The 72,089-nt window shown below is 40.6% G+C and overlaps 2 protein-coding genes across 4 annotated transcripts; one reads left to right on the top strand and one right to left on the bottom strand.

The window, feature by feature from the left end:
• LOC109708983 lies at positions 30,150 to 35,596 on the bottom strand. 3 transcript variants are annotated; one of them, XM_020231012.1, is made up of 6 exons: positions 35,299 to 35,596; positions 31,679 to 32,827; positions 31,514 to 31,589; positions 30,681 to 31,418; positions 30,288 to 30,565; positions 30,150 to 30,171 (listed from the first exon to the last, which is right to left on the bottom strand). In XM_020231012.1, the coding sequence occupies exons 2-4, from the start codon at positions 31,900 to 31,902 to the stop codon at positions 30,747 to 30,749; spliced, it is 972 nt and encodes a 323-aa protein (XP_020086601.1). In that variant the 5' UTR covers positions 31,903 to 32,827; positions 35,299 to 35,596; the 3' UTR covers positions 30,150 to 30,171; positions 30,288 to 30,565; positions 30,681 to 30,746. The 3 variants fall into 3 exon arrangements, with proteins under 3 accessions (XP_020086601.1, XP_020086585.1, XP_020086593.1); XM_020230996.1 differs by lacking the exon at positions 35,299 to 35,596 and having other exon boundaries at positions 31,679 to 33,276; XM_020231004.1 differs by lacking the exon at positions 35,299 to 35,596 and having other exon boundaries at positions 30,689 to 31,418; positions 31,679 to 33,276.
• On the top strand, positions 45,930 to 56,867 carry LOC109706446 (DNA-directed RNA polymerase I subunit RPA12-like; the record flags this gene model as incomplete). Its single annotated transcript, XM_020227262.1, is given in 5 exon segments — positions 45,930 to 46,090; positions 46,193 to 46,233; positions 56,252 to 56,335; positions 56,436 to 56,492; positions 56,566 to 56,867. Coding segments are annotated over 5 exon segments (378 nt in total). The 3' UTR covers positions 56,644 to 56,867.

Raw genomic sequence — 72,089 nt, 5'->3', positions numbered from 1 at the left:
GTTTCAGATTACCTATTATAAAATATTTAAATAAAAAATATATATAAATTAGATTAGAAAAAATTAAATAACAAGCAACCGGTCGAGCACTCGGTCGAGCACAAGCCGAGCAATTATTTGCTCGGCTTGCGCTCGACTTAAAAAGCCGAGCTATGAAATTGCTCGGTCGAGCACAAGCCGAGCAAATTATTTGCTCGGCTTGTGCTCGGCTGGGGTCGAGCGAGCACAAGCCGAGCAAATGTGGGGATCGGGCATCAAAAGAGCCTGAACGCCCGATGATAGCGTCGGGCGAGGCCAATCCTTGATCACCTCCACTTTCTTCGGGTCTACTGACACTCCGTCGCCCGATACCACATGACCAAAGAATGTGACCTCCTTTAGCCAAAAGTCACACTTCTTCAACTTAGCATAAAGTTTTTCTTGTCGAAGTATTTGCAGCACAGCTTTCAAGTGCTCTTCATGCTCTTCTTCGCTCTTCGAGTAGACCAATACGTCGTCTATGAACACTACGATGCATCGATCCAACAACGTCCTGAAGACTCAATTCATCAAGTCCATAAATGCTGCCGGGGCATTAGTAAGCCCAAACGGCATTACCGTGAACTCGTAATGGCCATACCGCGTACGGTACGCCATTTTGTGTACATTTTTTGGTCTAATCTTCAGTTGATGATACCCCAATTGGAGATCAATCTTTGAATACACCTTTGACCCTTGCAACTGATCGAATAAATAGTCAATTCTAGGCAACGGGTACTTATTCTTTATCGTCACTTTATTCAACTCGCGATAATCTACGCAGAGTCGAAGTGTGCTATCCTTTTTCTTCACAAATAGCACCGGAGCTCCCCACGGTGACACACTCGGCCTCACGAAGCCTTTATCAAGCAAGTCTTGCAATTGGGCCTTAATCTCCACCAACTCCACCGGTGCCATTCTATACGGAGCCTTCGAAACTGGCGCCGCCCCGGGAATCAAGTCAATGACGAACTCAACTTTCCGGTCCGGTGGCATGCTACTCTTATACCCTCAAGCTCAGGGTGCTCCCTTCGACCATCAACCATGGTTGCCAAATAGGCCTTACACCCGCTTTTAATCATTCTCTTGGCCCTCACTGACGACATGGTCGTCGCAAAACGCACGCCTTTGCACGCCCGATACACTAACTCCTCTTGGTTAGGCTCACGAAAAGTGATAACCTTGCTTTCACAATCTATGACCGAGTGGTATTTGGAGAGCCAATTGGTCCCCAAAATAACATCAAACCCCCACATCCGGTCTAGCACTAGCAGATCTATCGGCATGATCCAGTCGCCAATCTGTACCGGAACCTCCAAGCACTCATCATAAACACGGAACGAGTGCTCGAGACCATTTATCCACCAATAGTCCTCATTATGTGTCATTTCTATTCCATGCGTCTTTGCAAATGATGTGCTTACAAATGAACGTGATGCACCAGTATCGAACAGTGTTCTAGCTTTAGTGCCATTAATCATAATTATACCCGCCACAATGTCGTCGGTTGCTGCAGGCTGCTCTTCCACCTGAGCGGCAAAAACTCGGCCGCTAGGCGCTCTCGATCCCTCCGGCTGATGCGGTGATTATGCGCGTCCAGCCGACATTGCCGGTGGTAACCCCATAAGCTGTCTCGGGGCAGTCGGTGCTGATGCCGCCGTCGGCGCGGACGACGTCCAGCTCGGGCACTCCCGGATAAGATGTCCCGGTTGGCCACACTTGAAACACTTGCCATCACGCTACGGGCAAGTCGACACTCGGTGCTCTTCGCCACAAATGACGCACCGAGGTGGTCTCCAGTTCCTCGACTGCTGTCGGGGATACCGAGGGGGTTTCTTAGCATTTGGCCGACCCCCGGCACCGCCCGCCGTTCGCTTCTTGCCTTTATCTTTGCTTTCGGCCATAGCCTCACATTCCTCTCGTACATGGGCACTACCATGCTCCGCCCACAAGGCTCGATCAAAGACCTCCGCAAAGGTCGTAAGCTTCAAGATCTGCATCTTCTCATAAATCATCGGCTGGAGTCCTCGCAAGAACCAATCAACCTGGTCCCGATCATCTCGAACAACATCCGGGATGCAGTCGATAATGTGAGAGAATTCTTGCTCATATTCCCCCACCGATTGATCACCCTGTCTCAACTTGCGGAACTTCTCTTGTAGTCTCCGCTTCGCCGTGTCGGGGAAGTAGTTCGCGAATACCACTTTCTTGAACTCCTCCCACATCATAAGCGGAAGATCGACAGATCGATCCCGCTTAACTCATTTCCACCACACCTTCGCAGCCTTCTCGAGACAATGGTTGGCGAGGTACACTTTGTCCTGCTCCGAGGTATTGAGATCCTCAAAGAGTGTTTCCATTGAGTCGATCCACGACTCCACTACCGCCGGCTCCACCGTGCCACCCTCAAAGACAGGTGGGTTGAACTTCTGGAACTGAATGAGAGCCGCCAGCGCGTGCTCTTGCTCCGCCTCTATTGCCGCACTATCGGATTTTGAAGTTCCCGACCCAGTCGGTACTACCGTGATGGGCACAGCCACTGCTGCCGCCGCTCCCTCGTCTACGCTCGGCACTACCGCAGGGGGCGCGACATGCTCGACACCCGCCTGGGCCGCCGCCGCTTGCTGACGCTCCAAGGCTTCCTGGAGCCCTTGAATCTGCTCCTCTTGGCGTTGAACAAACTCCGCTTGTTGCCGCACTACGCCGATAAGCGCGGCCATCTGCTCCCTAAGCTCTCCATCGCCATTCACTCCGGAACGCTCGAGGGCCGCATTCGACTCCTCAGGCATCAACCTTGTCTGCGGTCGACCACGGGGTGCCATTGCTTCCTGAAAAGAAGCAACTCACATTAGCTACATGACCAACATCACTGAACCATACCCAATCTGGCGAAAGCAAACATATGCGTTCATTCTCACCCCAAGCATTATGTCGTCGGCTGCCCGACACAACACGAGGAATAGAGAACGAATGTTAATTTAAACTTAGCCTCTAATCACATTAGAGACATCCCGACTCGACCCAATCATATGTTTTCGCTAACTTTGATTCCACGTCATTCATGTTTTCTAGATCCTTAAGGTCTTCCAATCCTAAGGGTCTCTAGGTCCATTCCTATTCTTTCACTTTGGCTCTGATACCACTCTATCTGCCACGCCCCGGGATCGATACCAATTTGGCCCGGCCCAGGCACGTCGAACAGACGCCGAACGGACAGAGTTTTTTCTGTCAGCCCAAGGCTCATCACCTGTGCATTTACAAGTAGAGAAAAGCACTAGCAGAAACATACACAAACGGCTTACACGAGGGTAAGCAATAGCCATGAGTGAAAGAAAGGAAGCTAACTACTATATAAGTACTATGATTCAATTTGATCATATACATTTCATTCAACCTTTACATTCTTTGCATCATTTCTTTTACATTACATTTGCTCAAAATGAAACATTACATTATTTTCTCTCATTTGCTTTATACATAAACATCTTCAAATACGAAAGAAGATATATGATAGGCTACTAACAAAATGTAAACCCGACTCGGGTAGTCACTGTCTATGGCGCGATACCTTTACCGCGGTCACTCGCCGGCTCGCTCGGTCCCGGCTATGTGGAAACAATGGGGTGAGAACTATAACGAAGTTCCCAATGGGTTCGGTCCTAATCTCACCGACTTTCCCACTAGGTCTAACTCAGGCATAATAGAAAGAATAAGCAGATAAGTAGCAAACTATACAATGCAACTAATATGCCTGAACAATGCGATCAATAATGATGCTCAATATAACTCATGAAGAATGCATGATCTTTGTTCTTTGTACTTTATTCTTTGTTCTTGCTTTTTCGTTCAATCTCAAGGCTAACCCGGGGGTATCGCCTCATTAACTCACCAACTCAAAATCCATGATCGCGGGCCCTCAGCTTCCTCCCGCTAGGACCGTCCTCTAGGGAACAACACCAACCCAGTGATGACAAACTCCGAAGCGCATCGCCCGAGGGGGAGCAACCACCCTTGAGTAAGGACTTATAGCGAGTATGATCAATCCTTAACTCTAAGGATATTCAGTTCAATCTGTTCCTTAACTCTAAGGAGTTTATGCACAAATGACCCTTAGCTCTAAGGTTGAATGTCATTGTGTCTCAATCTCATGTTCTATGCATTCTTTACTTTGACCATATCACTACACTAACTCTAGTGTTCTTTGCATCCTTTACTTTCATCATGTCTTTACACTAACTCTAGTGTTCTTTACGTCATACGTCATGCTAACTTTAGCTTTCATTCTCAACATTACACTGTCCTCATGTCATATGTCACTTGTTCTTTAACTTCACTAAGTTCTTATCTCTTTTTACATGCACATATAGGGTTATTACATTCTCATTGGTTCTCAACCATCTCATGATGCACTTGAACTCACAAAATGCAAACATTTACATATTTATAATCTCATTACCCTACTATGCATGCAACAATTACTTATGTATGCTCAAGAAGTAGCACATTAGACATAAAAGGAATTCCAATAAGTTTGGAGAGCACCACCCACCTTGTAGGCTTAATTAGGTGCTACGGTGATTTCCTTGGGATTTTTAGACTCCTAATTCGTCACCTGCGGCAAAACGAAGCCAAATTAGGCCTTTTTGCTCATAACTTTTCATAGGCTTTTCGTAACGTCAATCCAAGCGCACCAACGCATCGGAAATACCCCCAATTAGGTTTCTAGAGGGTCAATTTCACTTTGAAACCCTTACAAGTGAAAGCCTCAAATTTGGGTGCCCTACCATCACATATACCAAATCTAGGGTTTTGATTTCTTAGAGAAGCAAAAGAAAGTTTCAAATCCTCTAAAGGTTCCATTAAAGCCATTCTTAGCTCAATCCAAACCCTAGTTTGGGTTCTACCATGAGCGGAGAAGAAGTTTATCTTGTAAGCTTTCCTTTCTTCAAGCTAGAGAAGGAGATGAGGGAGTTTCTTCACTCCTTCTTCATGTTCTCCACATTCTTCTTCTTCTTTCTTCTTTCCTTGTCCTTTTCTTCTCCTTATCTTCTAGTGAGAGAAAGAGAGAAGAGAGGGTGTGTGAGGGAGAGAATGAGAGAAAACACCTCTTAACCCCTCATACGTAGCTCTATGGGTTGCATAATTGCGAATAAACTCCTCAACTTTTATCTTATTACACTGCCTGGATTGGGCAGAATTCGGGCTCGGGGACCGGCCTCCTTGACAAGGGACCGGTCCCAGAGAGCTCTCCCCGCAGGCAGCCAGGGCCCCCGCGCAATGCAACCGGTCTCTCCAGAGGGACCGGTCTCTCGTGGACCGGTCTTTCCCTGCAGGGACCGGTTCCCGAGAGCTGGTCTTCTGGGACTTAGCCAATTTTCCTCTGCTGGGTTTCTCACGCGTTCGGGGACCGGTCTCTCTTACCAGGGACCGGTCCCCGAGAGCACAAAAGCTGCAGTTTGTAGATTTTTGTTCCTTTCGCTCTCGAAGATCCCTTTAAACGCACTTTTACTCATTTTACCACCTTCGGACTTTCCGAAGGATACCGACCTCTCACTTTGGTCAACTTGACTAAAGTTCGATATTTATTTTTCGAATTTTCGGTATATTACAATATCAGAAGCAAGAGTAAAGATAAATAGAAGAAAAGACAGAGCATGTAGAAGTAAAGTGTAAACTTCGATCCTTCTCGGCAACCATTGACGAAGAAAACTTCAGAGATTTGGATGGCTGATTAGGTTCAGGGATGTGATGATTAGATCAGTGCCCGCTTTGAACCCCGATCGGAGCTGCAACGTCCTGTGATGAAACTTTGCTGAGGTCGATGGCGGTGATGATGATCGGGAACCCAGAACTCCATAGATCGAAGCTTAGGAAGAGCTCACTAATGGTCTTTGCCAAGGATTAGATTGAGAGATTGATCGGAGAGTGAGGGGAGGTAGAAGATGAGTTAGAAAAAGGAGAAGGGGGAGAGAGAGAGAGGGGGATGAGGAGGATGAATTCAAAATGCATTCAACTGATCTAACTGATTCGGTTACTCACCCCTTATTTATAGTCTATTTCGGGGACTAAATTGTAATTGCAAGAGAAAGCGAGGATATAATGGAACTTGTTTAAGGAAAATATCTGAATTGGGCTCAGGTAGGCCAATTGATCGCTTGGACCTAGGCTCGAGTATTGGTCGTAACGGGTCGGGTCCATACCTTGTAACACCCGTGAGCCCTAAACCCGCAAGTCCTTCTACTTCCTTCGGAACCCTCTGGAACCTGCTCGATCATCTCTATGGTTGCCCTAGGGAAGTCCCTCCACTCCTGACTCAGAAATGACCCGTTTCTCACCTCTTCCATGCGTCTCCATCTACTCCCTGATCATAGACGAAGCTGCTCGGAAAGAAGGAACTCCAACTGCTCCCTTTGTGATGCTGTGGCTCTACATCTCCTTCCCTTGGCTCATGTTCCGGGCCCGCCTTGATGACATAAGCCACCTTTTCCTATTTCTTTGGTTCACTTGTCTTTATTTTTCACCTTACTATAGCTCCTGTCACCTGATGCTATATTTTATTATTATTATTATTATTTTTATGGCAGTTATTACAATCCTCCCTTCTTAAGAAGCTTTGATACGTGGAACACAGGATGTATATGGGAACATTCAGGTAAGTCCAACTTGTAAGCAACCTGTCCAACTCGAGCTAGGATTTTGAAGGGTCCATAATGCCTAGCAGCCAACTTAGGATTCTTCCTCGAAGCCACTGAGATTTGTTTGTATGGTTGAAGTTTTAGATACACCTAATTCCCCACAACGTACTCATCCTTTCTGTGCTTATCAGCCTGTTTCTTCATGCGATTCTGAGCCATACTTAGTCGATCCCTGAGCTCCCGTGTCAACCTTTCTCTGTCGAGCATCCAACCTTTAACTCCTGGTGCGGTAGCTGCTTCAACGATGGCCGCTAAGGGATTTGGGGGTGTGACCCTGTAGAGGGCTTGGTAGGGAGTCATTCCCAAGAAAGAATGGTAGTTGGTGTTGTACCACCATTCTGCTTGGGAAGGAGCTTACACCAAGAATTAGGGTGTTCAAAACACATACAGCACAAATAGGTTTCTAGGCACCGATTAACTCTTTCTATTTGCCCATCGGTTTTCGGATGATATGAAGAGCTCATTTTCAACTGCGTTCCCATGAGCCCAAACAATTCTCTCCGGAAGTGACTTGTGAACACTTTGTCACTGTTGAATACTATGCTTCCTAGACAACCATGTAACTTGTAGACAGTACCCACAAATGCCTTAGCCACGTCTATAGCCGAAAACGGGTGTCGTAGTGGTAGGAAATGAGCATACTTCATTAGCCTATCCACGACTACCAGTATAGTATCCTTACCTTTAGATTTAGGAAGGGATTCTATAAAATCCATGCTAATATCTTTCCATACTTGCTTTGGAATAGGAAGTGGTTGTAGTAATCCCGCAGGCAATTGAAAAGCGGTTTTGTTCTGGGCATATATTACACAATTCCGAACCAATTCTTCCACATCTTTCTTCATGCCTAACTAGAAAAAATATTGCTTGAGTCACCGGTAGGTATGTTGCACCCTAGAATGACCCCCAACTAAAGAGTCATGGAATTGTCTCACAAGCTTAGGCCTAAGCTCTCCAGCTTCTCCAACACATATTTTTTCTTTATACCTCAATACCTCTTGTCCGAGTGTATAAGGTTTACAACATCCTTGATTCAGGGATAATTTCTCAATGAGAGCTTCACTATGGGGGTCACCTTTATAACTCTTTGTCACTTCCACAACCCATTCGAGTTTTACGGCTGATGCACTTAGGACCATCCCTTCCTCCACTTCCTTCCTGGATAGTGCATCTGCTACTATATTCTCTCTTCCTCGTCTGTAAACAATGGTGTAGTTGAGCCCCATAAGCCTAAGCATTCCCTTTTGCTGCATGAGCGTGGTAATTTTTTGCTATAACAGGAATTTGAGGCTCTCGTGATAGATCCTTATGACAAAGCTTCTGGGGGTCAAGTAGTGTCTCTATTTCTGTACTGCCATTAGAATAGCCAAAAATTCTTTTTCATATATCGATAACCCCAAATTCTTTCCTTTGATGGCCTTACTTAGGCAATTGGCTTGCCTTTTTGTGACAATACTGCTCCAATTCCTTGCGCGCTTGCATCTACCTCCAGAATAAATGGTTTGGTAAAGTCAGGCATGGCTAGAACTGGGGCTTCAGTCATTGCTAGTTTCAGAGTCTCAAATGCTTGCTGTGCTTCTTGAGACCAACTAAACTGATCCTTCTTAAGGAGTTCAGTTAGTGGTTTGCTTATGGTTCCATAGTTCTGTATGAACTTCCTGTAATAGCTAGTCAAACCCAAGAAACCCCTCAAGCTTCTGACTGATTTCGGCGTTGGCCATGCAATCATCCCTTCAATCTTAGCAGGATCAGTCGCTACCCCTTCTTCTGATATAATATGGTCCAAATATTCCACCCTCATTTTACCAAAAGTGTATTTACTCTTCTTTTCATACAAAGTGTTCTTCCTGAGTTCCTTCAGTACCACCGTAAGGTGCTTCATATGCTCCTCTAAGGATTTGCTATACACTAATATATCATCGAAGAATACTAGAACAAACTTCCTTAGGTATGGGGCAAAAATCATATTCATAAGCGCTTGGAATGTGGCGGGGGCATTAGTAAGACCAAAGGGCATTACCTTAAATTCATAATGGCCATGGTGTGTCTGAAACACAGTTTTGGGCACATCCTCAGGATAAACTCTCACCTGGTGATAACCAGACCTTAAATCCAGTTTGGAAAAGTACATGGAACCCCCCAACTCATCCAGTAAATCGTCAATGATGGGTATCGAAAATTTGTCCTTGACGGCCAGTTTATTTAACTTTTTGCACATCCTCCAACTCCCATCTTTCTTTTTAACTAACAATACGGGAGAGACAAATGAGCTATTGCTTGGTTGAATAATGGTGGCCTGTAGCATCTCTCGAACCTGTTTCTCTATCTCCTTCTTCTGTTCGTGAGAGTGCCTAGAAGGTCTCAAGTTAACTGGAGCACTACCAGGTTGCAGTGGTTTTTTGTGATCAACGACCCTTTGGGGAGGCAACTCCTTGGGCTTCTCAAAGACACCCTCGAATTGTACCAATACCTGGAGCAGCTCGGTTGTTGTTTCTTCACTTTCATCTTCTTTTTTTGGTACATAGCAATGGTTCAGAACACAACATTCTCCCGTGTGTAATTCCTGATACCACTGTCTAGCAGTGATTAATCTCAGTTTGGCACCTTCATTTACACCTTTGAGCACCATAGTTTGGCCATCTTTGGTAATAGTTATTGAGTTTTATTGGAAGTCAGAGAATTTTCCCATAAGATTTTAACCAGTCAATTCACTAGACCCTTCCAATCCGATCACCCTTAATCGGCCTTAAAGCTTTGCCCTTGCATCAGCCATGCGAATTCTGGGCACTGGAGCTTACTAAGTATTTTTGCCCATTAGCCACAATAACAACTAGGGGAGCAGCTGACACCATTTGCGCCTTGATATTCTTGGCTGTTCGAAGGTCTATGAAGCTATGTGTGCTTCTGGTATCAATCAATATGGTAAGCATTTTGTTCTTCGCTTCCCCTTGCACCTTAATAGTGCCTTGCTGCTTCTTCCGCTTAAGGCGTGAACTGATACTTCGATCTCCAATGGCTCTGCCTTTCCTTCCTCCACACCCACCACCAATTCTTCCACTGGTTCTTCTTCTAACAAATAATCCTCATCATATACCTCGAAGAGCTCTTCTGTCCCTTGGAGAGTATTAAGGGCCTTACTCTGGCAGACATGGCTTGAATGGTTTTTTTCTCCACATTTGTAGCATAATCCAGCTACTCTCCTATGCTTCATAATTTGTCTATTAGATTGCTGTGGAATTGTGGGAGATCTGGGAATATTGACTTGTGAGGGTCTATTATCTTCCACAGTCTTGTTGGTTGTAACACCTGATATGGTTATGAAGTTATAAGGAAATTGATGTGGTCCATTGGTCACTCTTGAACTCCCCTTAGCCCTTTTGTTCATGACTGCTAATGCCCTTTCATGCAACATAGCTTGCTCATAAGCATCTTCTAGGGTGTCTGGGTGAGCTATGTAAGGAAGTGAATTCTCGAAATACGAGGATTGTACTTCATCCAGGATCGACTAATTGTCGAAAGTATACCCTTTGTGGGAGTTGGGAATGTCCAAAGCACAAAAAGTGCCTTGGAGTTGAGTCCGCGAGAGCAAATGAGGCAAACTGCATCATTGGGCTGATGTTGCTCTCGGGAACCGGTCTCTGCAGGTGAGAGACCGGTTCCCCTGGCTGGGCGTAGCGGGGTTGCGTGATGCAACCGGTCCCTGGCAGGGAGGGACCGGTTCCCGAACGTAGTCCCAGCGAGAGATGCCAAAAATTGGCTAAGTCCTGAANATTTATTGTAGGTGAGGAATTGGAGAGCTATGTATTTTGGAATGAAAAATGATGTAAAGAATGCAACTATTGTAATAGTTAGTAAAGTACTCTCTTTATTTCACTCGTATATCTTGTGGATTACTTGCTCTTCTTGTTGTTGGCACTGTTTGTGCCCTCGTTGAATGTGTATGTTTAGAATTTAAAGTCCTGGGTAAATTCTTGTACACATTCCTGTCGTTGAGCCTTCGGCGGACAAGGGAGATGCTGTCCGTTCGGCGGTCCGCCGCCGCGGCTGAGCCGTGCCAAATTGGTAGTGGTTTCGGGGCGGGGCGTGACAAGCTATGTCCATAAAAGGAATTAGTTCTTCCTTTAAGCCATTTATGTAGCAGGAAATAAAATGCTCTTCGGTGATGTAAGGGTTATAACTGAGCAACTGAGTTCTAAGTTCCTCGAACCTTTCTTGATATCTTTCCACCGTGCCTACTTGTTTAAGATTGCAAAATTCCCTGGTGAGGTACTTTTCTCCTACTTGAGAGAACCTCCTGCTTATGGCTTCAGTGAACTCATTCCACGTAGCCCCATGCTTGTTAATTAGGAAGCTTTGTTTCCATGTTTTTGCTTTACCTAAGAGATGCATGCATGCTATTCTTAACCACTGTTGTTTGGGAATCTGAAAAATATCGAAGTATTGTTCACAATTTTCGATCCAAGTCCGAGGGTCCTCTCCACTGAAAACTGGAAAATCCAACTTATGGTAAGGGTTGTGTGATTGATTTCCATGTCTGATACTCCAGTTGTTCGCTTTCCCTCATTCTTCTCCCTCCACTTCCCTGGTAGTTGGGTAGCAACCCTTTCCCTTTGCTTAATTTTCCTACCCTCTAGTGAAAAATTGTTACTAGCGGATGGATTACCGGGGTGTTTGTATGTATATGGTGATGAATGGAACTGCATGGCAGATTTAGGAGGTTTTGCTGATTTGCTAACAGATTAAGCAACTCTTCATGCCTACTAGCATTATCCTTGAGTATAGATTCATATCTTGCAGTTGCTTCCCTTTGAAGCCCCTCGTAATGCCTCTGCTCTACTTCTTTGACCTCAGTAATTTGATTAGCTAACTCGTTCCCCTTACTATGGTACTCGGTAGTAAGCTTTTGCATCCTTCCTTCAAGTACGGTGATGTGTTCACTCAGATCCTTCAACCTGGTTCCCTCTGCCATGGTATTGCTCACAGGTGAGAATCTGAATCGGTTTGGCTCCCTTTTCCCTATCTCTTAGCCGTTACTTGGCTTGTATCAACCAATATTGGCCCGAAGCATCAAGTAACTCTCCAATTCCCCCGTACTAACCCCAAAACTACAGCAATCACACAAGCAATGATTTAAGGTGTGTCGTAATGCGTAGTACCTATGATTTGAGCGCTCGATGCTTAAGATCCCTAGGTTCACAACTGCTCTGATACCAATTGTAAACTCTGATCCTTCTCGGCAACCATTGACAAAGGAAACTTCAGAGATTCGGATGGCCGATTAGGTTCAGGGATGTGATGATTAGATCAGTGCGTGCTTTGAACCCCGATCGGAGCCGCAACATCCTGTGATGAAACTTTACTGAGGTCGATGGCGGTGATGATGATCGAGAACCCAGAACTCCATAGATCGAAGCTCAGGGAGAGCTCATTAATGGTCTTTGCCAAGGATTGGATTAAGAGATTGATCAAAGAGTGAGGGGAGGTAGAAGATGAGTTAGAGAAAGGAGAAGAGAGAAGAGAGAGAGAGAGGTATGAGGAGGATGAATTCAACATGCATTCAGGAAATCTAACTGATTTGGTTACACGCCCCTTATTTATAGTCTATTTCGGGGACTAAATTATAATTGCAAGAGAAAGTGAGGATATAATGGAACTTGTGTAAGGAAAATATTTGAATTGGGCTCAGGTAGGCCAATTGACCGCTTGGACTTGGGCTCCGGTATTGGTCGTAACAGGTCGGGTCCATACCTTGTAACACCCGTGAGCCCTAAACCCGCAAGTCCTTCTACTTCATTCAGAACCCTCTGGAACCTGCTCGATCATCTCTATGGTTGCCCTAGGGAAGTCCCTCCGCTCTAGATTCAGAAAAGACCCGTTCCTCACCTTTTCCATGCGTCTCCATCTACTCCTTGATCATAGACGAAGCTGCTCGGAAAGAAAGAACTCCAACTGCTCCACTTGTGATGCTGTGGCTCTACATCTCCTTCCCCCGGCTCATGTTCCGGACCCGCCTTGACAACATAAGCCACCTTTCGCTATCTCTTTGGTTCACTTGCCTTTATTTTTCACCTTACTATAGCTCTTGTCACCTAATGCTATATATATATATATATATATATATATATATATATAGTTGAGCTAGAATACTATTGATAGTAAACGAGCCGTTTTACTACCTATTTATTTTCGATGATAGAACTTCCAAAGTGACGATCGGCTCCGTTGAATATGATCTATACCACTTGAAGTGTTTAGAAATCAAATTTAAGTCTTTTTGACATTANATATATATATATATATTATGGTAGTTATTACATAAAGTTGAAAAAGCAAAAATTGGGAGCATAAAATAAAAGAAGTATTAGCACATTTTTTTTAAGGAATCATTGTCTAATATTGCAAGACTAAGGAATATATAGAAGAGAGAGCAGCACAACTAACAAACACATAGTAAGAAAGAAAAAAGGGAAGACAAAAGAGAGTAAAAAATCGTTAATATGTTCCTAAAATCCAAGGCAAATAAATGCACTTGGATAATTATGCTGGAGAAATTCTAGACCAGTGACAAATCCCATAGTAAAGGAGTGAGCAAAATAAGAAAGTTGACTAAAGTAAAAATGAAAATATAAGTATGGAACATTAAAACTAATCCATATGTTAAGAGATTCAAATCAGATTGACTGTGGCCTGTACCGACCTAACAAAGGATAGCAGATGGTTGAATGCAAAGTAGGCTACCCAAACTTTTGCACTTTTTTTTTTTTTTTCTATTGTCATTGCCTTAAAGGACCTCAAAGGAATGGAAAGAAAATGAAAAATTTTAAATAAAAACAACAGGAGGGAAAACAAAAAGTAGTAGATGCAAGTACAATCTAAGAAAAAAAATATTAAAAGACAAAACGTAATTAATTCCAGCCTGATTCGAAACACTAGCATATTAAAAAGAAACAAAAGAACGAATCATTACCAAAATATTGTTGAGAATCTTGAACTCGCCCTGACACTAGATTTTGGGAATTCATCGACTGTTGTTGATTCAGTACTCGCTCTGGTACTCGCTCCGATGCTAGTTGTTGAGACTTCACAATGGAAGCATCAAATCGAACTTTTACCATAAACTTGTCTTCTCAACAAAATCTGATACAATCTTAAAAGAGGGAAAAAAATAAAAAATACAGATGAAATAAGATTCACTAATCAAAAGAAGATTGCACTCGACTCATCTTCTAAATAGACTAGAATCAACCTGAGCCTTTTTTCTGAATCTCACCCACCCCTCTCTCGTCTTCTATAAATCCACAAAAGAAGACTATCTTATTTTCTCTCTTACATGCACTTGTGCACAAGGTGTATGCAATAAACCATCGACAAGACAGTCTCTCTTTTGCCTGCGTCATTGCCTCCAAGAGAAGAATCATGCATTAAAAGGAATAAGGATCTATCAGATAACAGTAACTCTCAACTGAACATAAGCATTGACCAAGCTTAGTGACGTTTTTTTATATCATCGTCGCCTTAAAGCAATAGAAGGAGTGTTGAAAAGTAAGACGCAAAAAATAATAAATTCGTAAAATTTAGAATAACATAGGATACACCATATACAACATATAAAATACAAAATTAAAAATATGCCCTTTGAAACAATTTTTTTTTCAAAAAAATAAAAAAAAAGCAACAAAACCATGTATTCATTATCAATCACCAATCCATATTCACTATTTTCTCAAAAAAAAAGAAAAAATCATAATTGAAAAAGGGTAGAAAAGGAAGACATAAAAACCAGCATGTCTTAAACTAAGAATAATGTAGCATGCAACATATGTTACATACAAAATATAAAATTACAAATAGGCCCTCAACACTACAACAAAATATGTTTTAGACGACGCTTTTTAAACGACGCTTTATTCTAGCGTCTTTAATATTCGGCATTTGCCGACACTATGATTAAGTGTTGCCGACACTATGATTAAGTGCCGCTAATAAACTGTTGATGCCAAAATTAAAATTAACACGCTGACCTAACCCACGTATGAGCTAAAAAAATAAGGACACGTGGTACACTAGGAGTCGGCAATAAGGCGCCTGAAGGTCAAGAGCGTTTAGGCGGGAACGGTTGAGAAGTGGGGCGTAACTTCCATGTGAAGTGGGGCGTAACTTCCATAAGAAGTGGGGCGTAATTTTCATGATCATGGCTACACCACTTCCCCTACTACGATAACCAACCAATAATGTGGGCTGATAAGATATTATAAATAGTAACTTTGAAGCTTGTAAAAGAGGTCTTTCTCTCCCTTGAACGAGCAGACCACTGCATTTTCAATACTTTCCTTTCCTTCATTTATCGCTTTCTAGAAGTAGTCTACATGTAATCTTTTTTACCCTCATTTATTGCTTTCCTAGGAATAGTTTTTAAGTTAGATCTCTAGAGTCTGTATGCCCCACGGGCACACTCTATTATAATCTAGATTTTCAGAGTCTGTATGCCCTTCGGGCACACTCTGTTTTGTATGAGTTCCCAACTTCATTTTAATATATAAAGGCATTCGGCTCTTTCAGCCGACTAGTCACTGTGTATTCCATCTATTCGGCTCATCAGTCGATCCAAAATCCTTTGTTTTCCGTATATTCGGCTCTTCCAGCCGAACCGAGTCTATAGTAAAGGTCTTCGAACTTGGCAGTCGAATCGCTTGATCCAGTCGAAGGGCGCAAACTTCGAGGGTCACTAATCGTAGCCGTTCCGCATCTCTACACTCTTCCCGAGATAGATCTTTGACCAAGTCAAGGATCAAGGCATTCGGCTCCCAACAATTTTTGGCACGCCAAGTGGGACCTAATCATTTAAGGTAATTTTATTCATTATTAAGATATAATGGCTGGCGATAACGCCATGAACTTGTGCAATAGAGTCGTTCCTAGAAGTCCTGGGAGTGACCAACAACCCAGCAGTTCAGATAATGCTGGAGAACGTCAAGCTGTCTTACCTGCTAAAGGTGAGACTAGCGGTCAATCTGACCAACAAGAGCCTAGTTTGCCTCAGGCGCTTGGGCAAATGACTCGGGTCCTACAAGTGTTGGACCAGAATAGTCATAGAAGCACTGCACGTTTGGATGCAATGTTAGCCGCAATTATGACTTCGAACGGCTTCGAACGAGAATATTGCTCGAATAGGGCAATTATTGACTCGAAACGAGCAACCGGCAACAGGCTTACAAGGGCCTGTGGTTACACCAGTGTTACAAAATCCTGTAACACCGGTAAACGGTCAGCCTCAATACCACGGGGCACCATTTCAAGTGATGTATAGACCGGCTGTTGTTGCTGGTCAACAGCCAGAGATAGCATGGGGATTACCACCTCCTCCGCCAGTGGCAGCATATTAACCCCAAAATGTAGGGGCTAGAACTGGGGGGCAGGCTCCAAATATACAAGGAGTTAACCCCATTGTACAGAATTTCGGGCTACCACAAGAACCGAATGTAGCACAAATACAAGTTCCCTTCTAAGGAAACAATAATGAAATATATGCACAAATTGAAGAAGCCATCCGAAATACTTTCGGAGTTGGCGCAACGCCGGCGATGCGGCCTGTATTTAGGTCGCCATATCCCGCGAACATCGACGTGGAGCATCCGTATTCGGCAAACTGGAAAATGTCGAAGTTCAACAAGTTCTCGAGCGATGAGACCGAGAATACGGTCGAACATGTTGCACGGTTTACGGCACAATGCCGAGAAGCCGCTGTAGATCCGTTTTTAAAACTTCGATTATTTAACACGTCGTTAACTAAAATGGCGTTTACTTGGTATACAAATTTACCAGCTAATTCCGTCCGAGATTAGGACGAACTGGAAAGAAAATTTCATGAGCAATTCTATAGGTCGGAGCCACAATTATCGATCGCCGACTTGGCTTTATACCAACAAAAGTCAGGTAAAACGGTCGAAGAGTATTTGAACCGTTTCAAAATAGCCAAAATCCGGTGCTTTATGAGAATGCCGGAATCAGAGTTCGCCAAAATGGCATTAAATGGTCTACATTTTATGATAAAAGACCATTTTGAAGATAAATATTTTTCTAACATATTTGATCTAGGTGTTAGAGTTTCCCAATATGAGCAATTCCGGAAGAAAAGTGAGGACGATCGGCTGCAATGGAGCCGATATTAAAATCAAAGCAAAGGCAAGGGGAAATTCTTGCTAGAAGAACAGTCGGTTCAAAAAGTCAATCATGTGAAAGTAAAGAATCGGCTGATGAAGCCGAGGTATATGCGGCTGGTAAAGAGCCACTTTTTTCAAGGAGAAATCCTTGATAGAAGAACAGTCAGTTCAAAAAATAAGTAAAAGTGAATAATTGGCTGATGAAGTCGAGGTATATGCGGCTGCTAAAGAGCCACTTTCTTCAAGGAGAAATTCTTGATAGAAAAATAGTCGGTTCAAAAAATAAGTGAAAGTGAAGAATCAGCTGATGAAGCCGAGGTATATGCTGCTAGTAAAGAGCCACTTTCTTCACGGAGAAATCCTTGATAGAAGAACATTCGGTTCAAGAAGAGCTAAACCAATCGAGTAAAAGTAAAGAATCGGTTGATGAAGCCGAGGTATATGCGGCTGGGATGATAAAGAGACGTTTTCTTTAAGCCGATCAAGACCAGCGAAACAAAAGCTTGGGTCTCGGCTGTGCTATTGAGCAGTCGATTTGGCACCAATAGTCATCCGAATATTCATTCGAAAGACTATTGGGGGGGCATTGTTGATGCCAAAATTAAAATTAACACGCCGACCTAACCCACGTATGAGCTAAAGAAATAAGGATACGTGGTACACTAGGAGTTAGCGATAAGGCGCATGAAGGTCAAGAGCGTTTAGGCGGGAACAGTTGAGAAGTGGGGCGTAACTTCCATGTGAAGTGGGGCGTAACTTTCATAATCATGGCTACACCGCTTCCCCCACTACGATAACCAACCAATAATGTGGGCTGATAAGATATTATAAATAGTAACTTTGAAGCTTGTAATAGAGCTCTTTCTCTCCCCTGAACGAGAAGACCACCTCATTTTTAATACTTTTCTTTCCTACATTTATCGCTTTCCAGGAGTAGTCTACATGTAATATTTTTTACCCGCATTTATTGCTTTCATAGGAGTAGTTTTTAAGTTAATCTCTGGGGTCTGTATGCCCCACGGGTACACTCTATTGTAATCTAGATTTTCAGAGTCTGTATGCCCTTCGGGCATACTCTGTTTTGTATGAGTTTCCAACTTCATTTTAATATATAAAGGTATTCAGCTCTTTCAGCCGACCAGTCACTGTGTATTCTATCTATTCGGCTCATCAACTGATCCAAAATCCTTTGTTTTCCGTACATTCGGCTCTTCCAGCCGAATCGAGTCTATAGTAAAGGTCTTCGAACTCGGCTGATACGATCATCCAGTCGAAGGGCGCAAACTTTGAGGGTCACTAATCGTAGCCGTTCCGCGTCCCTACACTCTTCCCGAGAGAGATCTTTGACCGGGTCAAGGATCAGGGCATTCGGCTCCCAACATAAACATATTTTTATCAAATATTTATAAAAATTTTCCGACGCTATATTAAAACGTCGGTATATTTATCTCGACATGTTTATTTAACGACTCTTTGCTCGACGCTTTTACAAGCATCGGGATTATTTTTGCCGACGCTTTAAAGCGTCACTAATTATTGTTTAAAATGTCCTTAAGTGCAAGATTTTTTGTAGTGCAAGTAGTATTTTTTTAAAAAAAGGGTATAGAAAGAAACAATAATACTATATATATTCATTATCAATTACTAACTATATATCGACTACTTTCTTAAAAAATGTGACAAAGAATCATAACGAAAGGTGGGTAGAATGTGAGGTCTAAGAATTTTTTTATGGTATAAATTTGGTGCCTTCCAACAGTGTTTTATTGGTATTTTCACGTTGGAATTTCTGGATTAAATTCGGGGATAAACGCATTTTTAATTGAGGCGCAAGGTGTTGGATACTATTTACTTAAGTGAATAGTTACTCGGGATTTATTTCGAAGCATCGGCTTGAGGATAGCTTCAAATGTGAATGGGACTCTGTTTTAGATGACCCAATAGGTCGTTTCGATGGTCTAGCTGTGCCGGTGGTGATGACACTATCCGATTTTACGTTTGTTGCACGATTTTTGAGAAAATATGCTTTTATCGCAGATTGGCCTTTTTCTGCTCGATGTTGTTGCTTTTTAGAATTCTTTGGTGCCTAGTTTTGTGTGTCCAAGGGATGATGCCTTTGGACACAACTCACGCATTGGTGGGTTTTCGGTATGAAACTCTAGGTTGGAGGGCCTAATTGTAGTTTTTGCAGAGTGCAAATTTGAAGCACTTTGTGAAGGGGCTGTCATTTTATGTGAGAAATTTTACAGTTTTGGTTTGTGAGGGGATTTACATGAAAATAGACTCAGAGATGATCTTACCTCTCAAATTTTGCGAAATTCGAATTTTCTTGTGCAAGTTGGCACTAAGATGAAATCGTTGGAGTATTTTCGAATTTGGGGTTTTGTCGTAATGGATGCATCATTACAAGGTTTGATTTGCGCAAAACCCCCTGAGTTGGTGCTTGATGCAGATGCTGTAAGTTGGTAAGGGACTAAGGAGGAAATACCACAAATTGAGGGATTTTAGTGCATATTTCCTGAATACATATATGTATATATATATGTATATAAGTAGAAATAGTTCAACCCTAACCCTAGTTTTTCCTTAACCCGCAGCCACCTCGTCCTTGGTCCCTACTGGCGCGCCGCTCGCTGCCGGCAACCTTCCTCGGCCTGTAGAGAGGCCAGGTTTCTCTTCCTCTCCCCCCTATCTTTCTATTATGGTTATTGATAGAGATGAGGCCCGAGCTACCTTCCCCTGAGCTGCCGCCGCCCCAGCTTTGTTGTTGCCGTCACCTAGGGTTCCGGCGACCTCCCCTGAGCTGCCCCCGATGCCACCGTGTGCCAGGAGTAGACACAGCCCGAGGCAGAGCTCTAGGAGCTCATGTGGCAGTGGGGAGCCACTCGGCTGCTGTCGACGCGCCGCTAGTCCCGAGGGACCCACCGACACCACCCCGCTAGTCCCGAGGGACCCACCGACGCCGCCCCTGCCTTTATAACTTTCGCTTCATTGGGTTGGCTATTGTGCGCGACGGATTATGTTCGATTGTTTGGGTCGCCTAGGTACGCGTGTTATCTCTCGAGTGACTATGGTAAGTTACTTGGTGAGACGGATATTGCGGAGGTCTAGATAGCCCTCCGATGTTGCGGGCTAAGTGTCGCTAAGGGCGAGGCCTCTCGTTGTGGCCGAGATGTGTGGTCTTGAGGAGCCAATGCGTGTCTTGACTTGGTGTCAGGATTGGGAACCATGGAGATTTATTAGTTCTTGTCTTAATGGACATGGACGCGTTGCCCCCAGTAAAGATGGATGATTGGGGTGCAAGGGATCTTGGAGAGCAAGATTGGAAAATTTCCAAAATTTTTCGACTGGAAATGCTCTCGGAGTTTGGATCCTGCACGTAAGGTCCGAACGCCGTACACGAAAAATCATGGGTTGAGTTAAAACTTGCTTTGGTGAGGAGCCTTGTTCTTCTAAGGTAGAGGAACATGATGTGGCTTGTAGAAGCATGTTAGTTCAGGCCGATGATCAAACATAGCGTGTTTACACACTATGATGAATGCGTCTGTGATTAATCCTTTAAGGGATTGTAAGTTTAGTGGGCTTACGGGTGATTAGCCCATTTGTAGTGCTAACAAGATGTGTTTGTAGCACACCTAGTTCGGGTTAAGTTGAAGAGTGCCAGTGATCTGAGGATAAAATATGCAGTATGCTAATGATGTATAAGGCACTATTGGAATGTACCTACGATCAAGGGTATAAGATTTGGACATGGTCCCTGTGAAACCGCATACCGGTACGAAACTAGGCTGGTACCGGTACCCCGTAATTGACCGAGGGTAGCAGCACTCGGGTTTGGTTTTGCCAGCTCGGGTGTACCGGTACTCCATGGCTAATACCGGTACTCAATGCTGCGGGGAGCAGATGGTAAACTATTGCAATTTTAAGTTGTTGGCTAAGGTAAGGTTCTTGCAAGGCCTTTGCTAGGGTTGTAACCCTCCTGTATGAAAGTGGATAAATTAAGTATATGTGGTGACATGTGAGCCTTGGAAGCAGGCTAGAACACTTGTGATAATTTACCCAAGGATAGAATTTAGCATATGAAGTTAGTGGCATTGTACCCAAGTTGGATCCTAAGGTTGAACTTGGTGATGTGAGAGCTCAAGGCTAAACATGAGCTTAGAAGCACTTGGATAGGTGATAGATGTATACAATAGCCTTGGAGCCATGGCATTGGAAATAGGTTATAGTGGTCAAGGGAACCCTTCCGTGAGATGACAATCTCAAGCAATTGTTAAAGGGATGAGTGAATAAGGTATATGAAACCTTCATGGATACGGTATCGACCGTGTAGAAAGAAGTAACGACTTAGGGTTGTACACCAATTTTGGGACCCCTTTGACGGTTTGGTAATGGGAATGTTTTTGTTGCCATAGAATTGGTGCGATGACTGTTAGATCTGAACGAGTTAGCCTTGAGATGTAGTGGCTCAAAGTGAATGAGCATTCATAGTTAGTAAAAGGCTGATGAAGCAACGTGCTTGTTGATTGTGGGTAACGTAGGTACCTGTTAGTACCCGGGGCATACTTGTGTCATGAGGATGTATCGCCTGCCAAGCGGATGGATGATTATTGTGATGCAAGTAAATTGCTAGTAAGGAGCCGAGGATAGGCTCGAGGTTAGGATAGCAATGGTAGGCTGACTCTCTGGGCAATGTGAATAGCTGAGTGCGAGAGTCAAGTCATGGTATTTGAGGGTGCCTTAGTAGCCCAGAATTTCGGTGTTGATTCGAGAGACTGAGTAGTGATAATGGATCACTAGGGTAAGAATAGTTTGACGGTTGCCAAATTTTGGCAAGTTGGTCTCATAATACCTTAACCAAGGTGAGGGAAGTTGTGCTCATGTGCTGGTGAGCATAGGTAAGATTGCCTAGTGCTCGATTTGAAATGGAAAGGCGTAGGACGCTCGAGTATAGGTGCTCGTGGAGTGCGGATTTGGTTCAGCCAAGTGAGTGGGTTAGCAGTAGCACTTGAGCATTGCTAGGTGTGAAACGTGCCATGGATCACTCGTAGGGCTGGTGGCTCGCACTAGGTGCTTAGGAGCCGATAGAGATGTGTGTTGCTTGGTAGAGCATGTCGTGAGAGACGACGTTAGCGGGTATGGCTTGGGGACGATCTGTGCTTGGACCATTTATGGACTGTGGAGCCTGGGGCCATATGGACAGGCGCAGTCAGCTATGAGTGACAGCAGCTCGAGACCTACGGGTGGGGCAGAGATTTATGGTCGGGGCGGTAGTCCGAGCTTAGACTCAGGAGCGTGGAATGCACGTGTGGATCGTGTAATCGATAGTGTATCGAGAGTTCGATTATGACCCAACCCGAAGGCTATATAGTGGTTTGGGGTCTTGGTTGCTTCTAGTTGGAGTGTGTGCGAATTCTCCAATGAGAATTTCGCCCAATGATGATTGGGTCTACGATGCGAGCGAGAGACGCTATGCGTAGTGCGACGGGTTTAGACAGTAGGCCTACGTAGGATTGGTGATCTTTGGTCTACTTGTGGAAGCCGAGGTGAGCGGTTTGGCTGATAACTCCGTCGGTGAGTTTGGCTTGGATTAATGAACGGAGTGTTCTTGTGAACTCGTTGTGAGAGCGATTGATGTTGACCGTGGCATATGGTATCAAAAAGATGAAGTGCTCTTTATGAGACATTGAGCTAGTTGAAAGCCACGTGAGGTTTGGGGACTATGCTCTTAAGTGAACTAGAATGTACAGATGTGCCGAAGTGGACCATCTCGCGGTAGAGCTAAGAGTCCGATTGTGATTGGAGCACTCATGATAGAGCGATGCACCCGGGTTATTGCTTCTAAGCAATGTCGGTGATTGAATCGGAGTGTGTTCCCTGAAAGGATGATGAATGCAAAGAAGAGTCGGAAATGAGGATGCAGACTCTTGGATAGCCAAAGTGGTGGAGTGCCACTTTGTGAACACTTGAGTGGTTCGAGGAGGTCTACCTGTACGTATTGTGTAGTGGTGGTGGACCATTCGACTAGTTGATACATTCTTGTTAGATCCACACCACGAGGATGAGGGGTAGTCCTGATCTCGAAGAAAGTGGTATTCAGTAGAGTTGTGGAGGGATAAGTCCTTCGTGTGCTGGGTAGCGAATGGTAGATGCAAAGAAGGGTTCTTTGTGTGCCAAGTAGCGAGTGGCGTTGGAGAGTGTAGAGTCATTGAAAAGCGACTTGCGCTGCCACTATGACTTGCAAGACCCGTGATGCACCTTTGTATCACATTTTACAAATGTGTTTAGGATTGAACCCACGTCCTTCGGTATGAGCCGCTGCTGTAACCACGATAGTGTGAAGCCGCTTTGGAGTGGGAGAATGAGTTGGTACCTTCAATTGCTCGAGGAGCTGAATTGAGGTGTGGTTTGAATTTTGCGGACGAAATTCTTTTAAGGGGTGGAGAATGTAATATACTGAATTTTAATGTAAAAATAAGTGTAAATAAAAATAGTATGAGATACTATTTTATTTGACTTAAAGAAGTAAAATATAAGTCGGAAGTGACTTGTACTGAAATTGGAATAAAAACAGAAGATTTAGAATTTTCTGTAAGGAATGGGGCTGATATTTTAGCAGAAAATTCACAGTATCAAAAAATTATGAAAACTTGGGAATATGTCGGAATTATTTTTATGAGGTTAGATTTAAAGTTTCACATCATCTCGACACCCAAAAAGTGGAAAATAAAATCCGACTGCTATCTGCTAGAGATTTCAGTTCGGTAGAACTTTCGGTGACCAAAAATGATCCAAACCGAGAAGTTAAGATATATTTTTTAACTTTAACTTAAATCGAGCGTGATTGTCAAATTTGAGCTCAAACGGACATTCAGAAGGGCTCCGGCGAAAAGTATCAGATTCTAAGCTGCTAAAATTGAAAATAAGCTATATGTTGAGGGGCTATGTGCGTAACAAATGCCATACTCTGTGGTCCTAGTCCAAACTGTGTGAGAGGGAGAGAGAGAGTAAGTTTTATCTTTTTCTCTCTTCGCCTCTAAAATCTCTCCTTCTCTCTTAGGGAGGAATCAAGAGGAGGAATTGGAGAGGAAGTTGGAGAAGAAGCTTGGTGGAGACGAAGGCTTGGAGTTGAGCGACTACTTCTTCTTCTTCATTAGCTCAAGAGAGGGAAGCTTTTGAGGTAAGCTTCAAACTCTTTAATGGTAGAACCTTAGAATTCGGTTTAATTGACCTAGGAATGATTTTAGATGAATCTCTAGATGGAATCATGCTTGTTAATGCTTGATTTAAATGGGTTTAGAGTATATGTTGCTATAGTGCACTATTAGGTCTCCAAATTGGGGCTTTTGTCATAGAGGGGTTTGAATGTAAATTGATCTTGTAGAAACCAAATTGAAGGTATTTCTAACACGTTGGGAGACTCGGTTCGAAGATTCGACGAGCCTACGTGAAGGAATTGGAGAAAAACTCCGTTTAGGCTTTCGTTTGCCGCAGTCAGAAGAAATAAGCATCCAAAAATCACGAGAATTGAACCGTAGCACCTTAGCAACCCTACGAGGTGGGTGGTGCTTTCCGAAATCTTTGAATTTCCTTTTATGTCTAAAATGTCATTTTTTGAGCATATATATATGTTGAGTTTCATGCATTGTAGGGTGATTGAGATTATGTTAGTATGTGATGTTGCATATTGTGAGTACAAATGCATATGAGATGATGGTTAAATATCGAGAACTTGAAAAACCCTATGTTTGCATGAAAGATGACAAGAACCTAGAAAGGCAAAAAGTCTAGTGACATTGAAAACAAATGACATTATGACATATAAATTGTGTGACATTAGTAAATAAAATGAATGCTAGAATTGGACTCTGAGTTGAGTGGCATCAATGAGTTTTGAATGCTAGAGTTGAACACTTAGTGTGTGGCATTATTGAGAACAATAAATGCATGAGAATTGAGTATAAAGAACACTTAGTGGGTGGCATTATTGAGAACAATAAATGCTTGAGAATTGAGTATAAGGAACACTTAGTGTGTGGCATTATTGAGAACAATGAATACATGAGAATTGAGTATAAAGAATATGTAGTGTAAGTGGCACTAATGAAAGTTAAAGAATGCAAGAAAATGAGATAGTTGAATTGGCATTATGACATAATAATCTTATAGTTAAGGGTCATATGAGCATTGCATCCTTATAGTGAAGGATTGGATTGAACTTGGAATCCTTAAAGTTAAGGATAGATCATACTCGCCTATAAGTCTTGGCTTGAGGGTGGTCGCTCCCCCTCGAGATATGAGCTCCGGAGTTATCATCACTGGGAAGGTGTTTGCCCCAGAAGACGGTCCCGTCGGGAGGAAGCTGAGGGTCCGATATTAGGGATTTGAGTTGGTGAGTCTATTGATCCTGTCGGGAGGAAGCTGAGGGCCCGATAGTAGGGATCTGAATTGGTAAGTTGTTGGTTGAGGCGAAACCTATGGGTTAGCCAAAAGGACCGGGATTTGGAAAGTGGATCTTACATTCATCATGAGCATTTTATTTGAGTATAGCATTGATTATATCTTGTTCAGGCATATTAGCTGCATTTGAATAGTTTGGTTACTATCTATCTGTATCTTCTTCTATTATGCCTGATTTAGACCTAGTGGGAAAGTCGGCGAGGTCGGCGGCCGAACCCACTGGGAACTTTGTTGTAGTTCTCATCCCACTATTTTCACAGAGCCGGGACCGAGTGAGCCGGCCGACGATCGCGGTAAAGGTATCGTGCCATAGATAGTGACCACCTGTTACGCCCAGGGATCCAGCGGAAGCCCGCCCGGCGCGTGTCCAGACCCGCCATATGTCTAAAACATATAAGGCGTCTACGAAAAAGCAGTAAATAAAACAATAATACAAAGGATCTAGTGATATCAGAGAAAAGTACTACTAAATTCTACAACAGGAGAGTAATCATAAAACTATAAATCCACAAAGTGAAACCATAAAGTAGTACAAAGAAACCCATACGAAAAAGCAGTAAATAAAACAATAATACAAGGGATCTAGTGATATCAGAGCAAAGTACAACTAAATTCTACAACAGGAGAGTAATCATAAAACTATAAATCTACAAAGTGAAACCATAAAGTAGTACAAAGGAAACCGAAATACAAGTGCTAAAAGAGTACATAGGTGGTCTCTCTATACAAGGTACTATCATAACTCTCTCTCACTCAACTACAACAAAAGGAGAGTGTACTACCAAAACGCAAAAAAATGCTCATTGCTAGTTAGCTAAGCGATCCCCTTGCCGCGGTCCCGTGCCTCCACCGTTGTAGAGGGCTCCGAAATAAAACCATAGAAACGAGGGCGTGAGAACTATTAAAAAATAGTTCCCAGTGAACAATTACTGACTTCAGTGAAATGCGCCACTTGGCCCAAAACTGAACAAAGAGAGTAAGTATGAGTATAAACAAAAGCTAAATAAAGGACAAGTATGTAACCATGAGTACTACTCTACCATGATATCTCTACTTAGTAAGAATTGCATAAGTAATAAAACAACTGCAACAAGTATGTTCATGAGTGTGACTAACATGTATAAGCATGTATATGCAATCAACAGAATGTCCATGATGTAGATAGTAAAATGTCATTATTTACTATTCTAGTCAAAGTCCAATTGGCATGGTCTGTCACTAAGTTCCAATCATGTAAGACCCACCTGTAGTCAACATCCCCACTCTAGGAATGAGCCTCCCCCACAGCATCCCATTTCGGCGCCCAATCCCGCACCAGCGAGCATATGTCGCGATGGCTATCTCCGGAGTGCCGGATTGTAGGGAGCAACCCTCACAAGCATGTGCGAATGAGCACAATGACAAGCAAGCGAAAGATCTGTTTCAAGTACCAAGTCCTCATAACTAAAAACATGGAATGTATCAAGTATCTCGATGGCCTACCACTACGTCGTCATGTCCAAAACACGGAATAATAGTTGATGTCTGAATGGCCTATCACTATGTCTCTAAGTTGCAGTTTCGCAGTTTACTACTCTAAGTGCCCCTTTATGACACTTTTGTTCGTTATGTCAAAGCATGATGATTATGTTCAAGAGTACATAATTCTAAGCATTTTTCCATAAGAGACATATTCTCAAACTTGCAATAAGAATACTTAACACATGCATAGATACTACACATAAGGCTCTACTCATAGAGTGAAATATTCATGATACAAAATGCATTCATTCTAAGCATTCAAAAATTCACATAAATCCTATCTATGATGAAAATGCATAAACCACGATGATACGAAAGTATTTAACCACTTAGGAGACATTTTCTCCTATTCCAATGAAGCCAAACCCACCGAAGCTAATCGAAACCCTTCGTTTGCTCCAACGAAGGTGTCAACCACCCTCCTAGTACCCTAAAGGTATAGAAAAGAAAGTTAAATGGACCTTACGAACACCCAAGAGATTGAACATTAAGCAACTCAAGAAAAGGGTGAAAAACTCACCGAGCACGAAGGAAACTCTCTCGATCTCCAAATAGGAGTTAGAGTCCTTCTAAGCCAACCTAAACTATGATTCTAAACCAATCAATTTGGTTCTAGAAGCCTCAAATCAAAAGTCCCCATTTCTAACCCTAAATCTCAAAACCTAGGGTTCCAACTAGCATAAAGCAACAAAACACAAATCACTACAAGAAAAATGATATTTAATGAAGGGAATAGTGGTCGTTATAACTAGCATATTGGTTGCTAATAACTTTTAATGACCGTACAAATTTCCGTCGCCACCCATCGTTAAATCTTCCTTCGCTAAAACTTATTACGAAGGGCTTTAATTTCCGTCACTAAAAGTATTTAACGACGAGATCAAATACCGTCGTTAAATGTATATGATAACGACCAATATTGTTAGTAATAACGACCATTTGTTTGTCGCTTTTTTATATAAAAATATGCAAAATCTTATTGTTAGTGACGGATAAAACTAAAATAACGACGGCGTATACTGTCGCTAAAAAATATTTTTCAGCTAATAAACTAAACATTTAACGACGAAAATTGTCGTCGATAAAAATATTTAGAATTTACAATTTATGATTCAACAACGACCAAACAATCCGTCGCTATATATATATATTTATATATATATATATATACACACACATAAAGAGAGAGAGAGAGCAATATATTAACTCATCTTGCGGAGGGGTGAAAAATATGAAATAGCACAATTCCAAACTAATGAGAGAATAGATTAAGAACTAAATATTTCATCATCCATAGTTTTCAAAATGTAAAACTAACAAAGTATGGAATTGTCATCCATCCATTACAAGTCTAATCATACCAACAAACTAAGCAACATTCTTAAACCATCAAAGTTCCAAAATATGAAAAATCAAATAGAATAAAGTTGTTGAGAGTTTTGTTTTTCAAACGAAGACCCAAAATGATAAAATACTTGACGGCACGCCTAATCAACGTTGGATCAGATTTTCAATTCTTCAACTTATCACCATCAATTACTTACAATAAGATAAGGTATGTATTAGACTGATGCAACGAGAATAATCATAATATGAATATCCAATTAAAATCTTATAACTATGATTATCGTGAAAGACAGAGGAACTTTAACTAAGTCTATGAAATGAAGTATATAAAAGATAATTATGTGAAGAATGCATATTATAAAGACTATCAAGTTTATTAAAGTCTAGAGAAACATTTAAAAACAAATTAACCTTCAGATGGAGAAGGTGGAGGAGAAATATTATGATGTTGCTGGAGCATTTCCTTAATTTTTTGTAGTTCCGCCTCCATTCCATCCATACGACTCCTAAGTGATTGATTTTCCTTCTGAGTTTCACAGAGTTTGGCATTAAGTTCAGCTCTAAAAGAGTAAGAAGGTTTCAAATCAGTCGACTTCACACCACCCCCATAGCAAACAACATGTTGATGACATTGAGTTCCAAAGCATTTTTCAATGAGCTCTATATTGGATAGTTCCGGTTGTGATTGTGAGGCTTCAAGAATTTCATTCTTCAAAATAAAATTTAATATACAAAATTAGTTATATAAGAATGCACAAATAGAATCAATTATAACAAAAGTAAGTGCAAAGACTTACATATTTCTTATTTGCATTATCTCTTTCAAGTTGTCCATCTTTTTTTCGAGTCTCAAAGAAAATTGTCGCTAAGCTTGGTGGATTACTATCTTTGCCTCCCTACACAAAACATTGGTTCATATCAATTAATGATTACAACAAAATCCTAAAAGCTTATTATGTCAATTTACATTACCTTTTAATAAATAATTTGTCGGAATGGCTTACTACCAATACGATGGGGCATTGATAGTTTGGCTCTATTTTGTGAGTTTCTCTTACTTGCCGCCTGCATTTATCAAATAGAACTGTAAGAACTGAGATTTTTACAGTGCAACTAAACTCTCTGCTGACGATGTTTATGTGTGTAATTTAATTACATAAGCACTCGTCAAGTTTCAGGAGAAAATGAGCTAAAATGGAGAAGTTACGCGATTTTTAAATTTCACTTAAGTGAATAGTAACTCCGGTTTTTCGAAGAGGCCAATGCGTTAAGTAGGCTTCTGGCGCGTATCAGACTCTGTTCATAGCGATCCAATAGCTCGTTTCGAACGGTTCAGCTATTCTGGAACCGATGGCACTGACGAATTTCAGATCCGATGCACGATTTTTGAGAAAAAGGAGTTTTAAGAAAAAGAGGGTTTCCGCTCTTTGCTATTCGTGCATTTTAAAACTCCTCGTGCTCTGTGCTTGTGACCTGGGGTTAGGTGAGAGTTGTTTCTGGTACCTACTGGTGGTAGGGAATTCAAATTTGAATTTGAATTAAAGGTTTTAGGGTTTATACTTTGGTATATGTGCGTTATACGGATTAATTAGAGAGCGGATGGGTTCCGTCGCGAATCTGTGACCAAATCTGACGAAACAAGATTGTAGTTTTATTACCCTCGTCATGCTGAATGCGATGGCACTGTCGGATCGAAAATCCAACGGACGGATCTTCGAAAAAAGCGAGATGTTCGCTGAGGGGTCAAAGTGGCAAAACGGATAAATCGCGAAGAGACCCTATATTTTATGTGCCGAATTGCGTGAGATCGGACATGGAGGTGCATATGTGTAAAATACGCTCGCTGTGAGGGACTTGACTGAGAATATTACCCCTGGGAGGACTATTTTGCAAAATGCACATATGTGTATAGTGGTTGCACTAGGGTTTCATGNCTCGCCCTTTTCTCTTTTTTTGAGTAGCTGCAGAATCTAAAAAATTATCAAATAGTTATAAAAGTACTCAAGTATACACACTACATAAAATATTTTCTAACTACAGAAAAGAATGAAATACAAAAAAATGACAAGATATAGAAAAATTTAACCATTTTCTATTAATTCTTCCGTGCTTTGAACATCTTCTACGGATTCGAAATCTTGCGTTGAGTGATGTGTATCATCTGGTGGCCTCATTGGAGCATTAGTAGGCAGTGTTGAATTGTTGACAGTGTCAATTGAAGCATCCCGTGACGATGATCCAAAAAAAGATCGTAACCCTGGTCCGCGACCCTTTCCTAGTGCACCCGGTGGTATAAAGACATGCTTGTTGGATCTAGAAGAGGTCTTGTTTGTCTTTTGTAACCTTGATGCTTCCATTTTATACCTATAACATGCAACAAAATCAATGAGAAATTAAAAAAAAAGAAAATAGTTAGAGAAAAAAATTTACTATTATATATTAATGTTAAAAAAACAAATTTTGATGCTAATCTAATTACATTATTACACAATAAAAATTGAATAGATCAAGCGAAACACTGCATCATAAACTTGATTAGTTGGGATCATCTTTTTCTTTTCTTTTGTGTCAAAGGTCCATCAACCGTCATTGGCTCCACATCATTCCTATGCAAATTAACATTATCATCCATATTTAATAACTTGGATGCATCAATTATAGGATTGGAAGATTCTCCTTGTTGACATGCCTCATCCACATCTACTGGTTCCTTGAGGTCATCATCCATGTTCAGTGACATCGTGTACGTGTCACGAGGTTGATTCTTTTGCACTACATGCCAACCTTTAGTAACACTATCTGTAACATAAAAAACTTGCGATGCTTGAGTAGCTAATACAAAAGGCTCATTTGTTTTCAGCAAGCGTTGACAATTAACACTGACAAATCCATATTCATCTATTTTAATTCCTTTCACTTTATCATATACATCCCACCAATTGCATCTAAATAACACCACTCGGCGACCACCAAGATATTGTGATTCAACAATCTCCGTTAATATCCCATAATAATTTATTTTTTCAGTTCCGGTGTCACCAATTACAACCACTCCACAACTTTGCGTCTTCAAACCTTTGTCATGCTCTTCAGTATGAAATCTATATCCATTTACAATATAACCATTATAGTACGTCACATATTTGGTAGGTCCACGTGATAAAGAAAGTAAGTCTTCTATAGCCGAGTGTCTATCTTGTTTATACACCTGTGCAACCTACAAGTTATATTTAAAAAAATAAATATTTTAGTACAAGGTATAAATATTACACATGATTAAAATAAAAGAAATCAAATCAAACGAGTACTTACCTTATTCTTAAACCACTTAATAAAATTTTTATCAGACACTTGTACAGTGCTTCTATTTTGAATTTGTGAATATTCTCTGCATATTAAGATAAAAGAATTTAACATCAAAAATTCCAAATGAAGAAGAAAAATAAGATGTTGAACAGTTATAGCTGGTGTACATACTGTAGAAATGGTTGAACTTCTTCACAGTTTTGCAGAATATAAATGTGCGCTTGCTCGAACTCATGTGTATCAAGATGACCTGTTATACCACTTCCTAAAACTTTTCCAGATTGAGAAAAAATGGATAATCCGCTAGTAGATTTATCATGCCGATCATCATAATTACGCTCAAGGCGATTAAATTTTGTCTCAACACTGTGAAGATATCTTGAACAAAATATCATACATTCATTTGCGATGTACCCTTCTGCAATTGAACCCTCTGGACGAGCTCTATTGCGTATATATGATTTTAGTTTGTACAAATTTCATTCTATAGGATACATCTATCTGTATTGGACAGGTCCACCAACTTTAGCCTCATGTGCTAAGTGAATTGGCAAATGCAGCATGATATCAAAACATGAAGGTGGGAAAATCCTTTCTAACTTGCAAAGAGTTATTGGAATCTGTGCTTCAATCTGATTCAAATCATCTAAACTTAATGTCTTAGAACATAATACCGTGAAAAAGATAGATAACTCGACAAGTGGTTCGTATACATTTCGAGGAAGAAGACCACGAAGTGCAAGAGGAAGTAGTCGCTGCAAGAGAACATGATGATCATGACTTTTCAATCCTGAAATCTTATGATCTTTAAGATTTATACAATGAGAGATATTTGACGAAAAACCATCTGGAACTTTAAGATGTTTGAGAAAATCATAAAACTTGTGTTTCTCACTAGGAGATAATGCATAAGATGCAGCAGGAAGTACAAATTTATTTTCTTTCTGGATTGGATGCAAGTCTGGCTTTATATTCAATGCTTGCAAATCAAGACGAGATTTGATAGTATCTTTAGTTTTTCCTTTTATATTCATGATTGTCCCCAAAAAGTTCTCAGATATGTTTTTTTCAATATGCATAACATCCAAATTATGTCGTAATAAAAGGGTGTGCCAATATGGAAGTTTAAAGAATATACTCTTCTTGTTCCAATTATCCCCACGAATACAATGTGATATTTTTTGCCTCTTATTAGCAGCTTTAGTTAACACGACCCCTTCAAGGTCTTGCACTTGTCCAAGAATATCTTCTCCACTGAGTACTTTTGGTGGCAACCCTCTCTCCTTAGTACCATCAAATGAGGACTTGTCATTCCTCCATCTATGATTGATAGGTAAATAGCGTCGGTGGCCCATATAACAATGCTTACAACTATTAGCCAATCTAATTGAAAACGTCTCCTTATTACAACAAGGACATGCCAATTTTCCCTTCGTGCTCCATCCAGATAAATTACCATATGCCGAAAAATCATTAATTGTCTATAATAAAGCAGCACACATTTGAAAATTTTGATGAGTTGAGGCATCAAAAGTTTCAATACCTACTTCCCACAACTCCATCAGTTCTTCAATTAACGGCTGGAGATATATATCAATCGCATCTCCAGGACTCTCAGGTCTTGGAATAAGCATTGATAAAATAAGATTGGGTTCTTTCGTACATATCCATGGTGGCAAATTGTATGGTATTAATATGACTGGCCAAATACTATATGGCTTTCTCGAATCCCCGAAGGGTTGGAAACCATCACTAGCAAGACCAAGTCGTACATTTCGANTTTTCTACCCCTCGAGGTAGTCGGTTTTCAAAATAAAGTTTCCGTGTGGGAAACAGTTTTAAAAAGGTTTTCGAATGGCTTTTATAAATGATTGAATTAGAGTTTAAAAACAAAAGCTTCCGTGTGGGGAGCACTTTTAAATAGGATGTTTGTTGTATTGTGCATCGCATCATCCAGCGCCTAAGGAGTGCTTAGAGGCATGCATCATTCTAAGGATTGTTAGCTGTATGGAAATGCATATCATGCCTTGGTTGTTGATTGGTAAATGTAGGTTGTGGTTGAGATCCTGTTGTATCGTTGGTACGCCGTGCAAATACAAAGGAGACTCTGTCCGAGTGGACAGAGGAACTTTGTATTTGTGGCGGGTCTGTACGTCGCGTGGGCCAGGTTGAGAAAGAGGTATTTTCAAAAAAAAAAAATGGCACGTTTTCCGCAACTCTGTTTTAAAAAGACTTTTAAAATCGGCCCCGGGGCGTGACATTCCTCTTCATGTACTTCATGGCTTGATGCATTAGTATCCTCAGGATTTCTATCTGAGTCAATAAAATTAGGATACAAGTCCCTGATGATTTCTTGCATTTCATCATCACTCTCCTCTTCTTCTGTTTCCTCTGCATCTTCACCATTAGATTCATATTCAGGCTCACTTGCTTTTTCTCTATGGTGATACCAAAAAGTATAATTGCGAACTATTCTATAAACTTTCAAATGTGTCTCAACTAGCTTGCGAGTTCCTGAATATGCGTTACTACACTTAACACAAGGACATCGAATTTCATTGTTTTCTCCAGTTCTCTTGAAAGCATAATTAAAAAAACTTTGAACACCCTTATCATATGTCTCACTAAGCCGATCATTAATTAAGTCCATCCAATCCTTATTCGGTGCCATTATGTAACAAATTTATAAAGAGTAACTTCACGATTACCTAAACAGTATTGTTAAGCAAGTGTATGTAATTAGATCAATAGAATAAAACAAAATAGATTTATGTAATAAATCCAAACAATATATTTATAATTTAGAAAATAAAAAACTTTATAATAATATAAAAAGATGAGACAAACAAAAACTTTATGGTAGCTTCTACAAGTCATTTGTTATCAACTAACAAATAATTTTATTCAGATATTATATAGATCTCTCAACAAAGTTGCAACTTATATGTAAAATTTACTAAAAATAGTGCAATGGATATCAACTAACAAATATTGCCATTCTATAGTTATTTAAAAAATAACAGAGGAATGCGACTGTAGAAATTGTGAAATAAGAAAGGAAGCATTGTATAATTGAACCATAAATGGAAAATGACCCAAAAGATATAAACAATACACCTAAATGACCTAAATATATCTCCTCTATTGAGTTAATAGCAACAATCGTAAGGAGTCACAGATCAAGGCATAATCATACTAATATTTAAAGCTCATAAAAAATCGTAAGCTATCACAATAATAAATTTTCAAACAATAATGCAGCATATTGGGTTCAAGTTTCCAAAATTCTCACATATATTAGACTCTCGGCATAGATTAACAACAGATTTGAAGAATACTAAAAAAATATGCCTTTACAGTAAGGTTTATCAACGACAAGCACAACTTCTGACCATTTTACCTAATTGATTCTTTTATGATTGCAACAAGCATCACAACAATGTATGTCTTTTCCACATGGTTCCAATAGCAAAAGGGACTAATGACTTGTTGCATAGTTCCCTTTTGAAAGTTATGTATCTTTTTTGTCTCATTGTTAAATTTATTTCACTGTACATGTGATAGGTAGAGTCAGTACTTTAGATATATTTTAATTTTTATGTACTAGCTAGGGACAAAAGATTATTAAATAAATTACATAAAAATTATCATCCCAACTATCTTTCTCAAAAGATTATTTAATTTTTATGTACTAATTTTTTGTCCACTTCACGTTTTCCCCTTTAAGAGTCCAGTAAAGACAAAAATAAATTTTATAACAAAATAAATGTTGAAGTAAGAATGAAACCAACCACAATATATCCCGGCAGTCTTGTAGGGGCGAGGGAGCCGGCGAAGTCGGTGAGATCTCGTGGTGAAAGCGGCAGTGAAAAGTCAGTGAGTTTCGGGGTGATGGTGGCGTCGACGTCTGCTCCGACACTGAGCGAGAGAGCGGCGACAAGTCGGGGGTTTGAGGCAGGCGGCAATTCCAAGCGTGAGTCCCGCGCGCGGCGTGCGAGAGGTGAGGAGGAAGGGTGGCCACAGCGAGAGCAGGAAGCCAGCGGCGATTGAAGGTTCGTGCGAGCAGGTGGTGATGGGAGGTTCGTGCGATCGGGCNTATATCTCCTCTATTGAGTTAATAGCAACAATCCTAAGGAGTCACAGATCAAGGCATAATCATACTAATATTTAAAGCTCATAAAAAATCGTAAGCTATCACAATAATAAATTTTCAAACAATAATGCAGCATATTGGGTTCAAGTTTCCAAAATTCTCACATATATTAGACTCTCGGCATAGATTAACAATAGATTTGAAGAATACTAAAAAATATGCCTTTACAGTAAGGTTTATCAACGACAAGCATAACTTCTGACCATTTTACCTAATTGATTCTTTTATGATTGCAACAAGCATCACAACAATTAATGTATGTCTTTTCCACATGGTTCCAATAGCAAAAGGGACCAATGACTTGTTGCATGGGTCCCTTTTGAAAGTTATGTATATTTTTTGTCTCATTGTTAAATTTATTTCACTGTACATGTGATAGGTAGAGTCAGTACTTTAGATATATTTTAATTTTTATGTACTAGCTAGGGACAAAAGATTATTTAATAAATTACATAAAAATTATCATCCCAACTATCTTCCTCAAAAGATTATTTAATTTTTATGTACTAATTTTCTGTCCACTTCACGTTTCCCCCTTTAAGAGTCCAGTAAAGACAAAAATAAATTTTATAACAAAATAAATGTTGAAGTAAGAATGAAACCAACCACAATATATCCCGGCAGTCTTGTGGGGGCGAGGGAGCCGGCGAAGTCGGTGAGATCTCGTGGCGAAAGCGGCAGTGAAAAGTCAGTGAGTTTCGGGGTGACGGCGGCGTCGACGTCGTACAATTTTCGGGCGACGTCGGCTGCGACACTGAGCGAGAGAGCGGCGACAAGTCGGGGGTTTGAGGCAGGCGGCAATTCCAAGCGTGAGTCCCGCGCGCGGCGTGCGAGAGGTGAGGAGGAAGGGTGGCCACAGCGAGAGCAGGAAGCCGGCGGCGATTGAAGGTTCGTGCGAGCAGGTGGTGATGGGAGGTTCGTGCGATCGGGCACTCTTGGGAGAGGAAGAGCCTAGGGCTAATTAATTAGGGGCGGCAATAATTGGGGTTCCGGTGTTGTAAAGGGCTTAATTAATTAGGGGGCGTGCGACAACAATTGGGTTCAGGTGTTGTAGAAAATTGACTTAATTAATTAGCTAGGATTCTATTGGTTCTTGCCTATTAAGGCTTTTTTCAAAATAAAATAAATATCATATATTGTTGAAATTTTCATGCTCCCGCCAAAAATATTTTGACAAATCCATTTATGAACAACGATGAAAAAAATATTTCATCGCTAAAAATTTCTGTCGGTCTATTAACAACGGCGAAAAAAATATTTCATCGCTAAAAATCTCAATCGGTTTATTAACAACGAAGAAAAAAATATTTCATCGCTAAAAATTTCAGGCCTGCCGAAATATCTTTTTAATTAACGACGGATCAATATACTAATAACGACGGAATAATTATTTTGTCGCTAAATATTGGTTACCAAATAGCAATATTAAAAATTAGTATAATTTGGTTGCTTTTAGCGACCACTTATTGCGCCCGTCGTTGAATATTGGTCGTTATAGATCTACTTTCTTGTAGTGAATCTAGAGGAAAGAAACTTGTTGTTTACCTCTTGAAAGCTCCAAACCAAGCCTAGAGTCCTCTAGGGTTGAAGGTTCATCCTCAAACAAGCTCCAATTCTGAAATCCAAGCTTCTCCCAAACAAGAAGCAAAGAAGAGCAAAGGGGAGGAGATCAAAACCCACAAAAATCCATCAAAAATGGAAAAGAACTCAGGAGGGGAGTTCTTACCTCTTCTCCATAGGTCTAGGGCTCAAAAGAGCAGCTAAGGGGGCTGGGGTGGTATTTAAAGAGGTTGCAACAATTACAAATACACCCCTCCCCGAAAACAGCCTAGTCTGTATTGTGTACCGGTACACGGGAAAGTGTACCGGTACACTTCCTACGAAACAACCCAACCCGAGCCTCGGGTTGGCAGAAAACCCATAGTGTACTGGTACAACCATCAAGGTGTACCGGTACAAATCCTGTACCGGTACAACCATCAAGGCTGTACCGGTGCACAGCCTGGCTGAGGCTGACCCGAGAGCAGGACCAACAATCCATCTTTTTGGATTTTGGTACAAGCTTTAAACCTCAATTCTCGGGACTCGAACCATAGGTCGGAACGCTGTCCATGACCCTCCACGAAGTGTGAAAAAGTTCGGAACACAAATCAAACACTCGAACCTCACTATTTGCAACGGTTTAGTGTGTTACACCACCCGTGTTGGTTTTAATATTTGCTTAGTTGCATACCCCTTTATATCATCTTTCGTATTTTGATGATTATAGATGTATAAATGATGCTAATGTATTGAAGATGGTTAAATATAAGAGCCTATTTTGGGAATCATGTGATGTAAAAAAAAAATGATAAAAAGAATGTAAATGTGAGATATTGAATGCATGTATGTGATTGAAATGAATCATTATACTTGTATGGATGTATAGTATAGAACTTTCACTTTTGGCTATTGCTTACCCTCGTGCAAGCCATGTATGTATGTTTCCGCTTGTGCAATCTCTTTACTTGATTTGTACTTGTGTTGAGCCTTGGGCGGACAGGGGAGGTGTTGTCCGTTCGGCGTCTGTTCGACGTGTCCGAATCGACAAAATTGGCGAGCTCGGGGCGTGACAAAGTGGATTTGGGCTGAGCATGGTGTTTCGGCCAGTGAATACTTCGTCGAGCCTCTGAAATGTGAGCACGACTCTTCTAAGGTCCCGAGGAAACTAGTGCTCACCTTTGCTATGATCGGCGAAGCTCCGGTGTGTTGAAGGCCGTGGCTGCTTCTGGGATCTTGTGATTGGAGGTTTTCTCACTGATTCGTGACCTCTCAGTCACCGTTTTCACTCCAGATAGCAAGCACGTGTATTGTTGCATCGAGACCTTCTGGATCGTGCCTTCATTCGGATTCCAAAGTCGCAGGTTCAATATTAAGCTTCGTAAATACTTTTTATTATTGTGTTATTTGTAAGTAGGGTGTTCAACGGAATGCCCCAGCGACCCCTTTTTGCATCGTTGCTATCCCGAACATTGTGGGATCTTGCTGGTATTGTTCAAACTTGATGTTCGAGGCTTGAGAATCCCTCAAATGGGATTTCATGGCGATTGGCACCTTAAATGTGGATTTAAGTGTGCATTGTAGGCATTTTCGGCTCCGTTTTTACGGAGCGCGTTTAGCTGCTGGTTGTAGCGGTGGAGAAGCCTCATTGGCTGGCTAGGACCTCACTGGTACGACGTGCGAACCTCGTTGGTGCGACCCATGGACCAGCGAGGGACCCTAGGTGGGTTCCGGAGCTAAATTATGATTTTCGGGAAGTCGGTACGGCGGATTTTGAAGATTTCACACCCGGATCACGCCACTCAGCGTGCCGCTGTCCCAACACCCAAAAGTTAGTGTCTTGGGACAGTGAGGGTGGTCGTTTGACCCACGGAGTGTTTCGGAACACTTCGGGGCTTTGTGGGAATCCCAAAATGCAAAAATCGAGCAGTTTGGTGCACGATTTCTTGTCACGCGGGTTGCCGCTGTTAAGAGTAGAGATTAAGCCTTATTGGCTGGTTTTAGTGTGAGGTGTGACACCTCTAGTCATAGCATGATGGCTGCGGGTGGCTCCGGTGCCGAAGGGGCCCCCCAGGAGCCAAATCGATGATTTTTGGGATCTCGACTTTCCGTTTTGACACACTATTTGTGCGGCTGCCCTAATTGCATTAAATTGATATATTGGGACAGTGAATGAGGTAGGCTTTGTGTGGGACTGTTTTGGAATGCTCTGTGGGTTGGGGTGACATTTCGGCGAGTCGATGCGATAATCGGGCGGTCTTTCAGTGACCGTGGGACGAGATCCGAAAATTCGATTACTCGCCTATTGGTTTCACTTGAAACCATAACTATAATTAGCAGATTTGAGCTAATTATATTTTTGGTGGGACTTTGCATAGGTTCGGACTGTGACGAGTGACATCGACGAGTGTCAACGACCTGGTTCTATTCTTCGGTAGAGGTGGGTACTTTGATCTAAAGTCTGTAGAGTGGTGCCTACTCGGTGATTTCTATCCTTGTTATTTCCTTTATTTTACTTGATGTGGGTTGACCTTTCGTACACCGCTTGATCCCTAATAGTACATTATATGTTTTGACATTAGTCGATCTTGTAGTCGGTGGAACTTCTATTTTGGTATGATTATAATAGATAATATGACGTTAACTGACCTTGTGATCAGTGACACTCGTATTCGTACATAACATGACTTGACATTATAAACCTTATAGGTCAGTGACATGATGACTTGGTTATATAGACCTTGTAGGTCAATGACATGGTGACATTTACTTCGGGAACAATGGACCTGATTCGGTCATACATTTGTGGATTTCTCTTTCGGCTTGTTGCCATTGTAGGCTGTTGAGTATATTGCATCGATTGCCACAACTCGTGAGCATTTTCACATACACCAGCGGTCTGATCCACCGTAAGAGGGTGTTCTTTTTCAGAAAAGTTGTCACGCCCGGATATCAGCGGAAGCACATCTGGTCGCGTGCACAGACCCGCCGTATACACCACAACTCAAGTATACACAAGGCGTCTACAAATCATATAGTAAAAGCATATAACTCTAACCAGGTAATCAGAGCACGACTTTAAGTTTAAACTTATACAATCCAAACCTTAATACAAGAAATAAGAAGAACGTACAATTAACAAAAACTTAATATACATCTTTGTACTAAACTATATAAACTGTTGGAGGTGATCTAGTACACGTCCAAAAAGGCTCTAGCTAGCCGCTGACCCCTCGCCAGGAACCCTAGCCTTTCCCGCTGTGGAAGGCTCTGTAAAAATAATAACAAAGAGAGCGTGAGAACTATTAAACAATAGTTCCCAGTGGGTAAGCCGCCGAGAGTGGCGAAGTACACCACTAGGTCAACTGTGGCATGAGTAGATAGTAATAAGTAAGCAAGTAAATGCGATAAGCAAGTAAGTGCAATAAGCCAGTAAATGCAATAAGCAAATGTAAAAGTAAACTACTCATNTAATATCATCGTTTTCATCATCGAAATAGAGAAAAACTCATTAATTACCTCGAAGGCTTTAACTCTGACTTTGGGGTGAAGAATTACAGCAAAACCACTCCTCAATTGGTGCTTTAAACCATCTCAAACCAGCTGGTAGCAAGAATCGAGAACCAACATCAAAAACTATCACTAATCTCAAACTAGAGAGAGAAACCAGCTTGTTTACCTCACTAGACTTCAATTCAGCTTCCCTGAGACTTGGAGCTGCGAAAATACCTCCCATGCGAGTCCTCTCCATCCACTCGTAGCTGCTCCAAAGTCCACAAACCAGCTAGCGCGACAAACGGCGAGAAATAGACGCAAATCGACGATTTCTACTCGAAGAGAGAGAAACCCTAGAGAAAGAAAGAGGGAAGAGCTTCAACCCTGGTTCAGAAGCTCAGGGGTGATGTCTATCCACTGGGAGGGTCGAGCTGGGAGGTTTAGGGGATAAGCTCAAAGCAAAAGACCAAAATATCCTCAAAGCCACGCAGCTGCTGCTGCTGCTGCTTGCTGTACCGGTACAGGGTGATGTCTGTACCGGTACACAATGCAGAAATGCTGAATTTCGCCATTCAATGCACTTTCTTGCTTTTAACTTTCCAATCACCCTCTAACTTATCCAAAAACTTGTCCAAACCCTTTAGAATATGTAGGGTGGTTTCATTTACCATTTCCCACATTCGAAATTCGTAATTGACCAATTTCAGAGCATTGCAATAGAATAATGCAATTTCAATGCACTTTTCCATTCCCAGTTATCTGCTTGCTCCAGTAATTTGCTGAAGCCTCTCAAGAATCCTACAAAAGTTGTAGAAGAGTTCCAATCACTATTCCAACCCTCAGATTCACAGTTTGCCGAAGTTCAGTGTATTACAAAAGTGATCGTACATTTGACCCGTGAGCCCTACAAGGTGCCTGTAGGCTTATATATATACCAGGTGGGCCAGCAGGATGTGGCTTAGCCTGAGATCTTTCGACCAATACAACATGGTTTTGGGTTGCTGGTTTCGTTCACCCAGTTAATGCATTAGTATGTTTTATGGTTAGTTGCAGTAGTAGATAGTTATATACTGATTGAAAGTTGTAATTCCTTCCTAGCCATTATTGCTACTATCCCATTATACCTGTTGATTATGCCTAGTTATTGTTTTCTACTTAGTAGGGTATTTTTCATATTTATTGTCTGTTATTATCTCATTGCTACTAACCTTACGATATCTGTTCATTTCTTTGCTTATCTCTTTTCTTGTCGATGAGTACGCCTCACGTTCGTCGACTTGGGGTACCCACTGAAAGGGGAGACGTGTTTACATGTTCTCATCCCTCACTGTTTTTCAGGTTTTGCGGACGGTGAGGATTGGACGGTGCGTGAGGATGATACTAGATAGTTGCATTCCAGATTTGTCTATTGTTGACGTTTACTATCATTCGGTTGAATTAGTTTAGTTTTTTTACCTCGTAATGTTTAAATATAATTGATGTATTTGAATCATAGTTTTCATATGATCATTATGTTATTTGTGTTATGTGGTTGTATGTGTGGCTGACTATGTTTTGAGTTGCTATGCCGTGCATGTATAAGGAAGACTCTGTCCGTTTATACAGGGGATCCTTTGGCCATGTGGCGGGTCTGTGTGCGTCCGTGGGGTATTCTTAAAGGTGTTCGAAAAAAAAATTTACATATTTTCCACTAGCTTTCCTAAAAAGGATTTTTTAAAAGAACCCAGAGGAGTGACATAGAAATAGAGGACAAAAAACTAGTAACTTTCTAATTTTAGAATAGCATAGCATAGAACATACAAATAAAAAGAATTGAAAATATATGAAGCGCAACATGATAGCAAAAATAGCCATCGCTTAGCATGTACGAATATCAATAGTGATAAAAACGTGATTTATTGGAACAACCACCGAAAGGAGAGGGATTATTGTGCAGAGTTAAGAACACACAAGGTGCGCGATAGGAGAAACAAGACTATAAGGCAATAGACATAGTGATGAATATAGGAACCTATCAAATAGTAAAAGTAGATGATTGCACATTTACATTATCTTTACAAACAAAAAAGGATAATCAAAAGTGTCATACCTTTCGGTTAAGCAATAAACATGGTAAGGAATATAAATACCTATCAAACAGTAAAAGTGAATGATTTTAGTGGACCTTTACATTATTTTTATGACAAAATAAAAAAAATTCAAAAGAGAAGCATACCTTCTAGTTTGAAGAAATTGAGGAGGATATTGTGCTGAGTTTAAGAGAGTTAGCACAATTTATAATGAATTTATCGTCATGGGGTCTCCGGCTACCGAGAAGCCACAAGAATAGAGAGAGGGATAGAAGATAATAGAAAGTAGAGAGAGAGAGGATAATCGAGAGCAGGAGGAAAAGAATAGGACTAAAAGTAGATTCAAGCATTAGAGAGAGTAAGCCTTAATGATGGTGAGCAATATTATCATTGGTAAGTGGCAAGAGAAAAGTGATCAATTTGATCATCCTTCCCTAAGTAAAGGTAATAATAGAGAGGGGGAGGTGACCGTGGAGCATAGTACTCTATCCTATCACCATCATGATTATACAACTTGTAAATCCATCTCACCTCTTATTAAATTTATGGAAATACACTTGAGCTCTTCTCAATAAGGCCCAGAGGTAGGGTTATGGAAAGCAATTCCACCTCTAATCTGTGAAAATAAAACTTACAACCATAGACTGGGGCTAGGGCAGGGTTAGGGCAAGCTAGGGCAAGGTTAGGATAAGTCAGAAAAATAGAATGCATCATTGCGATCCATCCCATCACACGCCATCATCCAATAGTTCGGCTTAAAACTATGCTGAAATAAGACATCGGGAAATGACTTGGTGATCAGGGTCAAAGAAGGATAGAGATAGACAAACCCATCTGTGAAAGAAGAAGAAGAACAAGAAGAAGAAGAAGAAGAGAGAGAGAGATGCATTAGATGATAAGGTCAAGAGAGAGGGGAACGATAAAGCGGTGAGAATGAGAGAGAGCGAATGAAAGACTACCATGTATATTTGTATAAACTCTCAATTCATATATTTGTATAGATTGTTTTTCACGACAAATGCAATGTATGCTTTGTATTCTGACTCCATACATGTACAAGAAAGACTTTGTCCATGGAATCAAAGAACTTTTTGTGCATTCGGTGGGTTTGTGCACATCCCAGATAAGACTTTTTTAAAAAACGATTATACATATTCCACTGACTCTATTTTCAAAATGAAAGATTTTCTTAAAAGGAAAAGTTTAAAAAAATCTTATCAAAAGGGGCACGGCGTGTAACGCAAACAAACACCTTGAATATAAGGGGTGTTTGGTTTGTTGGAAAAGCATGAAAAAAGTTTTTCAAGAAAATTTTTTTCATGGAAAACTTCTTTTTCAGCTTTTCATCCATTTGGTTTCAAAGAAAACTAGCTTTTTTAAAAATTTGTATTCGAAATTTCATAGCAAATTAATGTTTTTGTTTCCTTTTTTTAAAGGAAAACAAAAATGCTAATTTTCCATAAAATTTGGAAAGAAACCTCCCTAAAAAGCTAGTTTTCTTTCGAACCAAACAGACGAAAAATTGAAAAAAGAATTTTCCAAAAAAATTTTTTCTCGAAAAACTTTTTTCCACGCTTTTTCTGAGGAACCAAACTGCACCTAAGTATTGCAAGCAATCCATAATTCTCATATACTTTTTATATATAATTTTATTTAATAATTTAATACAAGATCTAAATCAAGACACGTATTGTGGCCCCAAGATGGGGGCTTGGTACATGGGGGGTTTTGTAGGACTCTCCCGTGCTGAGATACCTTGTGGGTATCACGTGAGACAGTGCGATACTCGCTGGGCTATCGCGGCATGTACGTATCATGCCAAATTATTTTGTTCTCTTTCCTTTGTTTTTCTTTATCATTAAGCATACCACTCTTTTTTTCTTTCCCTTTTTTTTTTTATATATCTTTCTCAATTTTTTTTCTCCCATTTTTTACTCTCTTTTTATTTTATTTTTTTACTTCTTTCGTCTCTAAAAAAGAGATAAAGAAATTACAAATTAAAAATTTACTTATTAGGTAAGTAAAAGAAATTATGATTTAAATTTTTATTTATATATTTTAAATATTTCTTATTTGCAAAACTCATTTTTGAAAAAAATATAAAATTAGATAATTTTTAATCTATAATTTATAAAAAAGTTAAAAATAGTTCTTGATTTAATTATTATATGCTCAAATTTTAAATTTTTAGATCTGATTTGTTTCACAGGAGGCGGAACCCCCAAGCCTTCTGCTTCCACCATAGACATCCGCTTTTTCTTCACAAATTATTTTTCTAAAATTTGTCGCACCGTAAAGGTTTCAAAGAATCAGGGGCAGAAAATCGAACTCCGTAATCAAATTTCTCACAATGAGATGTACCGGCAATATATAACTTTCTCATAGTACCAGCAATATCTATACCAATATTGTCAAATAAATCTTATATCTGAAGATGACAATATTGCATATGATCCTCCGCGACCATCTATGTGGAATTAAGCTTTTATTATTGTATTTTAATTTTTATTCTCTATAAGGTATAATTTTACTTTATATGTATAAAAGTTTACCGGTATATTAATTGGTGAGTATAATAAATTATACATAGCCAATATTTATAAGTATTTCACTAAACTTTTCAAAACAATACTATTAGAGCTCATTAGGAATAAAAAAACTAAAATAACTTTGTACTAATTAAAGCATACCAGTAGAAAGTTATGCGCATTCATCGACCGCTACGTATCAACATAGAAGCGTGCATGTGCCGTACCGTGCTAAGCAGACAGCGCAATGCCCTCTGGGATGGAAAAACGAGTATTAAAAAAAAATCGTATTTTGAAATTTGAGTCCAAAATCGGAAATAGCAAATTTTTACTACTTATTTTAGATCTCTAAAATTTAAAAAAATTAATTCTAAGAATTAAAATTAGATTTTTTTAAAAAATAAATTATCAAATCCTCTATTGAAAAAAAAAAAAAAAAACTTTTAACCCTAAAATCACTTTTCGGTATAAATGCCAAACACCCTCTAAAGCTTGCGAGGCCCTGATTGCGGGTCGATTTGGGCCTAAATCGAGCCAATCGGGTGGCTGCGCTCACTGTCATTGGTGGTGGGTGGGTGAACCCGCTAGGAGTTCGTGGTGGATTTCGGACTATTAAACCCGCCCGCGCCGACTCGTGNAAACCTCGCCGGAGCCACCGCCGCGGACTCATCGGCGGGGAGGATGGCGTTGTACGAGGCGCGGGACTTCTTGTTCTGCGGCATGTGCGGGACCCTCCTCTCCTTCCACTCCCTCCACCACGCCTCCTGCCCGCTCTGCGGCTTCAAGCGCCCAGCCGCAGGTACAATCTCCACTCTCCAGAACCCTCTAGAACCCTCTCTCTCTAGAACCTTCTAGAACCCTCTAGAGCTCCCTTTTGATCTGATGGGTTCGGTTTTTGCAGAGATCGAGGGGAGAGAAACAACATACACCATCACCGCGGAGGTAGCCCCTTGTTTTCTTGTTATAACCCTAAACCCTAAATTGCCTTTCCTTGGCGATCATTGCTTTCTTGGTGTATAGCTCAACTCCCTCCCTGTGATTTCCACACCCCCCTGTGGTTTTGTGCGGTTTTTAATTTGCCACCGTCGTGCGTGGTTTTATTTTATTTTATTTCATCGGAAGCACCTACATTCAAGGATAAGTGCTTATTAGCATGAGACCGCGAGACCATATCCACCTCACAGAATCGCGGCAACAAGATATCAATATGATATAGTTCCTGTGCTAGTGATACAACAACTCAAAATCCTCTATTCTTTAAATTAGTCGGTAATTTTCTCAATAAAATTCAAAAAAATTGATAAAGATAAATAAGCAATTAGAATATTTAGTTGCTAAAGAAAATAAATATTTCATGCCATTATGTGTCGGTACATATATATTTTTTGTGATCAGCACGGTCGGTCTGGCACGCATCGTACCATACCGTGTCGACAAGTTATTGGCACGATCCTGTGCCACGGTATTTAAATCCTTGTCTACATTAAACAGGATAGCAAATTAATTTTTTTTTTTTTTCCTGCAAACCATGTGGTGTAAAGACATATTATAGAATGGTAAATATGTTATATTTTACTGCCTTCTGCTTGCGAAAAAAAAAGTATCACTTCGCTACCATATTTTACGGTGATGAAATAAAAATAAAACTATAAATAGTTAAAGTATAACTTTTTGAATCATGGGGTGGCAAAGTGAAAGTGTGGTAAACCATGATGAGGGGCGGAAGTTGAAATTTACTTGTTTTTCCTTTCCATTATGTTTGTTCGAGTATTTAAGTTGCAACTATTCGCCTAAGGTAGATTATATTTGTAGTTGTTTGATGTTACGTGAAAACCAGCAAGTTGCACGGGAGGCAATGGATGGCGGTTCTAATGCTGGCGTTTTACTATGGGATAGCCAACTGTTAAGGAATCATCTTTATTTTGATAAAAGAACTTGAGTTTAGTAATTGTGTTGTGTCCGTCAGATATATGGCTAAGATAAAGAAAATTTCTTCAAAGCTAGAGGATGATGTGGTGTTTGCAACCTTTCTTAGTTTGTTGCTAATGTAGGCCCAACAAGGTACCGATTTAGAGAGGGAGAGACATTGGGAATATATATTGCTATTCCCCTTTCCTGCTCGTCATATTTTTCCCTTCTTTGATTGGAACTTCTACTAGTCTAATTTTTAGTTCTGTTAGCTAGGATTCAAGTATAAAATCGACAAAATCTTCGGACAATTTCAGTTAGTACAGAGTTTTGAAAAAAGGATTAATTCTACTTGGCAATTTCAAGTTGCAACTGTATCTTTTCTGGGTAATATTAGACGTTTTATTCAAGCAATTTAAATATCTATTCTTGAGTGCAAGATAGGAAAATGTGGTATTTAATAACTTGTTTAGGAAATTAAAACAATTTTATCTCCTATCCTTCACTATATCCGATGTTCCCAATGCATGCGCTTGTTTATTTTCGCCATTCTTTTTTGTTGTAGCCTTGTAGATATTTGGTCTATTTCACCTTTTCATCCAGCTATCAAGAAATCTCTAATTACATATATGTCGAAGATAAGTTAATTATCAAAGATCGGCTGACGGTTAAGTTGGAATATTTTTGAATCAACAGTAGGTTGGAAGCGATCTTATTTTCATAGCATGCACAAGTTGTTGCTCTCTTCACTATTGTTACTTATGATCTTATGATGGATAGTGGGTTTAACTACTAGTATTCCAATTATAAAGGGGGAAAAATGAAATATAAGTAACAAGCTAGCTATCAGAAGTTGATTCGGAGGTCTTGATCTCTATTTTACATAAAGATACTTTGGACTGGCATGTCTCGTTTCATTATGTGGATCAACAACAAACCTAGTCCTTCTATGTCCCTTTTGGGCTTACCATTTTTTCTTTTATAGTAATAACTTACTGCTTGTGTTTCCCTGATATTCTTTCAAAGACACGTTTGTATTACATTTCTTTTACTATCTTTTTAGCCTGTTCTTTTATATCTTGGAAACAGATAACTCAGTTACTCGCATATCGATATTCTTGCATTCGTTGGATTGGGTGTTTCCTTGATTATCAAACATTCTTTCAAATAAATCATGTCTTACAGTTTCTAAATAGAACTTTTTTCTTCCTTGACAGCAAGTGGCTCTACATATTCCAGTAAAACAATTCTATCTGCAATGCTTTTTTGACTTTTTCTTCATTGTCAGTAATCAACCAAATGTAAGGATGATAGCCACTTTTTGGTACTCGACCATTTTGACAATTTCATAATTCTTTTCTAGTTCCATGAGATGACATGTTTTATTTAAACTTAGTTTGCACAAAATTGTGAGCACTCACTGTTGGTTATATGTCTTCTTTTGTATAGGGCATAAAATTATTTGTTTGGCCCATAAGGTTTTTTGGACTAATATGCAAAAGAGACATGGATATGAAAGTTGGTTCATGGCGCACCGGGTCTACCGAACTATTTAAAGTATGAATAAAGGGCTTTCATTGGACAGAGAAGTAATATGCTGAAACACATGTTGCCATGAATGTCAAAAAGCCTATATATAGGCTAATTATGGCAAGTTGACAATTGAAGATGCAAACTTCAATTGTGCAACTGCATCCATGCCTATAAAAGGCCTCCATCTCCACAGGTAAATGTACAACAATATGAAGAACAAGCAACGAGTGAATTAAGTGAGGTATTAGGAGAAGCCTGGAAACTTAATTAGTAGCTTGTTGAGTTTTTCTTATTTATTGTAACAAGAGAAGGGTGGTAGTAACCATAAGGCTCTTGTATTGAGAGAAACGTAAAGGTGTGGGCTTGTAAATTTTGTTTTCTTCATATAAAGGATACATCTCTTTTGCTCTTCCCGTGGACGTAGGGCACTTTCCGAATCACGTAAATCGCTGTCTCTTTTTTTTTGTGTATTTCCTTTCTATTATTTTTCTTTATTTCTTTGTTCGTATATTTTTGTTGATAGCACATGCAGGACGATCCTAAGTCCCAACAATTGGTATTAGAGCGACGGGTCGGTGCTACAACAAAAATGCCGAATGTCTCGATGTCCAAGTTCGAGGTGGAGAAATTTGATGGAAAAGAAAATTTTGGCCTTTGGCAAAGAAGAGTGAAGGCCATCTTAGTACAACAAGGTCTTCATAAGGCGTTGCTGGGAAAGTCTAAAAAATCAGCAACAATGAGCGATGAAGACTGGGAAGAGCTTGATCTGAAGGCACTTAATACCATCATATTGTGTCTAGCAGATGAGGTGATGTATAATGTCATGGACGAAGAAACAATTGTTGGCATGTGGACCAAATTGGAGAAGCTATACATGACAAAGAGCCTCTCTAATATGTTGTACCTAAAGCAAAAATTATATGGGCTACGCATGAAGGAAGGTACGGCAGTTGCTGAACACTTAAATATTTTTAATAAAATTATTAGTGATCTACTTAGTGTAGATGTGAAGCTTGACGAGGACGACAAGACATTGATTTTCCTCACATCGCTTCCTCCTTCCTATAATTATCTGGTTACAACTATTCTTTATGGAAAGCAAACTCTTTCAATGGAAGACGTTACTTCAGCCCTTTTATCAGAAGAGATCAGAAAGCAATCCATTTCGGAGGAGCCAAGTGAAGGTTTAATTATTAAAGATGCAGGAAGGGGGCGGCATAAAGAACGTGATTCAGATAAAGGAAGATCTCGTTCTAAGTCAAGGTTAAAAAAGGTGAAGTGTTATTTTTGCAAAAAGGATGGTCACATGAAGCAAGACTATAAGAGGATAAAGGCATGACTGCAAAAGAAGAATTCCTCTACAGGTACAGTAAGCGTAGCTAATGACCCCCCGATCAAAATCATGATGCTTTGACGATTTCTTTAGATATTGAATATTTTGCTAACTGGATATTAGATTCGGGTTGTTCTTATCATATGACACTAAATAAATCTTTATTTAATTTCTACAAATCTTGTGAAAGTGGAAGTGTTATGATGGGTAATCACACTACTTGCAAAGTTGTTGGTGTAGGAACGGTAAAAATAAAGATACATGATAGCATGATAAGAATTTTGACAGATGTGAGACATGTTCCAAGTCTCAGGTTAAATCTAATATCACTTGGAGCTCTTGACTCTATTGGTTGCAGTATTACTATTGCAGATGGAGTTATTAAGGTAAAAAGATGTGCCATGACTATCATGAAAGGAGAGAAAAAAGGAAACCTATATAGGTTGATCGGCGAGTCGGTGATTGGAGGTGTTGCAGTGACATCCTCAGATGATCATGATGCCGATGATGCAGAACTTTGGCACATGAGATTAGCCGACATGAGTGAGAAAGGGATGTTGGAGCTGTATAAAAGAGGAGTATTCAAAGGTATGAAAACCTGCAAACTCAATTTCTGTAAATACTGTGTATTTGGAAAAAAGAAAAAGGTGAGTTTCAGGTCCTCCGATCATAGAAGTAAAGACATACTTGAATACATCCATTCAGACGTGTGGGGGTCTGCTCCAATAGCTTCAAAAGGAGGTGCGCGGTATTTTGTAACATTTATTGATGATTTTTCTCGTAAAGTTTGGATTTTCTTCATGAAGGAAAAGTCTGAAGTCTTCATAAAGTCAGACATTGGAAGAAAGAGATGAAGAAACAGACAGGCAAGCAGGTCAAGTATCTAAGAACAGACAATGGTGGAGAGTTCACTTCTAAGGAGTTTATTAGTTTCTGCAAGGAATAAGACATTACACGCCATCTAATAGTTCCTGGAACTCCACAGCAGAATGGAGTAGCAGAAAGGATGAACAGGACACTGTTAGAAAAGGCCCGATCTATGAGGATATGTGCAAATTTGCCAAAAGAGTTTTGGGCCGAAGCAGTGGATATAGCGTGCTACATTATTAATAGATCCCCTTACACAACAATCGAACTCAAAACACCAGAGGAATTATGGTCAGGTAAACTTACAGATTATTCCTCATTACATGCCTTTGGTTGTCCTGTTTATGTTCATGTTCAGGAAAATCAGCGCACGAAGTTAGATTCAAAGTCAAAACCCTGCATATTTCTTGGGTTTGAGAAGGGGGTGAAAGGATACAAGCTTTGGGACCCTATTGCCAAGAAGAAGGTGATTAGCAGGGATGTGGTATTTGACGAAAAATTAATGCTGCAAAAGATCCAGCAGCAGGCTCAACATGAAGAGAGTGCGAAACTACAGACATTCAGGTGGAGCAGCAGGAGAGTGTACATAATCAGGTGGAGCAGTCTTATTTGGATCAACTGATGTCTCATGATCTTTTTCATGGTGTGACTGCTCCACCTGATTATGTACACTCTCCTGCTGCTCCACCTGAATGTCTGTAGTCTTCGCACTCTCTTCCTGTTGAGCCTGCTGCTAGATCTTTTGCAGCATTGTTTTTTCGTCAAAGACCACATCCCTGCTAATCACCTTCTTCTTGGCAATGGGGTCCCAAAGCTTGTATCCTTTCACCCCCTTCTCAAACCCAAGAAATATGCAGGGTTTTGACTTTGAATCTAACTTCGTGCGCTGATTTTCCTGAACACGAACATAAGCAGGACAACCAAAGGCATGTAATGAGGAATAATCTGTAAGTTTACCTGACCATAATTCCTCTAGTGTTTTGAGTTCGATTGTTGTGGAAGGGGATCTATTAATAATGTAGCACGCCATATCCACTGCTTCGGCCCAAAACTCTTTTGGCAAATTTGCACATATCCTCATTGATCGGGCCTTTTCTAACAGTGTCCTGTTCATCCTTTCTGCTACTCCATTCTGCTGTGGAGTTCCAGGAACTGTTAGATGGCGTGTAATGCCTTATTCCTTGCAGAAACTAATAAACTCCTTAGAAGTGAACTCTCCACCATTGTCTGTTCTTAGATATTTGACCTGCTTGCCTCTCTGTTTCTCCATCTCTTTCTTCCAATGTCTGAGCTTTATGAAGGCTTCAGACTTTTCCTTCATGAAGAAAACCCAAACTTTATGAGACAAATCATCAATAAATGTTACAAAATACCGCGCACCTCCTTTTGAAGCTATTGGAGCAGACCCCCACACGTCTGAATGGATGTATTCAAGTATGTCTTTACTTCTATGATCGGAGGACCTGAAACTCACCCTTTTCTGTTTTCCAAATACACAGTATTTACAGAAATTGAGTTTGCAAGTTTTCATATCTTTGAATACTCCTCTTTTATGCAGCTCCAACATCCTTTTCTCACTCATGTCGGCTAATCTCATGTGCCAAAGTTCTGCATCATCGGCATCATGATCATCTGAGGATGTCACTGCAACACCTCCAATCACCGACTCGCCGATCAACCTGTATAGGTTTCCGTTTTTCTCTCCTTTCATGACAGTCATGGCACATCTTTTTACCTTAATGACTCCATCTGCAATAGTAGTACTGCAACCAATAGAGTCAAGAGCTCCAAGTGATATTAGATTTAACCTGAGACTTGGAACATGTCTCACATCTGTCAAAGTTCTTATCATGTTATCATGCATCTTTATTTTTACCGTTTCTATACCAACAACTTTGCAAGTAGTGTGATTATCCATCATAACACTTCCACTTTCACAAGATTTGTAGAAATCAAATAAAAATTTATTTGGTGTCATATGATAAGAACAACCCGAACCTAATATCCAGTCAGCAAGAGATTCAATACCTGAAGAAACGGTCAAAACATCATGATTTTGATCGGGGTCATTAGCTATGCTTACTGTACCTGTAGAGGAATTCTTCTTTTGCAGCCATGCCTTTCTCCTCTCACAGTCTTGCTTCATGTGGCCATTTTTTTGCAAAAATAACACTTCACCTTTTTTAACCTTGACTTAGAACGAGATCTTCCTTTATCTGAATCACGTTCTTTATGCCGCCCCCTTCCTACATCTTTAATAATTAAACCTTCACTTGGCTCCTCCGAAATGGATTACTTTCTGATCTCTTCTGATAGAAGGGCTGAAGTAACGTCTTCCATTGAAAGAGTTTGCTTTCCATAAAGAATACTTGTAACCAGATAATTATAGGAAGGAGGAAGCAATGTGAGGAAAATCAATGTCTTGTCGTCCTCGTCAAGCTTCACATCTACACTAAGTAGATCACTAATAATTTTATTAAAAATATTTAAGTGTTCAGCAACTGCCGTACCTTCCTTTATGCGTAGCCCATATAATTTTTGCTTTAGGTACAACATATTAGAGAGGCTCTTTGTCATGTATAGCTTATCCAATTTGGTCCACATGCCAACAGTTGTTTCTTCGTCCATGACATTATACATCACCTCATCTGCCAGACACAATATGATGGTATTAAGTGCCTTCAGATCAAGCTCTTCCCAGTCTTTATCGCTCATTGTTGCTGATTTTGAGACTTTCCCAGCAATGCCTTATGAAGACCTTGTTGTACTAAGATGGCCTTCACTCTTCTTTGCCAAAGGCCAAATTTTTTTTTTCCATCAAATTTCTCTACCTCGAACTTGGACATGACATTTGGCATTTTTGTTGTAGCACCGACCCGTCGCTCTGATACCAATTGTTGGGATTTAGGATCGTCCTGCATGTGCTATCAACAAAAATACACGAACAAATAAATAAAGAAAAATAATAGAAAGGAAATACACAAAAAAAAGAGACAGCGATTTACGTGGTTCGGCAAGTGGCCTACGTCCACGGGGAGAGCGAGAGAGATGTATCCTTTATATGAAGAAAACAAAATTTACAAGCCCACATCTTTATGTTTCTCTCAATACAAGAGCCTTATGGTTACTACCACCCTTCTCTTGTTACAACAAATAAGAGAAACTCAACAAGCTACTAATTAAGTTTCCAGGCTTCCCTAATACCTCACTTAATTCACTCGTTGCTTGTGCTTCATCTTATTGTACATTTACCTGTGGAGATGGAGGCCTTTTATAGCCATGGATGTAGTTGCACAATTGAAGTTTGCATCTTCAATTATCAACTTTCTATAATTAGCCTATATATAGGGTTTTTGATATTTATGGCAAACATGTGTTTCATGCATGCATGCATGAAACACAGCATATTACTTCTCTGTCCAATGAAAGCCCTTTATTCATACTTTAAATAGTTCGGTAGACCCGGTGCGCCATGAACCAACTTTCATATCCATGTCTTTTTTCCATATTGGTCCAAAAAACCTTATGGGCCAAACAAATAATTTTATGCTCTATACAAAAGAAGACATATAACCAACAATCTGCACCTTGGTAATCAACCAAATGTAAGGATGATAGCCACTTTTTGGTACTCGACCATTTTGACAATTTCATAATTCTTTTCTAGTTCCATGAGATGACATGTTTTATTTAAACTTAGTTTGCACAAGAATTGTGAGCACTCACAACCTAATTCTTTTTGCTAAATAAGTTTGCCTTCACCTTTTACCTCTACTTCGGAAATAGGCTTGTTAATAGATTAAGTTTGTTAATAGATTAAGTTTGACATGATCTAGTCTCCAACATGATTAATGAAGTTCTTCTTATCTTGGGTGTCCTTGGATGCTATAAATACTCAGTGCATATGGAAAGGAGGAATTCAGCAGGATTTTATGTTTTTACCGAAGTGATCAAATACAGGAGAAATGAAAGATTAGCGAGTTGTGGCTGAAAGAAAGTACTAAGAAGGGAAGAAATAAGGGAGAAGCAATAGAACAGTTATTGTGTGTCTGCTACATGTATTGACTTATAGGGCTTTTTGTTTGCACTCGAATTACTGTCAGTGACTTCGAACATTTGAAATTTTTAACTTGGTTTAATTCTGATGTAATCTGCTGAAAGTGTTCTTCTTCCAATGACAAATATGACAACATTACTATTTGTTGAATCGGTATTGTCCCTACCTTGAGCGAATATAGTGATGACCTTTTTAGCTATTCAGTACAAGTGAAACCATCTGGTATATTTATGAGAATGATGATTATGGTCATTAGCCCTATGATAATGGTCAACTAGCACTTGCCAGACCTTAATTAGTCTAAACTTTTGGATTCTTTTGTTTTTTCCTTTTCCATTCTCTCCTTTGCACTAATGGGACTAGTAGCTTGTCCTGTTATATTGTGTGAAAATGAGAGTCAACTTTCAATGTGTTGGATAACAAATTGGATCTTGCCTTTGTTCAGTTTATGTTGTATTTTAGGACATTATTTCAAGTAGAGATAAGTGGATTTAGGTCAGGAGACTTTTAAGCATAACTTTGCCAAGCTTTTTGCTTTGGCTTTAATCTAATAGTTGACATAGACTGGTACTTTATCTTTCAACCAAAAAAAACCTTCTCCGTTTGTTAATTCTATCTTGCTTTTTTCTGCAACCTCATGGTCCTCTTCCCAGTGAATAACTTGTAAGGTAATGGAGATCATCACTCTTTGATGTTTTTAAACCTCAAGCTTTTCTTTGTTCGTTGCTTACTTGAGTTCTTTTTTTTTTTAGACTTACATATTCCTAAACCTATAAAAGTTTTTTTCATAATTCATAAATGAGACTGATTTGCAATAGTTTTTTCTTTTGATCGTTCAGTTGGAAGCAGATCCTACTTGCACCATTAGTACAATGGTGTCAAAAGGACTACTAGTATTAACAATCAATTACAGCATTTTCACTTTTGATTTGCCTAGAAGTTGAGCCATCAGTGCACTAATTGTAAAAATGTTTGAAGCATCTATTAAACTTAATTTCAGTAATTTTTAGATTTTCAAGTTTTATGGTTCCTTTCGCTACCAATATGACATATTATGAAGTTTCTGGTTGAGAAAGAACCCAAACAATGACCAGTTGGCACCACTATTTCGCCATGTGAGGGCTTCTAAGGAGAAATACTCATTTTCCCAGCATATAGTGGGTTGTGGATGTCTATTGTCGTGTAATTTACGTAGCTTTTGCTTTTAGCAATTTTTTCCGTTTGACATCGGTTGTAGGCAACTTCTCTTTTTATCTTTTCAGGACATAAGAAGGGAGCTGAAGATTGAACCGTTTGTGGTTATTGAAACGGCTCCCACACATACTGAAGAAGTGCAAAGAGCAGTGGTGAGTAATTTTCTTTGTTCAAAAGAGAGAAAAAAAACGAACATGATATTGTATCGAAAGCCGCTACATGTCGCTAATAATTTTGTTTTTGTTATTACAGGTGAACGAATCGTGCCCTCAATGCCATCATCCCCAACTTGAGTACTACACCAAGCAGGTAAACTCTGGATCTTTTCTCTGTTTGTTTTAGCCTTTCTTTACTTATCTCCCCTCTGAAATGTACTTTGCAGCTGCGTTCGGCGGATGAAGGTCAAACTGTATTTTACGAGTGCCCGGAATGCAGACACAAGTTTTCAGTTAACACATGAAGGCAAAAGTATGATCTCTTTTTCTCCAGCTGCTGTCTTCTGAGTACATTTTTTTTAATCAGTTTTGCTTCATCTAGTTTAGAAATTTCTTGAAATATTGTAACGTATAATGTAAGACAATTATATTGAAGGGAGTAGTAGACTTGATTTATGTTCTTCGCATATTGTATGATACTACTTTGTGCGGAGATGTGCTGAGATTATATGAGCAGATATTGGCGCAAGGTGATCACTGTTTTGGACTCGGAGAACTAAAATATTATCGATAAAAGACTAGAATCCTTTTGAGGATTTAGGTCTAAATCCTTCTCAAAATTAATCTTAACTCTTAATATTTGACGATTGGAACCGGTAGAGCTGTTTGAGTATTTGAAAATGCAAGAATTTCCGTACCTGTGTATTCTGCTCGTTCATTAAGCGGTCTCAAATTTGACTATTTTAAAAGTTGATTGGATGCAGTTTTTGATTTAAATGGTTAAATGTGATTCAGATACGATGAAATTTTATGAGAAATATTTTTTAATGTTTTGATTAAGAATAATGACTTTAATTTCAATGGAGAGCTTCTATATTAAGGATTTAAGTGTCGTGGCATGGGATTATACCGGAAATTTGCTAATATGATACGGCACAGTGTGTGTCGGGCTGTACTGCATTCCAGTCATAAAAAATTTATGTGTGCCGACACATAATAGTATGAAGTATTTATTTTTTTTATCAATAAAATATTTTAGTTGTTTATTATGTATTTTTATCAAATCTGTTGAATTTTATTGAGATACTAATTTAAAAAATAGAGGGTTTTGAGCTGTGTTATCAGTATACGGGTTGTATTATGTTGATATTTTATTGGCACGATACTATACGGTAGATACGGCCAGTACGGATCGGTACTTAAATCCTTGTTCTATATTATATTTTCAAGCCTTTTAAATTTAAACAGTAAATTCTTTCTTTGCTTGAAGCATATGTGAAAAGTATCAAATTTTTTTGAATTTTGGGTTGTCAACAAGTTCGTATAGATTATTTTTAAAATAATCAAATTATCCATTCTATCACACTAAAATCATTTTTTAGAGGAAGGATTGGGGATTAATCTTTTTCGAAGTTCTCTAGCCTTTGACTCGCCTATTGTTACAAAATGTATGCATTCCTTCTATTGTTCGATATTTTTTTGGGACATATAAATATTCCTAGTTTGATTGTCACAAAATGTATGCATTCCTTCTATTGTTCGATATTTTTTTGGGACATATAAATATTCTTAGTTTGATTTATTTTTTGGGAAGAAATAATTTTAGATTTTTCATCTAAAAATTTACGACTATTATAGCTATAATAATGAATTGCAATTAACAGAAATTCATTATAAAAGGATCTCCTTGTAGAGGATTGCAAATGCAGGAATTCGAGATTAGTCTGATCTCATTTAAAAGCTTGGCTGCTAAACACAGTATTCTCAATTAGCACAATTTAGGATTGGTTCGTTTATTGGAACAGATATTTTTTTTTTATTATTTTTTATGAGACCCCCAAAGTTATATTTTAGGGGCAATTGCTTATATATCCTGAAAAGTTTTCGATTTTTTGATTTACCCCTCTTAGAAGACTAATATTGAAAATACTCCTTTTACGTTCCAATCGTTCTCAAATATATTTCTAGAGTTAAAATCTATTAATAAACTATGTTATCTTTATAAAATTACTATTTACCCTTTCAAATATATTCTTCTATCATCACCGACTTTTTTTATTTGTCCTTAAGTTAGGGGTACAAAAAGTATTTTAATTTTTTGGTCTTTTCAATTATATTCTCCTATCATCACCAACATTTTTTATTTGTCCTTAAGTTAGGGGTACAAAAAGTATTTTAATTTTTTGGTCTTTTCAATTATATTCTCCTATCATCACCAACATTTTTTATTTGTCCTTAAGTTAAGGGTAAAAGTGGCATTTCAATTTTTTTTTAACTGTGATAGATATTTAACTCACGTTTAACCCAAGTTAACTTAACGGGTGATAATTATAGGAGTATTTTGGATTAACGGAGGAACATGAGGGATATATTGGAAAAAAAAAAGAGTCAATAAGATTTTTTCGAAGTTTTGAGAGGTATATAGGTAATTATTTCTATATTTTAATACAATCAATACTGTTTGCATGGCATGGTATTATATATGGAAGTAAACAAAATATTTGTTTATTATACTTTTTGGAGGGGTTTTTAGTTCAATAGTTCTCTTCTAAAATTTTATTTTAAAAATAACCCTGTTAAAATTTTATTTGTAGATATAGTCTTATAAAAGCGGTGAATCATTCACTGCTTTTAAAAGCGGTGAACCATTCACCGCTTTCTTTCTTTTTCTTTCTTTTTATTATAATTCTACGATGGTAAAAGCGGTGAATGGTTCACCGCTTTTATTATTTTTCTACTGCTAAATAGAAGTTATGAATGCGGTGAATCATTCATCGCATTTAAAGGTCTATTTTTATAATTATTTTTTTAAGAAAACTATTTTTATAATTATAAAAATGGATAGCATTAGTTATAAAAAATATCCCTTTTTGGATGCTTGCAATACGCTCTATCTGCTATCCGTAGCTCCAAATCGAGCCTCAATGTCATTCTTCGATTATATTTTTGTCCTCTCTCCCTCATCCTCATGACAAAAAGTGTGCACTAGTATGTAAACAAAATAATTAACATTGAGCGTGATTTTAAAATGCATAAGAGGAGAATGACGCCTAGAAATTAATTTTTTCGATTAAACAGGGATAAACCCTATTTTAACAAAGTTAGAACGAGGAAGACAAGTGAGAACAAGGGGAACAAGATAGGACTAGTAAGGCGAACGAACAAACCAACATACAAACATTACGACCCAAAAACCAGACAATAGTATCTAAACACCTAGCTGTTGCCCATGTCGCACCCTTCAAGTCTGTTCTCGAGTGCAGCTTTCCAGAATCGCAGTGTGCAAACAATATTTCGGCTAAGGAAATCACTTTGTTTAACTTGGTCTTCGAAGATTTTCTTGTTTCATTCATTCCATAATTCCCAGCAGGAAGCAGTAAATAAGAGGTCGAAATGCTCCCTGAATTCTCCAGAAAGTAGTTTTCTAGCTCCGCTCCAACGTTCGGCTAACGCAGCAGAGCAGCCAGACGTTACCAGATTGACGAGCAGAGGTAGTCGAAGCAGACGAGTCCAAAGCGTCCTGGTGTAAGGACGAAGGAAGAGCAAATGGTCGAGAGTCTCGGCATCCCTGCAGCATAGCACACAGATAGAGGGACCTTGCCATCCTTGTTTTGTGAGGAAGTCTGCTGTGAGGATTCTATAGCGAGCAGCAATCCAAATGAATAGCTTGATTCTAAGTGGAATTTTAAGACGCCAGAGAAAATCAATTTTCGAAGCGTTGACTCTGTCGAAAATCAAAAAATTATAAGCACTTTGAACCGTAAACGTACGAGATTCCAACCAGCGTCATGAGGGGATGTCGTTCCCATCGGATAATGCGGTGTTATAGATCAACGTCTCAAGTTGGCGAAGTTCGTCCTGCTCCTGGAGACGCAGAGGTGCAGTAAGTCCATAGTTAGGCCGCCCCACGAACCGACGAAACCAGGTAGCAACAGTGATGTTTTTGTGGCTTGCCGCAGCGTAAAGATAAGGGTAACGATACCTCGGTACAACGTCCCCACACCATCTCGCATTCCAAAACGAAGTCGTCTTGCCGTTGCCAAGTGAAAAATTGACTGAGCTTAAGAAGGGCGCTACCAGCTTTAGAACATTTTCCCAAATCGGACAGCAGTTAGTCGGCTTCGTCCAACTAAAGGACAGTGCCATATTCTTGTAGTGTTTTGCTGACAGGAGCTGAACCCAGGGTTGGGACTTGGAATTGTGGAAGTTTCAAAGTGTCTTCATCAAGAAGGCGAAGTTCATGGATTGCAAATTTCTGATTCTAATCCCACCCATATTTTTGGGGCGGCACAAATGTTTCCAGTTGACAAGGCAATGGAAACAATTGGTAAGTTTTTCCCCCCGCCAAAAAAAATCTCGGCGGATTTTATCAATCAAATTAAGAACCCAAGTTGGCAGAGAGAAGGCTGAGCAAAAGAAGGTGGGAACACTAGACAGTACTGAATTAAGAAGAATGAGTCGTCCCCCTCTAGAGAGCATAATTCCTTTCCATCCCGCCAGTCTATTGTCCAGTTTTTCGATCAAAGGTAAGAAATTTGCCCTGTTTAGATTCCTGGGGGAGAGCGGGAGGCCCAAGTAGGTAAACGGGAAGCCGTGCGTGGAGCAGCCCAAGAATGTCACTAAAGCAGTGGTTTGGTCGTTATCCAAGTTGATCGGGATGACGGCACTTTGTGGAAATTAATCTTGAGACCCGAGCACTCACCGAAAGCATCTAGAAGTAGCTTTAGTACAGTCGCCAACCTACTAGTGCCATAAAAAAAAAGAAGCATGTCATCAGCGACTTGCAGAGTATGTAGTTTAACTTCGCCAATTCTGACTGTCGGGAGGATATGTGAGGAGGCTGCTAAATTGATCAGTCTACAAAGAACATCGACAGTTAAGATAAAAAGTAGGGGAGAAAGCGGGTCTCCCTGGCGAAGTCCTCGTTTGCAGGCGAACGACCTGCCAGCTGCGCCATTTAAAATAACTGCCGTGGATGCGGACTGCAGCAAGGAAGCAATCCAGGAAGTCCAGCAGCTGCCAAATCCCCTTGCCTGTAGGAGCTCCAGGAGAAATTGCCAATTAATGTGGTCGAACGCTCTATCAAAGTCGATCTTGAACAGCGCAGCCTGCTGATTAGAGGAAAGCAGGTGGTGGGTGAGGATGTGTGCTGTTAGAAAATTGTCGAGGATGTAGCGACCCTTGATGAAAGCTGTTTGGAAAGGGTTGATAAGAAGATTCATAAAGCTTTGGAGGCGGGCTGCTAACACTTTCGATATGAGCTTGGGTAGACTGTGAACCAAACTAATAGGCCTAAGATCTTTAGCCGAGGTGAAGTCAGATTTCTTCGGAATCGGACAAATCCAACTGCAATTCGTGTCGCTCAGATTAGAGGAGCCATTGTAGAAGCATGTGAAGACTTCCATAATATCGTCTTGAAGAATAGGCCAGAAGCATTGGTAGAACAGCATTGGAAAGCCATCCGGTCCTGGAGCCTTTTTCGAAGCAGAAGAGAAAACTGCTTGCTTCACTTCCTCGACGGTGAAGAGTGAATGAAGGCCAGAAAGATCGAAGGTTTCGGAACCATATAGCAAAGAAAGATCCACAGTCTTGCTGGAGGATGGATTAGTGCCTAAAATATTATGATAAAAGGAGAAAAGGTGGTTAGCAATGGAACCGGGTGTAGAGAAAATGTCGATACCGTCCGAGAGCTGTGGAATAGCCTTCTTCCTCCTGCGACAATTAGCTTTAAGATGAAAAAACTTCGTGTTCGCGTCTCCACCCCTTAGCCAATGCACACAAGATCTTTGTTTCCATTTCATCTCTTCTTGCAAACAATGCACACAAGATCTTTGTTTCCATTTCATCTCTTCTTGCAAACAATGCACACAAGATCTTTGTTTCCATTTCATCTTTTCTTGCAAACAATGCACACAAGATCTTTGTTTCCATTTCATCTCTTCTTGCAAACACAAACTCCTTGTAGCGACCTTTGAGTGAAATTCGTAACTTGCATTCGGGTGGAATCAGGATCCTATTTTCCTCAGCCTTGTCAAGCCAATCCAACCAAGCTAGGCATAGCTCGCCCTGGACCTTGAGGGTGGTAGTAAGGCCATTAGCCCAAGAGCGAAGGGCCGTTTGAACGCGCCCGATCTTCCAGGTGAAGCGAAGAGCTAGATCAGGGGTAGGCACAGGTGAGTTCCAAGCTTGAGAGACCACCTGATAGATAGCGGGATAGCGAAGCCAAAAGGACTCGAACCTGAAGAGACGGGGAGAAGGGACGAAAGTGTGGGCCGAGAGAACCAGAGAAGAGTGATCAAATCTGGGGCATGGAAGCGCTCTTAAGTAAGAAGTGGGAAAATAAAGCTGCCAGTCCTTCGAGATAAATGCCTTGTCAAGACGTTCGAGAGTTGGGTTCCGATGACCGTTGATCCAAGTATAGGATTTGTTGAGTAAAGGCAGATCGAAGAGTCCAATGTCGCTGACCAGGGCCCGAAAAAGCAGCATGTCGTTGGTACACGATGGCGGTCCATTCTTATCAAGTCGGGAGAGAAGAACGTTAAAGTCACCAATGGCCGTCCATGCACCTATCGACGATTGACCAAGGTGCCTAATTTCTTGGAAGAAAACAGCTCTGAGACTAGCACAGGTGGGACCATAAATATTAGAAATCGTGAACTTGTTACCATCACATTTACATCTGAGAACGACGGTGAGAGAATATGATCCAGACCATTCTGAGATGCAGTCGAAGAGGTTAGGGTTCCAAGCGGTTAGGAGAGCGCCCTTGGTCCCAATAGCATCCAAACAGCGAAAATCCTGAAGATGGAATCCACAGATTGCACGAAATTTGATAATAGAAGTAAAATTGAGTTTAGTCTCTTGAAGGCAAACCACACTGCATTTACTATTACGAATAAACTTCGGACAATCGTGCATTTGGCCGTATCATTAAGGCCCCTAACGTTCCAGGACAAAAAAACGAAAAATTCTATTCCTAGCCATAATGCAAGGAAGAAATCCGCACCCTTTCCCGGCCTGGCTACTAACTCCTTGGAACGGAGCTCCCAGCTTCTGCGCCCACGGAGGATCGAACTCTTTTATCAGAAATTCCACAGGAAGCCAAGATGAGCTTGATCTTACTTGGTGTGAGTGGGGTTGAAGAGCACCTCGAGTGATCCGGAGCATTCTTTGGCCCTGGAGAGGGAAGGATTGTTAGAGAAGGCAACAACCCTTCTTCAGGTATGGGGGAAGGTTCATCTTCCGGCATGGGAGAGGGTTCAACTTCTGGGGAAGGAGAGGCTTGAGGTGAGTGTTCACGCTCAAAGGAGCCGGTATCAGCCCACGTAGAGGAGAACGGGTGCGCTACAATAGTTGCTAGCTGCATAGATTTGTGCTTATTACACATTAGTTCTTGAGCTCGTAGGAGTGTGGATTTGTTCTTCAAACCTCTGTTCTTGGTCGCAATACGTGGGCTACACCGGATTAAGAGCGGTTGGTGATGACCTGACATTCGCAAGGAATCGGGCCCAGGTGGCAAAATTGCAGGAAGAGGTGAAGGAGTAGAGATCAGGCTCGAGGCTATGAGCTGGAGGTCCGACCTCGGCAAGGGCTCAGGCACTGGCGGCAGAACAAAAGGAAGAGTCCGATTCGGAGCAATGGGCTCGGGCTCCAAGGGCCGGGAGGTTGGCGGAAGATCAGAGACCCAGGGAAGATAGAGTAAGTTGGGGCCTATGGGCTAGCCTATAGTTGCGGCCGAAAGGATAGTTGAGCCAGGCAAGGTCGGAGCCGGGTCCGAGCCCAGATTGCATCCAGAGGAGCGCAGAGCCTCACCGACTCCAGAGACCCAGGGAAGACTGAGTAAGTTGGAGCCTTTGGGCTGACCTACAGGCTCGACCGAAAGGACTACTGAGCCGGCGAGGTTAGGACCGGGTCCGAGCCCAATAGGCCTCCTGAGGAGCGCAGAGGGGACAAACAGTCAGCCTCACCAGCTCCACTGTCACCCATCCCACTAACACAGACAGTCGGCCGGTTAGCCTGCGCAGCAGATGGCCGAAAAGACTGGTCTCCTGTCGCCCGTAACATGGCCGGAATAAAATTTGAATTCTAAAAATGTCGACCGACCGGCCGCCACGAACGCCTGATGCGGCAGCCATCCACCGCATACTCCCTCCCTCCTAAAGCTCTTCCCGTCGTCGGCCGTACATGTCGTCCAGCAGCTGGGACGGAGCGAAATTCCATGCTGCGGATGAAGTCCTCCTAAGCTTCGGAGGAGTCCAAGCCTAAGTTTCGGTCCGGGTTCTCACCGAGAAGTATTGGGGGAGCTTCTTCCCAGGATTCAACTTCGATAGGGATCCGAAACCACCTGTCCTCAACCATAAGGAGAAGCAGCTCTGGAATGTGAGAGACGTCCTGGCACCGAATGCGATCTCTGAAGAATGAAACGTCATCCCTTTTCTCATTTAGCGGGTCAACCTCCCAGAGTTCACCAAAACCCGAAACCGTAGCTTTAACGTCCTCGTTCCAGCAAAGCAGTGGTCAGAGATGAAGGCGAATCCATACCTTATGAAGGAGATGTCCTCTCTCCACTTCGCCAGCCTCCATCCAGTCATAAAAGTGGAAGTCCAAATTCTCAAAGCGGAGCGGGCTACTGCCAATGGCGGATCCCTGCATTACCCAGTTGGGGAAGAAGACGGCCATGGAAGAATCAAGGAAGGTAGCCACCCTGAAATCACAATAGGACCCCCCAAACCTGGTGGCCAGTCCACAGGGGAGTATGTCTAGAACTACATCTGGCTGAAGGCCAAGGGAGTCCACCTTTGCCACACAATCGAGGAGGGAGGGCTGGCCAAACGGTGGAGGTCCGGCAGGAAGAAAGGCCGAAACAGACTGGGGGCGGCCAGCGGAGGGACCAGGCTCCATGGAGGTTCTAGGTGAACTTCTTTGGAAGGAACAGCGAGCGGCTGGGTGTCCCCGATTCATACAGAGGAGGCAACGCCGCGACTCCCTGCAGGAGGTCACTCGGTGACCGCGTTCGAAGCACCTGAAGCAGCGACCCCGGAGAGAGGGGTTGAGCAGAAATCTCGGGGGATGCAGCGACAAGGCAGGACTAGAGACACGATGGCCAGAGGGAAGGACCCGGAGTCGGGCAGAAGAGATGGAAGGGGGGCGAGAGGGCGGTAGTGCCAGAATGGCTTCTTTGTACGAAGATGGAGGAGGCGGCGGTGGTGGTGGGCCAAGCTTGTCAGGGGAGGGATGGGAGGGGGGAGGCGGTGGTAGTGGTGGGTCAAGCTTGTCAGGGGATGGAGGAGTAGGGGGGCGGTGGTGGTGGTGGGCCAAGCTTGCCAGGATGTGTTTGGGGTGCCGGAGGGTGACGCCTGGGACGAACCATACTGTCCTTTCAAATTGAACTTTAACCCTCTACTTAGAAATTAATTAACTAAAAGAAAATTTAGCACTTACATAATCAATGCTTTTCTCTTTTTCCTTCTTTCTTTCTCTCCCTCCCTTGGAGCAAAGGGAGTATTAGGCTAATTTGGAAGTTATATTGAAAAAAAAAAAGAAAAGAAAAGAGAGCCCATTAAAAATATTTTTTTAACTGATGATTAGGAGTATCTGAGGAATAAGCATCGGCTAACTCTGTGCCAGCAGCTGCGGTAAGACAGAGGATCTATAAACTATTATTAATTCCCGTAATCTTAAGCCACGTGGCATGTTTTGCTTAACTTTTGCCTATGCTTTTGCCGGTGGGTCCCACTGTCAGTATATTATTCCTCTGCTTTAGTTAAATCGGCCCATCTCTCTCTTTGCCTTAAACTGGTTTTTTCTTTTTTTGACCGCTCCTCTCCTTCGTGGGTTTGCTTCTTTATCTCGGCGTCTCCTCTTCCGCCTCTTCGTTAGCCCTCTCTATTAAGAGGATTTTGACTCTTCGTTGCCGTCTCTTCGTTTTGCGTAAACGCAACTCGCCTATCCCGTCAAACGCCTCGGCCATACCATCAGACGCGTTTTTATGGAATTTGTGAAAAAAAAATGGTTTTTTTTAGAGGTTATTAGGGCGGAGCCAGGGAAGAAGAAGGAGGGGTCGTGGCAATGTGGAGGGTTTACTCGCTGAAGGAGTTTCAATCGGCGACAAACAGCTTCGATTACAACAGTAAGTTTGGGGAGGGGTGATTTGGTAGCATATCTTGGGGCCAACTCTAGGAGGGATCTCAGATATTTGGATTGTGCTTTTTTTATCTCTCCCTTTTTCTTTTCCTAAAAATATAATATTGGTTAATTTAAGTATTATTATTTGGGTTTAGGNAAGAAAGATGAACAATAATTGACTTTTAAGAGCAATTTGATTTGAGTTAGGAAAGATGATAGCACAGATTTATATCTTTATATGATTAGTTAAATGTGAATTTGAGCCTCATTAGTTTCTTTTTTATTATTTGTTATCCTTCATAATATTTCAAATATTTTTTATGTTTCTTTCTAATGTTTTTATTTTTTTGCTACACTTATAGTTTGTAGATTTTTACTAAAGCATTCCTACCCGCCGCATCGCGCGGGTCCCTACACTAGTGCAAGCGTTATCCGGAATGAATCTCCCTCTTTTTGCCATTGGACTTTCCAATCGAATTCATTGTAACACTCATAATGATCAACTTTATGAAGATCCCATTGGATTCCAGAAGCTCGTAACATCGGTCCTGATAAACCCCAATTTACAGCTTCTTCTCCAACAATAATGCCCACTCCTTCCACTCGTTCCAAAAAAATGGGATTCCACGTAATAAGTTTTTGAATTGATAGGACCTCATTGATAAGTGCTACAAGATCTCGTGCATTGGAATCCATGGTTATGGACCCGAATCCATTAGTATGGAACATTTTCTTTTGCAAGTGAAATCCCCTAGTATATGAAAGAATGAAAAAGTGCTTTCGTTGTTGTGGAATAAGAAAGTTTGCATTCCCTTTTTCTCGCTTTTTCTCTTCGTGTCACTTTTTTTCCTCCCTTACTACACCTTAGTCGCCACCTTTGCTGATCGCTGTCTCACTATCACTGGCCTGCATGTGATATACTGGACCTTACCAAGTAGATAAGATTGCAATATGGATCATTAGTCAACATTTCTTTTATAGTTATTGACTCAGTTTTAGACGTTTTGGCGTGAAATGAATGTGAAAATGGATTCAAAAATTCAAGATTTAGCTTGTAGGGCACTAAGTTAAAATACTTAGAAGGTGAGGGACCTTTTGGCATTTGTACATGTTAGTGGATTCCACCTCTAAGCATGCTTATCCTTATCCTTTACATTGAAGCTTTAGAGAGGGAGAGAGATTGCATTTGGTTAAAGAAAAGAGGGAGAGAATTGAGTTTGGTTGAAAAAAAAAAAAGCAAGCTTTGGTTTCTTTCGCAACGAGCGATCGGCATGCATGTGTATGTTTTTTCAGTATTTCGACGTCAGAATTAGTATTATAATATTATCATTTTTCGTTTATACTCTTTTGATGATTTTTTGTAAAAATTGAGAGTTAGAAATTAATTTCTATACGTTTTAGTAGCTGATTTTTTATGAAAAATTTTTCGAGCCACTCCGAGTGTTGTGGCTACCATATAGACTAGAAGAGTAGTAGCGGATCATCTTGCTATTCTGACGATCATTTTTTTTTTCTTGAATTTGCGATATAGGTGGGTTTCCTTTCGTCAAAATTGGCGAGCTATTTTTAAGTTTATATTATATTATTTAGCCTCTGAGATGAACTATTGACATAATTAAGATAATAGTGGTCCTTTAACACCTTCCTATAAAGTATATTGAGACGTATATATTTCACTATTAGTATTATATGAAATTGCCTTGGAGGTCAATAGATGGTGCTAGATAGTATGAAACTATAACTGTATTTGGAACACTATGATAGTATTATCATGATCTATTTGATCATCGCATTTGACTACAGCATACATACTTTTTTGAGCTTGACAGTGATATTATATTTAGTTGGAGTAGTGCATCGCGATGCCATTTCAGAGTTAGGTTATGAGATATTATTATGGCATAGGCTAGACAGTAGTCTGCATGGTAGTGAACCACTATAGGTGGGTATTGGACAGGAGGCGACGCAGGCTAAACTTGACTGTTGAGTCAGTCACTATGATTGGGTATCATTATATTTTTCATTTAGTATCTAGTTAATGCATAAGATACATGATTTACAGTCTTTAGTTACATTGTAAAGGCATGATAGCAGTAGTTATTTTCAGCAATTATTTATATTGCTACCTATTCATTCATACTGCTCAATTAGTTACTATTTCTGCCTTTTATTGATCTAGTGGTGTAGACTGTCGGTGTTGTCGACCGTACCCACTGGAGACTATTGATTATAGTTCTCATACCCTCTTTATTATTATTTGTATTTTACAACCTTTAGCACCAGCGACTGATCGAGATAAGAGGATCCCGAATAGTTAGCATCTCTTATCCTTTTTGTGTATGTAGCTGAACCATCTATCAGTATATATAGCAGTATGTATTGTATTTTGAGATTTGGAGTGGTTAAAAATATTGTACCTGCTATGAGCCGAATTCTCTAATCGTTGACTCGGTCAAAGATCTCTTTCGGGAGGCGTGCAAGGAATTGATATGGTTTCACATGATGATCCTCGAAGTCTGTGTCCTTCGACTTATCAAGTGATTCGGCTAATGAGGGATCGGATCAGCCGAGTTCGAAACCTTGTACTATAGAATCGGTTCGGCTGAATGAGCCGAATAGGATATCACACAGTGTTTTGGGTCGGCTGATGAGCTGACTGGCCTTTATATATTAAAACTTAAAGTTGAAAATTCGTACAAAAGAGAGTATGCCTGTAAGGCATACAGACTCTAGAAATCTAACTTAAAGACTACTCTTAGAAAAGGCAGTAAATGCAGGAAAAAGAATATTACAGATAGACTACTCCTAGAAAAGCAAGAAAAATACGTGGAAATAGAAAAGTGGTCTTCTGTTCGCTGGGAAAAGATCTCTCTTCTAGGCGTTACTCGCCTATTTATACCCCGCGCCTTGTTATTCGGTTATGTACACGATCGGCCACTTCCCTAATTTCGTGGGCCACTACAGGCCGATCTTAACCGCTCAAACCGCTTGCGGTTATGCTGCGATTTATTTTGTGCTCCCAACGCACCAAGTGTCATTTAACCCCAGTTTTGGAATCCCTGGCTAAGCCATGCGCTAATTCTCCATGTGGCATTTTTTTATTGGTACTAACAGTACCATTTTGAGGATTGGTGTTGTGATGGTCGCATATTTACAATGTTGCTATAGTATATAGTTTTTATTCTACTTTAATACTTATTATTGTTGAATTTTAGTAAATATTTTTGTGCAGATTTTATTGACGCTTCGTGTGTTTAAGATGAATTCTTGTCTATGCAATGGGCCTGTTTGACAAAACTTGGACTTTTGCTATAATTCAGGGCGTGACACTAAGACTTGTTGCCATTAGTTATGTGTTCCCACTATCACTGCGCACTTCTTCTCCTCGTCCTATCTCTTTCTCCCTCCCCTCTTTCCATCCCTCTCCTCCCTTCTTTCGTTTTCTCACCACTCGCTTGCTGCCGCCACCCTACCACCTACCGCCGTTGCCGTTCCATCCTATCGCCCCACCCTTTGCCACTACTGCTACCGTCCATGCCCTTCTGTGTTCTCCTTCTTTAATAATATTAATAATAGTAATAAAAGTAATAGCAATAAACCACTTAGCATAATCTAAAAATAATTATAGTTAAAGAGTAATAACAACAACAATAAACTATGACTATTTTCTTATTAATAATAATATCATTATTATTTTTATTATTAGTAGTAGTAGTAGTTAATATTATTATTATATTATTAAAAGCCCCTCGTTATTACTACTACTACTACTACTACTATTATTATTGGGTTAATTGCATACACATCTCTGCAAACATAGTGAATTGCAGATATATCCCTGCAAAACTCAATTTTCATAAGTTGTCCCTGCAAAAGTCCTAATATATGCAGATATATCCCTCTGGTTAGAATCTGTTAGGAAACTGTTAATTTTTTAACAGTTTTCTTGTGAAATGACCTTTTTGCCCTCACAAATATATCCCTCCAAAATATTCCCTCTTTCCCTTCTCTTTCTCTTCCTCTTCGGGCCGCCGGAGCGGACAACAGCGACGGCACGGGGTCAGGTTCGCCGGCGACGAAGAAAAAGGAAGAGAAATAAGGAGAGGAAGAAGAAGATGGAAGAGGAAGAAGAAAAGGAAGAGGGAGAGGAAGAGGGAAGAGAAAGAAGAAGAGGGAGAGGGTTCGCCGCCATCGCCGCTGCCGCATCTCCTCCCTCGCCGGCGACGAAGAAGAGAAAAGAGAAAAAAAGGTGAGGAAGAAGAAGATGGAAGAAGAAGATGGAAGAGGAAGAAGGAGATGAAGAGGTAGAGGAAAAGGGAAGAGAAAGAGGAAGAGGGAGAAGGTTCGCCGCCACCGTCGCCGCCGCATCTCCTCCCTCACCGGCGACGAAGAAGAGGGAAGAGAAAGAGGAAGAGGCAGAGGAAGAAGAAGGGCGAAAAGAAAGAGGGAGAGGAAGAAGAAGGGTGAAAAGGAAGAGGGAGAGGAAGAGGAAGAGGGAAGAGAAAGAAGAAGAGGAGAGGGTTCGCCGCCGCCGCCGCAGCATCTCCTCCCTCGCCGGTGACGAAGAAGAGAGAAGATGTCACGGCCCGGGACCTGGCATAGGCCCGCCCGGTGCGTGCCCAGACCCGCCATATGCCTGCACATATAAGACGTCTACGACAAAAGAGATGCGAAAGCGAGAAGAAACAAGTATCTAGAGATATCAGAGCTACCAACAGCTAAACTAAAAGCAAGAAGAGAAAAATAAAAGGAAAGTAATCCACAAAAAGTGATCATAAAGTGATACAATATCCATCACAAAAGAAATCCAAAATGGGGTGGTCTCTATACACAGGTAACTCTCCAAAACCTCTCCAAAATAAAATCAACGAGAGGTGGACCATCTATCATAATGTCCCTCGGCAGCTAGCTCGAGGCGATACCCTTTCCGCGGTCCCTAGCGTCGCCCGGCGTGGAAGGCTCTGTAATAACAATAAGAAAAAGAGGGCGTGAGAACTATAATTTATAGTTCCCAGTGGGCAATTACTGACCTCAGCACAATACACCACTAGGCCCCAAAAAGTAAGGGTAGATACGAGAAGTAATAATACTAACAAAATAACTGCAGGTATGAAAGCATGAAATATGTGCTAAATCACTATGTCATAAGTAACATGAGGTCAACATTTTGTACATTCACTCTATCATGATGAAGTAAGTCCAATGCATGACTAATATGTCCCAACATAGTAAGCAATAGGCATTATGATCTAATCTATCAATATATGATGAACATACTCTATTATGGCAACCAAGTATACTATGATGCAACAAGTGAAACTATCAAGTATACTATATGTCCCAAAGCTACGCCATAAGCATGTCAAAGTAATCCAACTACTATGCCTATCTAGTAGTGATTGTCATATCCCGGTTTAATGTCATTTTCTATCATGTTCTAGGACCTACATAAGTGTGGTCCAGCTTGTGCCGCCTAAGTGCCGGTGGTAGCTCCAGCATTCCCACTCTAGGAATGAGTCTATCCCTCCCGACCCCGTAGGTTTCTCGATACCGCACGAGCGAGCATAAGTCGCGTAGGCCAACTCCGGAGTGCCGGCTTGTAGGGAGCGACCCTCACAAGCATGTG

Source organism: Ananas comosus, linkage group 1 (genome assembly GCF_001540865.1).
Source record: "Ananas comosus cultivar F153 linkage group 1, ASM154086v1, whole genome shotgun sequence".
NCBI lineage: Eukaryota > Viridiplantae > Streptophyta > Magnoliopsida > Poales > Bromeliaceae > Ananas > Ananas comosus.
Note: the sequence above shows the minus strand (reverse complement) of the source record. Positions and strands in the feature narration are given on the sequence as shown.

Coding starts and splice junctions, on each gene's coding strand:
- LOC109708983 (XM_020231012.1), bottom strand. CDS start 31,902: ATGATATTTTGTTCAAGATATCTTCACAGTGTTGAGACAAAATTTAAT. Junction 31,590..31,678: donor GAAGTTCAACCATTTCTACA/GTATGTACACCA, acceptor CTTAATATGCAG/AGAATATTCACAAATTCAAA. Junction 31,419..31,513: donor TTAAGTGGTTTAAGAATAAG/GTAAGTACTCGT, acceptor TATAACTTGTAG/GTTGCACAGGTGTATAAACA.